This window comes from Cryphonectria parasitica, assembly GCF_011745365.1.
Source record: "Cryphonectria parasitica EP155 unplaced genomic scaffold M406scaffold_10, whole genome shotgun sequence".
In the NCBI taxonomy this organism is placed as follows: domain Eukaryota; kingdom Fungi; phylum Ascomycota; class Sordariomycetes; order Diaporthales; family Cryphonectriaceae; genus Cryphonectria; species Cryphonectria parasitica.
Window position 1 is genome coordinate 51,955 of NW_024468918.1, and position 61,027 is coordinate 112,981.

At 54.0% G+C, this 61,027-nt stretch overlaps 11 protein-coding genes across 11 annotated transcripts; 5 read left to right on the forward strand and 6 right to left on the reverse strand.

Annotated features, from left to right (window-relative positions):
* Positions 1–1,951: 1,951 nt before the first annotated feature.
* On the reverse strand, positions 1,952–3,144 carry M406DRAFT_231146 (family 17 glycosyltransferase; the record flags this gene model as incomplete). Its single annotated transcript, XM_040915861.1, has 3 exons — positions 1,952–2,078; positions 2,255–2,515; positions 2,654–3,144. Coding segments are annotated over 3 exons (879 nt in total), but the record flags the coding sequence as incomplete, so codon positions are not given.
* Positions 3,145–5,539: 2,395 nt separating this feature from the next.
* Positions 5,540–7,013, forward strand: M406DRAFT_269444 (uncharacterized protein; the record flags this gene model as incomplete). Its single annotated transcript, XM_040918008.1, has 4 exons — positions 5,540–5,717; positions 5,913–6,130; positions 6,216–6,623; positions 6,771–7,013. The coding sequence occupies 4 exons, from the start codon at positions 5,540–5,542 to the stop codon at positions 7,011–7,013; spliced, it is 1,047 nt and encodes a 348-aa protein (XP_040771112.1).
* A 1,404-nt stretch (positions 7,014–8,417) lies between these two features.
* Positions 8,418–12,977, forward strand: M406DRAFT_269205 (uncharacterized protein; the record flags this gene model as incomplete). The annotated part of the gene is made up of 5 exons (XM_040917991.1): positions 8,418–8,643; positions 8,818–10,574; positions 10,644–11,761; positions 11,912–12,305; positions 12,408–12,977. 5 exons carry the CDS (start codon positions 8,418–8,420, stop codon positions 12,975–12,977), a joined length of 4,065 nt encoding a protein of 1,354 aa, XP_040771113.1.
* A 603-nt stretch (positions 12,978–13,580) lies between these two features.
* On the reverse strand, positions 13,581–15,952 carry M406DRAFT_65537 (uncharacterized protein; the record flags this gene model as incomplete). The annotated part of the gene is made up of 3 exons (XM_040924935.1): positions 13,581–13,603; positions 13,667–15,769; positions 15,841–15,952. 3 exons carry the CDS (start codon positions 15,950–15,952, stop codon positions 13,581–13,583), a joined length of 2,238 nt encoding a protein of 745 aa, XP_040771114.1.
* A 552-nt stretch (positions 15,953–16,504) lies between these two features.
* M406DRAFT_296782 (uncharacterized protein) lies at positions 16,505–20,447 on the forward strand (the record flags this gene model as incomplete). The annotated part of the gene is made up of 2 exons (XM_040919274.1): positions 16,505–16,821; positions 16,924–20,447. Exons 1-2 carry the CDS (start codon positions 16,644–16,646, stop codon positions 20,445–20,447), a joined length of 3,702 nt encoding a protein of 1,233 aa, XP_040771115.1. The 5' UTR covers positions 16,505–16,643.
* A 524-nt stretch (positions 20,448–20,971) lies between these two features.
* On the reverse strand, positions 20,972–24,190 carry M406DRAFT_283162 (uncharacterized protein). The gene is made up of 4 exons (XM_040918505.1): positions 23,087–24,190; positions 22,104–22,984; positions 21,891–22,022; positions 20,972–21,842 (listed from the first exon to the last, which is right to left on the reverse strand). The coding sequence occupies exons 1-4, from the start codon at positions 23,901–23,903 to the stop codon at positions 21,132–21,134; spliced, it is 2,541 nt and encodes an 846-aa protein (XP_040771116.1). The 5' UTR covers positions 23,904–24,190; the 3' UTR covers positions 20,972–21,131.
* A 1,038-nt stretch (positions 24,191–25,228) lies between these two features.
* On the reverse strand, positions 25,229–27,587 carry M406DRAFT_269446 (uncharacterized protein; the record flags this gene model as incomplete). The annotated part of the gene is made up of 2 exons (XM_040918009.1): positions 25,229–26,622; positions 27,077–27,587. The coding sequence occupies 2 exons, from the start codon at positions 27,585–27,587 to the stop codon at positions 25,229–25,231; spliced, it is 1,905 nt and encodes a 634-aa protein (XP_040771117.1).
* A 17,216-nt stretch (positions 27,588–44,803) lies between these two features.
* Positions 44,804–45,513, reverse strand: M406DRAFT_104688 (uncharacterized protein; the record flags this gene model as incomplete). The annotated part of the gene is made up of 1 exon (XM_040915111.1): positions 44,804–45,513. Exon 1 carries the CDS (start codon positions 45,305–45,307, stop codon positions 44,942–44,944), a length of 366 nt encoding a protein of 121 aa, XP_040771118.1. The 5' UTR covers positions 45,308–45,513.
* Positions 45,514–52,502: 6,989 nt separating this feature from the next.
* M406DRAFT_343296 (uncharacterized protein) lies at positions 52,503–53,977 on the reverse strand (the record flags this gene model as incomplete). The annotated part of the gene is made up of 3 exons (XM_040921857.1): positions 52,503–52,676; positions 53,098–53,415; positions 53,690–53,977. The coding sequence occupies 3 exons, from the start codon at positions 53,975–53,977 to the stop codon at positions 52,503–52,505; spliced, it is 780 nt and encodes a 259-aa protein (XP_040771119.1).
* A 1,411-nt stretch (positions 53,978–55,388) lies between these two features.
* M406DRAFT_269081 (uncharacterized protein) lies at positions 55,389–56,639 on the forward strand (the record flags this gene model as incomplete). The annotated part of the gene is made up of 3 exons (XM_040917984.1): positions 55,389–55,497; positions 55,660–55,846; positions 55,907–56,639. The coding sequence occupies 3 exons, from the start codon at positions 55,389–55,391 to the stop codon at positions 56,637–56,639; spliced, it is 1,029 nt and encodes a 342-aa protein (XP_040771120.1).
* A 1,547-nt stretch (positions 56,640–58,186) lies between these two features.
* M406DRAFT_269072 (histone acetyltransferase type B subunit 2) lies at positions 58,187–59,662 on the forward strand (the record flags this gene model as incomplete). Its single annotated transcript, XM_040917983.1, has 3 exons — positions 58,187–58,809; positions 58,894–59,373; positions 59,488–59,662. The coding sequence occupies 3 exons, from the start codon at positions 58,187–58,189 to the stop codon at positions 59,660–59,662; spliced, it is 1,278 nt and encodes a 425-aa protein (XP_040771121.1).
* Positions 59,663–61,027: the final 1,365 nt, after the last annotated feature.

Here is a 61,027-nt window from a genome sequence, read left to right on the forward strand (position 1 = left end):
GCGAAGAGCAATGTAAGCCTCTCAGCTATGCATCTATGCTTTCAGAAGCATCTCTTCAGATATCTTGAATGCTTTCCAGATCTAAGCATTATTATCAACAGCAAGATGCTAGTAAATAACATTATCAAAGTATATGCAGATGCTTCCTTTGGTAACAACCTCTTAATGCGTTGATCAACAGCAGGATATATCGTTTTCGTAGCTGGTATATTAGTACTGTGGAAATCGAAGGTACAGAACCTCATCACTCTATCCACCACAGAGGCTGAGTTCGTAAACCTCACTCCAGCTAGCCAGGCCTTGCTTTGAATCTAGTTGTTCCTCAAGAAGTTTGGTATACACCCTGAGAAGCCACTGTTATTGTTTACGGATAGCCTGAATGCCAAATACAACGTCTTAAACAGGAATAATGCTGCTAGAACTCGTTACATCGATATCTGGTACAAATGGGTTGTTGAGAAGACAAAGGAGAGCTACTTCAGCATTCAGCACGTAGGCACAGAGGAAATGGCTGCTGATAGCCTGATGAAGCTATTGGAAGCCATCAAATACAGCCAATTCGTCCAGGCCTTAGGCCTCAAACGGTGCTCTGTCTATTGGGATACAACGAATGGATTTGAAATGGGATCTGGTATACGAGATAGAGCGAGGAGGATCTAGAGGATGGAAAACACCATGAGGAGGATCGCCAGCGAGGCTCGCGAGGTTGGCTGAGGGGGTGTGTGCGAGGCCAGGTGAGTCACTGGCCCCACTATCGCCAGCCTACCTCTATAGCCTCAGATAGCCAGCTGTTTTTCCTTTCTTTTCCTTCCTTTTCCTTCCCTAAGCGCAGTCCAATACAGTTCATTTCCCATATTTCTGCATGCTGGGGTTCTCGTAGTTAGTCAAGGGAAGAGATCAGTTTTTCAAGACAACAGTTCATTTGAACATGACACCAGTCTATCCTGCAGATATGATGACTGTGATGTGTGTCAGCATACTTGGTTGTCGTCAAAGCTTAGAAAGATGGAGTTTTGATGCGCATTTGGAGATACTTTGGGCACTTTCCGTCTCTCCAGTTAGCTGGCAAAGGAGTGGCAATAATCATGGAGGCTCTTGATGAATGCTCGCCATGATTATGTGATGGGACTGATGTGTGGCCCTTAGGTAAGTACTCATCTTGTCTCTAGTTGCAATTGCAAAACTCCAGCAGCAGGTGAAATGTGTATAACTATCCACTGGAAGGCTACACAGCATGAAGAAGACAACCTCCTCCTACCTGACAACATAACGAGACAGCGCTCACAATTCACCACTATATTGTAAAATGATTATCCATGTATTAACAGGTTATCATTTGCTTCACCTTGCGACTCCTTCTGCTGACATCTCATGGTTCCGAACATCCAGACAATCGACTCCAAGGCATGGTAAACCTCCACAGATTAGTCGACAATGGCAGTGTCCTTCTACCAGACAGAGTACTGGTAGATAATTTTCCTTTTATTCTCTCTTCTTCCTTCTCCTCTCATTCCAATTCCACCAATCTGATCAATCACATTGTCGAGTCCCTCGTAAGCGACTCCAACATCTTGATGGCATCCGGGCCCAGGGCCGTGTCCTTCCCCCTGATCTCCTCCAAAAACTTCTTATCCTCCTCGCTCAGCTGCAGCGCACCAATATCCTCCGGCGTCAACCTCGTAGCTGCGCCTCTGATCTGCGCCAGGTAGTCCTGGTCCTCATCACTGAGCTCGGGCGTCTCACCAAGATCCACATTCTCATGCACCACAAAGTTCAGCGGCCCACCGCCGTCCCGCCAGGCGGGCGCAGGACCCGGTAAGGGAGGGGAAGTGCGACTCTCCTCCTGGATGTTCTCCAGGACGTAGTCGAGGTCGGGCTTGGTTCTCTCAAAGTCAGGCTCGGCATCGACAGTTTTCTTGCGGGCGAAGTAGCGGTCCAGGTCGGTCGGTTCAAAGTCGGCAAAGTTGGCGCCCAAGGGGTCGCGGTCGAGGAGCCATTTGTAGCGGTGGGGGTTGTTCTGCAGGTAAGGTGGGAGGTCTGGGTTGACCTCGATACGTGCGAGGTGTGTGCGGTCGTAGCTGTGCAGTGAGTTGAGTGGAGTGAACTCTTGTTGTTAGAAGTGGTCATATTTTGAAGGAGGGGCAAGGGGGTCAGGAGAAGTTTCTCCTAGCAAGAAAGATAAAAAGAAGAAGATAAAGAAACAAGGAAAAGTGATGGACTTTGGAGCAGAAATTAAAAACAGAAGACAACTCACAGGTCAATCCCCTTCATGACTTTGGATACCACCCGCCCAGCAGCTTTCCAGCGAGGCCCATCATGCCAGATGACACCCCCCTCGCCCAACTTCACCAGCGTCTCTGAGATGGTCGGATAGCACAGGTGACAGGTCCACCCACCATCACCAAACACATACTCATCCAGGCTGCGCTGTTTCCGCAAATCATCAGGAAGAATCGTGTCTGCGCCTTGATAAACGGTCGCCTGTGGGTGCGGCCACCACTCGTTCCCCTTTTCGCTCTTCTTGTTCTTCTTTTTCCTGTGGCCGTTGGACTGAAGAGCAGGATCAGGGTGCTCCGGCAGCGGCGGCAGTGCCTCTTCCGGGTCCACCAGCAGAGGATCAGGCTTGGCGCCCAGCCCGTCGATCTTCATCCACTGGTAACTATACCAGTATCTCCTGGTGCGGACCGTCGTGCGCTCGGGGATGTCGCAGTTGCGCAGGACCCGCGTGGTGACGGGGCGCAGGACCTCCTCGACGTCCGAGATGAGCAGGACGTCGCCCAGCTGGACCTTTTGCGCGCCTGTCAGTAAGGGGATCACGCGCGTGAAGATGGCGTTGCGCGTGGTGGCGGCGTGGTCGAGGCCGTGCTTGAAGTCGTAGGCGTGCTGGGATAAGGTGTGGCGGATGATCTTGGCGTGGTACGACGAGAGACGGCTGGTCCAGATGCGGTCGAGGAGGGTTGGGGGGTCGATGGAGGGTGGTGGTGCCGAGGGATCCGAAGAGCCAGAGTCTTCTGCCTTTGCAGGAGAAGGTGTCTCGAGGATGATGAAGTAGTCAATGTGTTGGTACATGGATGCGAGTCGGAACTCGAGGAGGTCTGCAGAGGTCTCTGATGTCACCACCAGCAGATCGTATATCCTCCTCTGTCGAGGGGGCCGTGGTGGTGCACGATGAGGAGACGTCGACGACGACGACGACAACGACGACGATGAACCCTCCGCTGCGGCAGAAGCATTATAAGGGGTGAGGTGAAAGTGGAGGCAGAACTTCTCTGCCTCGTCGAGGTTGAGCACCACCGGATCGGATGATGCTGTTAATCCTGTTGCTCCCGTGCCTGCTGCTGAGGAAGAGGAGGGACGAGAATCAACAGCAAGGGCCCCATTGAGTCCTTCCACCGTCGGATCGATGACAATAACGGCGCCTCCTTCTCCTGCTGCGCCATGCTGTTGGAAAGTGTGCGGTCCAATGATCCAGAAGAAGACGAGGGTCAAGGCTGCTATGATAGCTTTCGCCCTGGGACTGTGGGCTACTAATCCAACAGGCACCTTGAAGGGGATTTTGCCTGTCAAGGCCCGCAGCCGCTTGGAGGACGCCTTTACCAGCGACATGATGGTTGATGTGGACGACGCATCAATGTAGGCCCCCTGGATATATGTTTCGACGAGAAGACACAGAGAGAACGAGAATGAGAATGAGGCTTGCACAAGTTGTCTACTACTCCTCGAACAACAGATGGTCTCTCCTTATCAAGGGAGGAGAGATTGAACCTTAAAAGGGCATACTTGGATGCGCTCCAGTCCGTTTCGTCCAGCCACCCGCAGCAGCGCTCTTCTGTGCCGCCCCCTGTCTGGACTGGTTGACTGGCCATGCCATGGGCTGCTAACTGACACCTGCATGTGGTCTATGATCTAGATGCGTAGTAGAAATATTTGTGTTTGTGGCAACGGTAGAAAAAGAAAAGAAAAAAGATTGATGGTAGCAGAATGAGAGGGATGAAAAGAAGAAGGGGGAAAAAGAGGTTGCATTGACCAGGACCTCTATTGAATCAAGTACTATGGTAGTTAATTAATACTATGCCCATACTAAGTGTGATTAAGAAGCAGTAAAAAAATATCATGATACTTTGCTTCCAGTATTCTCCTTAGCAAATTCAAGGCAAAGAGCACCAGGAGTGATCATCCCCGTCGTGACTTGTCATCCTCAGGGCACAGACAGGAAACAGATAATGGAGACTCATACACTCATAGGGATGCAGCAAGGGGGGCGGGGCCTTTTGAGATAAACCCGGTCATTACATGCACCAGGCATTCATTCAATCGATCTATTTTGTCATCCCTGAAGCCAATTCCCAGACCACCTGCTCCGATCCACTCTTGAAGTTTATTTTAACGTACAACCGGCCGGACCCTTGGGCCCACTGCTCTTTTGCCCTGCTTGCTCTACGTCAAAAGATGGAAGGATAGGTAGACAGATAGAATCCCACCTGCAGATAAACATTTCCTTTCCCTCCCACCCTCTCTCTCTCTTTACGCCACTCTCATCACAATCAAATGCCTTGTGAAAATGTTGACGCCAAGGCAAATGGGGGAGGGTGGAGTGGGGGTGTGTCTTCGCTTGGGGCTGATTCAGCTCAATGCAGCAGTCCACAGTCGGCCTCTTACAACGCACCAAAAGGATAAGCCGTAAGCCCTTGGCTGTTTTGTAGCACTTTATTTTGGTATTCTCCGTTCGCCTGTTTGGTCCTGGCTGGTCTGTCAGCATTCGGGGCTCTTTCGAGGGTCACCCATTTGTAGTAAGTCTCAAGCTACCGGGAATACGAAGGCCCAATCCAGCGGTCCGTGACAGGTAAAAGCAATGGTATGTAATCTTTTGGGAATGAGGGACAGTAAATACCGGACCATCGCCCTTCCAAACTTGTACACACCCTCTTCCGTTGCCCTCTCCCTCTCTCTGCCCTTGTCCTGCTTTTGTCTCCCTGATTTGAGGCCGAGAGTTGTCTTTTTCGCTACTTTTACCCGGAGATCCGAACCTCCCTTGCCATTCCTTAGAACTTGTCTCAGTCCTTTTTCAACCCAGCACATCTTGTACTTGGATCGGAAAAACAAGCAGGGCAAGGTACTACGCAGCCATACTCAGGAGGAAAGACTGTCTCGGAGATACAGCGCCCAATCTAGTTCTTTGGGCTGTAATACTTGTTCTAAAGGTGTTCTCTCCTCCTCCTGCCCGGAACAGGTGACCTTCTCACTTGGCGTCGCGCCTCGCATTCCAATCACTCATTCTTCTCTTCGTCTTTCCCAATCACAAGATCATTTCATCATTGTTGTGATTGATTCTCGAACGACAAAGTAAAATCGATATCCCCAAGAAGTTATGCTGTCCACAGACCGCTAGAAGGAGAACATTACTTCCAAAGGAAATAAACCAAAAAAAAAAAAAAAAAAAGAAGATCCTCACGTTGTCACTTCACTTTATTCAATCATAGTACATCCATACCCACAACAACCCCTTGACATGCCTACCGGGGCAATTCCCAGCTCCAAGATGTCGGTGCTGCCCATCACAGAGAAGCTGCTGCCACAGAGGCAGAGCAGCAGTAGCAGCAGCATCACCAGCAACAGCGTGGCCACCGCACATCCGGCCTATTACATCGCGTGCTGGATCTTCTTTTCCAACCTGACCATCCTCTTCAACAAGTGGCTAATAGATACTGCTGGTTTCCGTGAGTATAAATTTCATTTTCCCCCGGTCCCCTCTTCCCTGTCCGTGTCCCTCATCTGAGATGGCTTTCCCTTGTTTTTACTGACCTTTTTTTTTTTCTTCTTTCTCAAACTGCAGCATATCGTGCGTGTAATCCAACTGTGTCGCCCCTCCCTATCTTCTTTCTTTGAACTGACGCAAATGCACCTACTTGCAGCTATATTCCTGACGGCCTGGCACATGATATTCGCCGCAGCCGCCACACAAGTCCTGGCCCGGACGACTAGGCTCCTCAACGGCCGAAAGAGCGTGCAGATGACGAGCCAAAAGTACATGCGTGCCGTCGTGCCCATTGGTATCGTCTACAGCGGGAGTCTCGTCTGCAGTAACCTTCCCTACCTGTATTTGAGCGTGCCCTTTATACAGATGCTCAAGGTCAGTATTTTCTTTTATCTTATTAACATCCTGTCTCTTGTAAACAACACTGACGAGTCGTGTCCTCTTTCTTTTCATTCTCAAGGCCGGCGGTCCCGTCATAGTCCTCTTCGTCTCCTGGCTATGGGGCGTAGCCCACCCGACCCGCACAGCCCTCCTCAAGATCCTCCTCATCGTCTTCGGCGTCATGGTCGCCTCGGTAGGCGAGATCCGCATCAGCTGGCTCGGCGTGTGGTACCAGATGGCCGGGCTCGTGTTCGAGGCGCTGCGTCTGGTCATGATCCAGGTCCTGCTGGCGGGCGACGGGGAGGGCATGGACCCGCTCGTCAGCCTGTACTACTTTGCGCCCGTGTGCGGCGCCATGAACCTGGTGACTGTGTACCTGACCGAGATGCAGTCGTTTGACGTGGCGGATTTTGTGCGGGTGGGGCCTACTATCTTGTTGTTTAATGCTATGGTGGCATTTGGCTTGAATGTGGCCAGTGTGTTCTTGGTAAGCTGATGAAATTCTTCCCATTCTCATCTTGTCCGAGGTGGTCAAAAGCATGCCTACGAAAACAAAGGAAAGAAGACGAAAATGAGTGAGTTGGGTTAAGGATATGTGTTCTTGCTAATCAGAGTTGTATGCACACATGTACAGATCGGCAAGACCAGCAGCCTCGTCATGACACTGTCTGGCATCTTCAAGAGCATCCTCTTGGTCGTCGTCGGGGTTTTGATATGGGGCACGCCGATCGGGTCCCTGCAGCTGTTTGGGTATCTGGTCGCCCTGTTTGGCCTCTTCCTCTATTCGGTTCCGTCGGATCGGATAGGAGACTTTGTTGCATCCGTGAAGAGCCGGTGGTTTTCGTGGGAGTCGGGCAATCGACTAACCCTGAACTGAAGGAGGAGGAGGAGGAGGAGGAGGAGGAGTGGAAGAGAAAGTGTTGCAAGGGATAAGACGAGCTTGATGATTCGCAGAGGGTGAAACAGCCGTTTGTGGTCTTGAAGTGCATATCTTTCCTTGCTCTTTTTTTTTTTTTTTTTTCTTGGATTGGGATGGTTCGTGTTTATTACTGTACGGCGTCCAGGCGTTGGTGGTCTCGTGCTTTTGAATAGTTACTGTTGCGACAGATGCAGCAGCCACTTGGTTCTCGTTATCGTCGTCGCTGTCATCATCGATGTCGTCGAGGATTTGACATGCCTACTTCGGCATGACACGCGGACGAGTCAATTCTACAATCAAATCTTAATAGTTGCCAGAAGGATTCCCTGCAACCAACATCACCACACTGTCCTTGGAAAAGCCTGCAGGCACTTGGAACGAACACCTCTTCTGACTGGTAGCCCAAACAGTTAGCCAGCTAGCTAGCTACTTTGCACATGACGATCTGAACCTGTTGCGCTGCTCGGCTGAGACAATGCCAGGCGAATGGTGGCTGATGACGCGAAAGCTGGTCATGTTCCATGATGGTTGATGACCCTCAATAAACGAGATGGCGCTGTTCTGGGTGTTCTGATTAGCCGACATGTTTTGATTGCATCTTCTCACCAAATTTGTTGACGACGTTCCAGAGCCTCGTTTCTAGAGTCAGTTTATTGAGTCTCGTCTCCTTTGTCAAGATGGTTTTCATTATGGTCTCTCATGCCATTTCTAGGTCTGGTGTAAAAAGACTAAGCACACTCAACGACAACAAAACAAGCAAGTCCCATATCAAATAAACCAAATAGAACCCAAGACAATTCCGATAAAATATTAACCCAACTTTCCCTCAACATTCAATACCCAAAAGCCATGCTGAATACCAAAAGAAGCCGATCTAAACGACGAGGGATGAAGTGCCGACTCAGGACCCAACCGGCAAGCTCAAGCCGGTCTTCCGGCCTTCGGATCGGCCGTCGAGTCCGATCACCTATCGACCAACTACCCGTAGCGGAGCGGGGCTTCTCATTATTGGCGGCCTTGGACTGACTGGTGTGGGACATACCGGCAGAGTTGGTGTTGGGGCCGAGTAGTGGATGAGAATAAGAAGAGGGAGAGGAAGATCCGTGTGTATTTATTTATCTGAAAAGAAAGAGGGAGAGTGAGAGAGGAAGAAAACGACCTCTACATTTCGTGTTCATTTTGTAGTGTTTCCTCTCTTCACGTCAATCTTACCAGTCGTCACTCAGGCTTCCCTCTATGGTAGAATTGGCCAACCCAATTTGATTATACCAAATACCACCATCTATTCATTAACGACCTATCTTTCTCTCGTCCTCTCTCTCTCTTTCTCCACACACACACACACACACACACACACACAACATGCCAGCAGCCACAGAAAGACCGCTACGAATCTCCATAGACCGAGGCGGCACTTTCACCGACTGCATAGCCAAGGTCCGAGGCAGACCCGACATTGTCCTCAAGGTGCTCTCGGTAGACGAGAGGAACTACCAGGATGCGCCGACCGAGGCGATCCGGCTTGTGCTGGAGGAGTTTTACGGACAGCCGATCCCCAGAGGGACCGAGCTGGATCTCAAGGACGTGGGTGAGTTTTTGAAGTCTCTCTGGTGATTAAAGGGCACTCACTGTATTGGATTGGAGAGAAAAAGAAAAGAAAAGAAAAATTGCAAGGAAGAAAAAAAGGGAAAAAAGATAAAGAAAACTATGCATGGGAGACATGAGTATTAATTCTTTTCCCCCCCCCCCCCCCCTTGTACAGAATGGATCAGGATGGGCACAACAGTAGCCACCAACGCCCTCCTAGAGCGCAACGGAGAAAAGACGGCCCTCCTGGTGACAAGAGGCTTCCAGGACGTGCTGGTGATAGGCAACCAGTCCCGCCCCTACATGTTCGACCTCTCGATCCGGCGGCCCGAGGTGCTGTACTCGGACGTGTTCGAGGTGCCCGAGCGTGTCATCCCGGCGACCTGCTTCGACTCGGAGCTGCGCCGGCTGAGGATGCAGCACCCTCGCCAGGAGGCCGTGCGCGAGGTCGTGCAGGCCACCACCACGGGCGAGACGGTGCTGGTGACGGAGGAGCTCGACCAGGACGCCGTCCGCGCCCACCTCGACCGGCTGTACAGGCAGGGGTATCGGTCCGTGGCCGTGTGCCTCATGCACGCGTACATATTCCCGCGCCACGAGCTGCAGATCCGTGACTTGGCCAGGCAGGCTGGGTTCGAGCACATCTCGCTGTCGCACGAGGTCTCGTCGCGGTCCAAGATCGTGCCCCGGGGCAACTCGGCCGTGGTGGATGGCTACTTGACCCCTTCCATCGAGCGGTACCTGCGCACCTTCAAGGCCGGTTTCCCCAGCCTTGATGGCGACCGTGATCGTGATCGTTCTAGTGTCGGTGGTGGTGGTGGTGGTGCTGGCGGCGGTGGCCGTGGTGGTGCCAGGATCGAGTTTATGCAGTCCTCTGGCGGTCTGGTGCCCTCGTCTGCCGTGTCGGGCCTGCACTCGATCCTGTCTGGTCCTGCCGGCGGCGTGGTGGGCTACGCGGTGACCTGTTTCGACAGCCACACGAGGACGCCCGTCATCGGCCTCGACATGGGCGGCACCAGCACCGACGTGAGCCGGTTCGACGGGGAGCTGGACCACGTCTTCGAGACCACGACGGCGGGGATCCCGATCCACGTGCCGCAGCTCAACGTCAACACGATTGCCGCGGGCGGTGGCAGCGTGCTGGGCTGGCGAGACGGCCTGATGACCGTGGGGCCCGAGAGCGCGAGGTCGTTCCCTGGCCCGGCCTGTTATCGCAACGGCGGCCCTCTGACGGTGACGGATGCCAACCTCGCCCTGGGCAGGCTGCTTCCAGAGTACTTCCCTTCCGTCTTTGGGCCTGGGCGCGACCAGCCCCTGGACAGGGACGTCGTGCTGGCCCGGTTCCAGCAGCTCACCGAGACCATCAACCACGACACGGGCAAGGCCCTCAGCTGGGAAGACGTGGCCGACGGGTACCTGCAGGTGGCCAACCAGGCCATGTGCGGCCCCATCCGCAGCCTGACCGAGGCCCGGGGCCACGAGGCCGCAGCACACCACCTGGCGTCGTTTGGCGGCGCCGGAGGGCAGCACGCGTGTGCCGTGGCGGAGATGCTGGGCATCCAAAAGGTGCTCGTGCACAAGTACTCGTCCATCCTGTCGGCGTACGGGATCGGGCTGGCCGACGTGGTGCGCGAGGAGACGAGGCCGTGCAACAAGAATGTGGACGAGGCGGGCGCGGCGATCCGGGCCGAGATGGACGGGCTGGCCGAGACGGCGAGGGCCCACGAGTCGATGAGGAGCTTTGAGGACGGCGTGGTCGAGGTCAGGAGGTACCTGAGCATGCGCTACGACGGCAGCGAGACCAGCATCATGACCTCTGCGGACCGAGACATGGACGAGGCCAAGGCTGCGTTTGTGAGCACGCACCATCGACAGTTTGGCTTCACGCCTGCGGGCAGGGCCATCTGGGTCGATACTGTGCGTGTGCGTGCTGTGGCGAGTGGGAGACGGTACTTTACCCAAAAAGACCCAGAAGAGAAGATGGTGGCTGGCGACGAGGAGTTGTTGTCCACTGGTGCTGGTGCTGCTGCTGGTGCTGCTGCTCCTGGTGCAGTTCCTGCAGAGCCAACCCCAGAACAAACACGTCCTGTACGCTTCGCATCTCTCGGCTGGGTGGTCGACACGCCCGTCTACACCCTCCATGCCCTCCAGAAATCCCCTGCCTCCAAGGTCCGCGGTCCTGCCCTCATCGTCGACAAGACCCAGACCATCGTCGTGGGGCCCAACTCATCCGCCAGCTTTGCACCAGAAAGAGACCTTCTCATCATTGACGTCCAGCCAGAGGTGTTGGTCCCAAAACAACAACCTCATGCTCCTCCTGCTCCGCCAACTTCTTCTTCTTCTTCTTCTTCTTCTTCTTCTTCTTTTTCCTCCTCCTCTTCCTCCTCTTCTTCTTCTTCCTTTTCACAAGAAATCGAACCAGTCAAGCTCTCCGTCTTCCGCCACCGCTTCTTCGGCATCGCAGAACAAATGGGCCGCGTCCTCCAGATGGTCAGCGTGAGCGCCAACATCAAGGAGAGGCTCGACTTCAGCTGCGCCATCTTCACCGCCGACGGCCACCTCGTCGCCAACGCCCCCCACGTGCCCGCCATGATCGGCAGCATGGCCTTTGCCGTCAAGTCGCAGATCGCAGAGTGGAAGGGCAGGCTCCGCGACGGCGACGTGCTGCTGTCCAACTCGCCCGCCTACGGAGGCGTGCACCTCCCAGACCTGACCGTCATCACGCCCGTGTTTGCCTCCTCCGACATCATCTTCTGGACGGCCTCGCGCGGCCACCACGCCGACGTGGGCGGGATCCTGCCTGGGTCCATGCCGCCCACCTCCAAGCACCTGTCCGAGGAGGGCGCCGTGTTCGACTCGTTCCTCCTGGTGCGCGACGGCCGTTTTCACGAGGACGAGCTCCAGCGCATCCTCTGTGTCGAGCCCGCCCGGTATCCAGGCTGCTCCGGCTCGCGCTGCTTCCAGGACAACGTGACCGACATCAAGGCCCAGGCCGCTGCCAACCACTGCGGCATCCGTCTCGTGCGCAAGCTCATTGACGAGTACACCATGCCCGTCGTGCAGCTGTACATGGGAGCCATCCAGGATGCCGCCGAGCTGGCCATTCGGAACCTCTTTAGGTCTCTTGCTTCTTCTTCCTCTTCTTCTTCTTCCTCTTCTTCTTCTTCCTCTTCTTCTTCTTCCTCTTCTTCTTCTTCTTCTTCTTCTTCTTCTTCTTCTTCTTCTTCTTCTACTACTACTACTACTACTACTACTACTACAGGCGCCAGATCGCATGCCCGTCTCGAGGCCACAGACTTCATGGACGACGGCACCCCCATCACACTCACCGTCCTCATCGACCCCGACACAGGCTCGGCCACCTTTGACTTTACAGGAACGGGGCCCCAGGTCCTGGGCAACTGGAACGCCCCCGAGGCCATCACCCACTCGGCCGTCCTGTACGCCCTGCGCTGCATGGTGGGCAACGATATTCCCCTCAACCACGGCTGCATCAAGCCCATCACCCTCGTCATCCCGCCCCTCTCCCTGCTCAGCCCCCACCGCGACGCCGCCGTCTGTGCAGGCAACGTCCTGACCTCGCAGCGCCTCGTCGATGTCATCTTCAAGGCCTTTGGCACCTGTGCCGCCAGCCAGGGCTGCATGAATAACTTTACCTTTGGCGTCGACAACAACAACAACAACAACAACAACAACAACAACAACAACAACAACGTCCAAGACGACAATGACGACGACAACGATGACGACAACAAAGACGACAAGATTGGCTTTGGCTACTACGAGACCATCGCAGGAGGCAGCGGCGCAGGCCCCCACTGGAACGGCACCAGCGGCGTCCACACCAACATGACCAACACCCGCATCACCGACCCAGAGAGCCTCGAGCGCAGATACCCCGTCCTCCTGCGCCGCTTCGCCCTCAGGCCCGGAACAGGCGGCCGAGGCGCCCGGCCCGGCGGAGACGGCGTCGCCAGGGAGGTCGAGTTCAGGGTGCCCATGACCGCCTCCATCCTGAGCGAGAGGAGAAGAAGCTTTGCGCCGTACGGGATGCGCGGCGGCGGCGACGGGGCCAGGGGCCTGAACACCTGGGTCCGGAACAACGGCGTGCGCGTCAATGTTGGTGGGAAAGGGTCTGTCAGGGTGAGTGCTGGGGATCGGTTTGTGGTGGAGACGCCTGGTGGAGGGGCTTGGGGTGCTCTTGATGAGGACGAGGATGGTAAAGGACAGGAGAAGATGGCAATTGGGAGACAAGATGGACAGGGTGAGAGGCCGTTTGTGCCTCTTGCGAGTGGATCTATTGCTGCGAGGATAGATCTTGCGGATCAGGTCTAGATAGGAGCTTCAGGAAGAGTAAATGTCCTGTCTGTACATTGAGTATGTCAGCAATGGCATGGAGGAAGAAGCAGAAGAGCAGATATACAAGATGATATACAAAACACAGCGCTTTGCAACTTACCTCTACTGAAATGCAAGAAAAGAAGGAAGAAAAAGACATCTACAGGCGGCGTGCCTAGATGAGAGTAGTCCATGGAATGTGTTCCTCAAGTTGTGCTCAACGGACGATGGTGAATGAGTGGCTGGAGCAGCGTCATGGCCGATGGATTATTTTGATCTCAAAGCAAGACAAGCAAAGCCATCTATCTTTTTTCTCTCTCTCTCTCTCTCTCTCATCCTTCTTCTAAGCTCACTCGTCCTAATGAATCCGCTCAGCCAGAAAGAAAGCAGAAGAAAAAAGAAAAAAAAGAAGAAACACCATAAACATGCCTGACTCCATGGGAGGAAAGCAAGATTGCTCTTTTATGAAAAGCATACCGTGCAATCATCATACAATCCTTGCCCATCCGCTCGCTGCCTGTTTTGTCGCTCATCCATTAAGAGGAAATATATTGGAACAAGAATACTCTTTTCTGCTTGCCATCAGCATCATCATCATCATCACGTATCATCAAATGCTCCCTCTTTCCAGTTCCCGTGTCCTGCACCTCCAGCCCCGGCCACACCTCGTCCAGCACCACCACCACCAGCCGCCCCAGCCCCCCCAGCCGCCGCCGCCGCCGCCGCTGCTGCTGCAGCAGACTGGCCAAAGTTGGTGGCATGCTGGTCCGCATCAGAACTGCCCATATAGTAGAGCGAAAAGAACACCAGCAGGTGCAGTGCGACGCAGTACGCGGCGAACAGGTTCCTGCTTGTCCGGGTTGCCAGCACCGTCCGTGTGATGGTGTAGACCACGCGCTCCGGGAAGCTCATGCGCTTGTATGCCCGCGCAGACTCTCTGCCTCGGAACGCCGCAAACGGGCTGATGTTGGACTCGTATGCTGAGCGGTACCGGTCCATGCCTCCTCCTCCCACCTCTCCAATGGCGCCACCGCCACCAATGGCCACCGTCGACGGATTTGGGTTGTCCGCGTACGAGGACGACGAAGACGTCACCGCACCGGCCGTGTTGTGGCTGCTGCGGTTGTACGTCGAGACATAGCGCGTCTTCTCGTACAGGTTAAGGTTATCCTTCTGCAGGGCGGCGATCTCCTGCCGCAGCTGGGATACGGTCCGGTGCGTGCCCGACAGCTCCTGTTCCAGCTGTGCGTTGCGCTTCTTGAAGCGGTCTCGCTGCGCTGTGATCATCGGCAGGATCCCTCCTGACCCGCCACCAACACCGCCCATCGGCTCGCTGCTCATCGCGTCTCTTGGGTGGAAGCCACTGATAATGGACGACGTGGGTGATGTGCGACCTCCGCCCCGCCGTCCCCCTGCCACAGACGGCGCGTAGCGGCTCACATACGTGCCTGCGACCGACGCCCCTGACGAGGGAAGAAAGGCGCTTGCCTGTGACTGCAGGCTGGACAGGTCGTTCTCCAGCTTCTCGTTCAGGTTCTGTGACTTCTCGAGCTCCATGTTCGTGCCTGAGAGCTCCTCCTGCAGGTCCGACAGCCTGCCCTGCAGGTCCTGGTGCGACACCCGCAGGATCGTCAGCTCCTCGTTCAGCTTCTTGTTCCGCGACAGCAAGAGCTGCTCCAGCGTGTCGCCCTTGCCCTTGGCGCCGTTGCCGTTCGCCTCGTCCACCAGGTCCTTGGCCTCGTCGTCATCGCCTGTGGAGAACTCGATGCTCTTCAGCACCTCCAGTTCCGACTTGATATCCTCGTAGTCGCTCCACCTCTGCACCTTTGCCTTGACCGCGTCCCGCTCGTCCTTGAGCAGCGCCACCTCCCTTTCCAGGCCGCGCAGTCTCGTGTCCAGTTCTCGTTTCAGGTTCTCCTTCTCGACCCTCGAGGCGTCCAGTTTCCGGATCATGGAAGAATTCTCCGACCGCATGCGCATGTATCCAGGGTCGTCTTCCAGTGATGTGGTCTGCTGGCTTGAGGCCTGGGATTTGGCCTGCGCGAGCTCGAGCCGAAGCTGCTCGTTCCGCGCCTCCACCTCGGCCAGCCTCACGCTCGTTCTTTCCAGGTCCGAGTTGACCATGTCCAGCTCGGCGCTTGTGACGTGACCTCTAGGCTCGCCTTCTGGGTCCTCTGACCTGCCCAGCCGCTGGTTGACCTCGTAGCTGGCCTTGATCTCGTTCAGGAGGCGCTCCTGGTTCTCGACCTTGTCCTCCAGCGCCTTCTCCTTGGAGGCCCAGTTGTCCTTCTTCTCATCCAACACCGCAATCCAAGACGACTCGACCTCCTTGACCTTGCCCTCGAGGTTCTCTTCGAGCTGCTTCCGGGCCTCCCTCTCGGTCTGCAGCCTTGACTCCGTCTCCTCCAGCTGCGACGTAAGCCCGGCCACTGAGCTCTGCAGCCGCTGGTTCTCTTCGGTGACCTTGGGCAGGGTGTCCTCGGCCACCAGCATAGAGTCGACAGCCGCCTCGAGCAGGGGATATGGGTCTGGCGCCTCGGAGAGGGATGTGTATGCCTGGAGGAAGGCCGAGTTGATCGATTTGGAGTGGTTCGTCAGGAGATCGATGAAGGTCTGGTATGCCTTCAGGAGACCCTTCACCTCAACTAGCTTGGTGGCATCATCGAGCTTTCTAAAGTCTTTTGTCTTCTGCGCCAGGTCCTTCCTCTGCACTGTGGAATCTCGTTGGTATGCCACTATTTCGGAAGCCGTGTTGTCGAGGGTGGAAATCATAGTGGTCATATCGATATCTGGAAGCAATGCACCCGTCAGCTATGCCCACAGGCCGATGTAGGGTGCCTGCGCGAGGTCAACGACATACTCCTCCATGCCGAGATGGCCGCCTGGAATTTGTTATTTGTCTCTGGAGCCGAAGCGGCGGCGGCGGCGGCAGCTGCCCCAGAGGGAGCTTGGGACGACGCCGCGTCGGCCATGGTTCCCGGTACTTGGCGAGTTCAGAAGGAAAGGTTAAAGATTGTAGGTTGCCCAGCTCAATCAGCAGCTGAAGCTCATGGCAAGCATGAAAGTGATAGCAGCGCAGCAGTGAGTGTGTATATGTGTGTGTGCTCTCGCGGTTTCGCTGTGGGAGAAAGAAAGATGCGACGAGAAATGCTGGACGTGTTCTCTCAAGGGTCTCTCTGTCTGTTGCGTTTGCCGTCTAAGCCGCAGTGAGCGACACGCAGCAGTAGCAGCAGTGCTAAATCTGGGGTACCCAAGCACACCAAGGTTGCCTGCCAGGGGGGCGGGGGTGGTGCCTGCGCAGGGACGGATTTAGAGCGTGTTGATGGTGGTGCTATGGTAGCTGTACAGTGGTACCACCTTGCAGGAGCTACGTAACCTGGACCCCCCAAAGGACCAGGGGGGCTCTTGAGTGCTGTTCCCTGTCGGCAGCAACCTCAGCTCTGGGTGCCCATAGTAACACACTACTATGGTACTACTCGTATCAAGCATTCTGCCCACCAGATAACTTGTTACTTCCAGGGCGGCTTCCGGAAACCCACCCTCACGACTTGCCGTCTACAGAAACACGAGACAACCGACTCTTCACCTCCCCCCTCCCTCCTCCTATTTGCTGTCTATAAAAAATGTTGATGCGGCATTGGCGATGACATTGCGATCCCAAAGATGGGAGGATTCGACCCTCAAAAACCAAAAGCTGGAGGTGTCAGCTCGGGGGGCGCAACAAGCTGGGACTCGTACGCTGAGACGGGCCCGTTTGTCCTGCGCACGCTGCTTGACGATGTGCCCCTGTCTGAGGATGGCGATAATGACGATGTAAAGATCAATTGCGTTGACTATCTCGGTGAGAACCCTTTCTATCTTTTCTTTTTCGACTCCTAAGGCCCCCCTCTCTTTGCTCGTCCAGAAATTGAACGGTCAACTGACTGTTCATTTTCCCAAAAAGGCGGCAACCTCTACATCGGCACTTCTGCCTCGGAACTTCTCCATTTCGTCCAGATCCCTCCCGACCCAGCCGATAAGAACAGCCAGCCTGTCTTCATCCTCGCCTCGAGGCTGCGGCCGACATACACCGAGACTTCTGTCGCTGGGGCCGTGAAGCCTGGGGTCCAGCAGATCCTCCTGCTGAACAAGGTGCAGAAGGCTTGTATCCTGTGCAACAATACCGTCACATTCTACTCTCTTCCAGAGCTGAGCCCTGTGTTCGGCACGGTCCGGGTTAAGAACTGCTACTGGATAGGAGGTCTGGACTTGAACCTGCTCGAGGAGGATGCAGGGGAGGCCCACGATGACCACCAGCGCCCCAGTGGAGAGACCATTATGCTGTCTCTGGCCAGAAAGATCCAGGTTGTCCGCGTGGGAGATGATGCCAGGGTTTTCAAGCAGATCGACTTCTCTGGGAGCACCATATCGGTCCGGCGCGACTCGATCGCCTGTGTGGCTGACTCCAGGAACTATGCGCTGCTGGATGTCGACCGGCAGCTAAAGATTCCACTCATGGCCATCTCCTCTCTCGACGACTCGCAGCCAAACATCGGCCAGGCCCAGAATATCGCTGGCAACTCTGACGTTGGGATTCTGCGAAGCTCTTCCTCGGCGCAGCCTCGGCCTTTGAGCTCTGCGCAGGGTGAGGCCCAGGGCCACAGTCGCAGCACGAGCCTTGGCGGCTTCATGTCACATGCCATCAGGAGACAAGGCGGCAACAATTCTGGAGACGGTGGCCAGCACGAGTCGGATGCTCAGGGCTCTGATTCGCCACGTCGCGCAGCAAGTCCAGACAAACAGCAGGGCAGCAGAAGCAGCAGCACCCAGGGGCTCGCCGGCTCCATGGACAAGGCTCTGCCCAACCCTCCCGACGCGGATACTTTACAGGTTTCCAGACCGCCACATGTCGGCCCCCCAAAGGCAGCTGCTGCCCCAGTGATATTGAAACCACATATTGTGTCCCCAACGCCTGATGAGTTCCTACTTGTGACTGGCACTGGACCTCAGGACCCCGGCATCGGCATATTTGTGAATCTTGATGGCGATCCTACAAGACCGACTCTTGAATTTGACAAATATCCCAAGGAGATCGTCGTTGATGGAGGGGGCGCTGACATGTCCTCATCAAGGCCCTCTCTAGGAGAAGAAGAAGAGGGATACGTTCTCGCATCACTGACAAGACAGTTCGAAGACGGGCTCCATGCCGGTCTCGAAGTGCAGCGATGGGACCTCAACGTGGGCGAAGGAGAGCCTCAGAAATTCTGGCTCGAGCCTCCGACATCGACGACGAGAAGCGCAGAAGGCACCGATAACAATCCTCCCACACTGGGCATCCGATTACTCAGGAGCAGCGAGGAGTCAAATCTCCAGGGAGTGGTGGACAGACTCTGCCAAAAGAAGTTCTCTCCATTTTCCATAGGGCAACAGCAGCTTGAGTCCTCGGCCATGTCGCTGAGGAGTGTCGACTCTCGGACCGCTCTCTCCCTCGAGAGGCTGAACAAGGAAAGAGAGCTTTTTGAGAGAGACGATGACGAATCATCACCGTTACCAGAGGGCTGGGAGGCGATGCGAAACGAGGAGGAGGAAGCCTTTGCAAGGAGATTTGCAAAGACCACCTCCCGGCTGGCGGTCTGGTCTGGCAACCGCCTGTGGTGGGCAGTGCGGAACCCGCTGCTCTTGCAGCTGGACGCAGGCATCGCATCCACCGCCATGGAACAGCACGCACCGCCTCACACAGCCGAAGAGCGCCGCCAGCTCTTCTCTATCCTGGCGACCATACGTGGACGCGACCCAACAACCGAGCTGGAGTTCATGACGTTCAACTACATCAAACAAAGAGCAAGTGTGCTCCTCTTCACGAGCTTTCTTCACTCGCAAGACACGGCATATCCACCTGAACTCAAAGCCATGGAAGAGGTTCTACTGGACTCGAATCTCGATCCTAGAGTCATCCTTGGTCTCATTCCTGGCCTGCGGAACGAGATCCTCGAGCCTAAAAAGGGTATATGGGTATCGGGAGGCGTCAAGGGAACTGTGGAGAGGTATATGGCATCAGAAAAGTCTGGCCAGATTGGCCGCAGCGTTAGTGACCTGGCGGAGTCGACCTTGCTCTTTGTCAAGTCGTATCTCTGGTCAACCAGGAGGAAGAAAGGTCTCGCCAGCACCGGCAACGAGGGCGAGGTATTTAGGACCGTCGATGCTGCACTGCTGGTAGTCCTCCTCGAGCTCGATAAGGACTCGGCGCCCGGCCTGGGCAAGAGCGGCAGCATTCGCTCCGAGCTGTATGAGCTTGTCGATAAGGGTGTCGACTGCTTTGACCGGGCCGTGGACCTGCTCGAGTCCTATCACCGGCTCTTTGTACTGAGCCGTCTCTACCAGAGCCGTAAGATGGCGTCTGACGTCCTATACACGTGGAGGCGGATCATCCAGGGAGAGCAGGACAAGGGTGGCGAGCTCAGGGACGGGGAGCTGCGGGTCCGCGAGTACCTGTCCAAAATCAGCAGCCAGCCCATCGTCCAGGAGTATGGCCTCTGGCTGGCGAACCGCAACCCAAAGCTTGGTGTGCAGGTCTTTGCAGACGACAGGGGCCGCGCCCCCCAATTCGAGCCCGCCCAGGTGGTCGCCCTCCTCCGCGACGAGGCGCCCGATGCCGTGAAATACTACCTCGAGCATCTTGTCTTTGGCAAGGGACACACAGCCTACGTCAACGAGCTCATCACATACTATCTCGACATCGTCATCAACCAGCTCAGGTCATCTGCCCCGGCAAGGGAGGCCATGGCGAGCACATATCTGGCGTACAGAGCACTGCGGCCGCCCAAACCAACCTACAGACAGTTTCTCCAGGAGAACGCGCCACCCGAGGATGAAGCCTGGCAGGGCCGACTGCGGCTCCTCCAGCTCCTCGGCGAGACGCACGAGTACGACTTCAAGGCCATCCGGGCGCGCATCTCCGACGCCCTGCCCGCCGCCCGAGCAGAGGAACAACTCCTCGTCCCCGAGACCATCATCCTCGACGGACGCGAACGCCGACACGAGTCCGCCCTGCGCCTCCTCGTCCACCGCCTGGGCGACTACGACACGGCCGTGTCGTACTGCCTCCGCGGCGGCGCGAGCATCTACACGCCGCACCCAGGCCGACGAGCCTCCATGCCCACCGAGGACACACAGGCAGGCCTCTTCCGTGTCCTGCTCCGCGAGTTCCTCGCCATCGAGGATGTCAGCGACCGCGTGGAACAGACGGGCGCCCTGCTGGAGCGGTTCGGCGGCTGGTTCGACGTCATGGAGGTGCTGGAGCAGATCCCCGAGGGCTGGTCCGTAGAGGTCGTCGCCGGGTTCCTGGTCACTGCGCTCCGGCGGATGGTGTCTGAGCGGCACGAGGTGGACATTGCCAGCCGCCTGAGCTCGGCGGAGAACCTGCGGGTGAACTGGGACCTGCTGATGAAGATTGACGAGAAAGGCCCGACGGTCGAGACGGGAAGTTGAGGAGGCCCGGGGTTCCCTCCTCTATCTCTCTCTCTCTCTTCCCCTCTCTCCCTTTCTCTTTTTGTATAATGATGATTTATGTAATTTCTGATCTTGGCTCCCAACCTCAATGCAAAGAAATGTCATGGCTCTTTGGAGCGCAATTCAACAGTATGGACATGCACAACAGAACATATATACAAACGACCCTATGACCGGAATCCCCCGCGTCAAGTTGACCAGCTCGACCACACATTCTTTTCTGTGTTCTATGTCGGATTGTGCTACTACTTCTACCACCACCACCACCACCACCACCATCACCACTGCTACCCTTTCCCGTCGTCGTAAGGGTGAACTGAAGAAGGAGAAAGAAGTAAGAATCAAGTCCACCATACAAGACACAACAACAGTTGCTGATGGAGGGATTTCCAAAGAGCTCTGACTTGATTAGACCTTAGGATCATGAGGGTTGGTGCAGAGGTTGTGGCGCTGAGAAATGGGCACAATACTTTTCTCCTAGTGATAAGTCTCCTAGTGATAATGATGAAGAAAAGATGCTCCATGAATTGGTATTCGCCCCTAGTGTCGCTATCGCTTATGAAGGAGATGATTATTTCCATAATACACAAACACAGTCTCTCTCACAGCCAATCCTGCCCAGCCGGGCCCACTTCTCTCTCTCTCTCTCTCTCTGTCTCTCTCTCAAGACTCATCATCATCGTCCACATCCTCCGCAGTGGCTGCCACCGGGCCCTTACCCCTTGTTGCTGCGGCTGATGATGAAGAGCCACCCTCGTTCTCCACGGTTTCCTCCTCGTGAGCGGCGGCTGGGGTCCCATTGTCGTCCTGGGATTGGATGCCCGTAACGAGTGATCCGCTGCTGCCGTTTGCGCCACTGCTGCTGAAGAGCTGCGCTGGCCCACCCCAGTTAGGCAGCACCGGTGTGGGCGCTGCGACTTGGACTACCGGTGCCTGTGCTGGTGTAGTAGACATCACAGCCTCAGGCGCATCTTGGCTAGGAGCAGGAGCAGCAGCAGCAGAAGCAGGAGCACCGTGTTCGCCTGCTGTAGCGGATGCCTCGGTAGGGCCGGATCCCTGAGACGGTGCGGCAGAGGAGTGCTGCGCCGGGTCCTGGTTGTTCACTCGCACGCTGGGATGTAGAACAGCCTGGAGATTAGGAGGTATCGCAGCCTGCTCCAGGCGTTGAAGGGGAAGGAGAGACCATCCTTGAGGGAGGACGACGCCCTCAGGGAGGTCCGGGCTGCCAGCTGGGATAGTGGTACCACTTGGTGGTATGCTGTGACGGATGGCATGGGGTGGTGAGCTCGAGCCCATTCTGAAGTTGAAATGAGGGCCAGCAGCGGGAGGTTGGAAAGGCGGGAGAGGATATTGAGCGAGGGGAGCGTATGGGAGCTGTGGGCCGCCCATCATCATTGGAGGAGGAGGAAAATGAGGAGGCACCATCGGAGGAGGAGGAACAGGAGGAGGAATTTGCCCCGCGGCGCTACTGCCAGCAGGAGGTTGAGCCGCGGCGGGTGTTGGTGCCGTTTGGCCATTCTGGACTGAAGAGGTGCCTTGTTGCTGTTGTGATTGCTGCTGTGGTTGTGGAAGTTGTTGTTGCTGTTGTTGTTGTTGTTGTTGTTGTTGTTGTTGTAGTTGGTCCTGGCCCTGAACCTGTCGCAGGCGCAGGATCTCAGATAGAAGATGGTTGATCAGGTGAAGCTCATGCTGGGCCGCCTGGACATTCTGCATGCCATTCTGTAGGTCGCGAACCTCTTGTTGGATTCTCTGATCGACCTCCAAGAGCCTATTCCGGACAGCCTCCATGGATGAGAGGTCCGCGGTTTGGGCGGCCACTGGGGGGTTGTTTGCCTGCGGTATAACGCGTCGTAGGTTGGCCTCATTTATCTCGACGCCCATGCGGTTCGCGAGCTCTGCGACCTCCTGTCCACCCTGCGCAAACCCTAGGCGGATCGGTCCAAGGTTGATGTATCTCATGGCGTTCCTGGGCGCTGCAGGCTGCTGTGGGCCTCCCTGCCCGGCCTGCCCGTTAAGCTGTGCACCCTGCACGCCGAGGGGTGGTCCGTTTTCTGCTGCTGCCGCTCCGGCCTCGTTCTGCTGCCCATTGTTCGGGGCGATGTGGAAGGCCATCCGGTGCCGATATGGTGGACGCTGCTGATCAGCGACGACAGAACTGCGGCACGTTGGGCAGACCTGTTGTCGCTCCAGCCAGCTCTTGAGGCAGCCAAAATGCAAGATGTGGCCGCAGGGAAGCTTCTTGGGTCGGTGTCTCTCGAGCTGTCCGGCGTTGGGGTCCCAGGGCCGCATCTCCTCCCGGCAGATGATGCACGTGTCCTCGTGTCCGAGCTCGTCCTGGCTGGCGTCGGGGTACCGGTTCATGTCCCTCAGTGCCTGTTTGTACTTTAGGAGCGCACTCAGGCGCTTGACGAAGCTCCTCGCGGTCATGAAGAGATCTCGCATGATGTGAATCGGCAGACCGTAGAACCTGAGAAGGACGCCGAAGAAGGCAACGTAGACTGAGAGCTTGAGGAAGTCTGCCTGCCGAGTTAGAGAGAGAAAGAGAGAGCGAGCCAGCCAGCTGGTAGTAGTCCTCCAGACACACACCAAAAAGGAAGAAGAAAAAAATGAAGACGTACCGGCAAAAAGGTCCAGGAACAAGACCCACTGCCCCTTGGCCTCCCACCCTGGAACCTCAATGTCCATCTCCTCGACTTCATCCGGGTCGGGCAGAGGATCACCCTCGCCCTCTTCTAACTCGCCAGACTCCCTCCTCCGCAGGATGTCGTCCCTCTCGCGGCGGACCTCGTCCCTCCTCTGGCGCAGCCGGAGCCTGGTCTGCTTCCTGACGACGCTGGCCTCGACGAGCGAGATGACGTAGCGCAGGGCGGTGTGTAGGGAGCCGACGACGAGGACGGCGAACTCGAACAGGAACATGACCATCATGGTGGGCTTGGCGACGGCGATGACGGTGTGGATGGAGTAGCTCAGCAGCCAGCAGTTGTAGGCGACGCTCGCGGCCAGCGACACGACCAGGCGGGTGTGGAACAGGCGCGGGTTAGCGGGCGGCTGCTGCTCGAGCACCTCGACGCGGCCCTCGCCAATCCAGCCCCAGACCTTGCCCGTGATGAGGGCGGTGAACATGACGAGGAAGAAGGCGCCGACCTCCTCGCGGAACACGGTCATGGCCAGGCACGTCTCCGTCACGGCAAACCACGCCTTCTCGTACAGCTGCTCCACCTCGACGGGGCGGAGGGTGCCAAAGCACAGGCGCTGGAGGCCGTACATGAAGGAGCCGTACGCGAGGAAGACGAGGTTGACAAGAATCATCAGGCACAGGTTCGACTGCGAGAGGTACACCATGGCCGAGTAAAAGTTGGCCCGCTGCCAAAAAGCCGACGTGACGACAGCTGCAGCCAGCGCCGCCGAGGTGCCGGCGTACACGGCGAGGCGCATCGTGTTTGCGTGTGTGTGTGCGTGCGTGTGTGTGTGTGTGTGTGTGTGTGTTGTGTCTGTGTTGTGTCTGTGTCTGTGTCTTTGGGTGGGGATGATGTGTGTCGCGTAAGGAAGGCGGAAAGTTCGGAGCAAGTTCGATTCGGCGGGACGAGAGTGGTTCGTTGCTGGATCAGAGACGGAGACAAAGAACCGAGCAGATTAGACACGAAAAGAGCGTAGAGAACGTCGGAAGAAGAGGGGAGGAGGGGGGTTTGGCTAGGTGCCCATAGTTGCGTCGTAAGGACTGGAGGTTGGGTTGATTGTGATTGTAGGAAGGAAGAGGACGAGGAGGAGGGTGAGGGGAAGCAGGATGGTGATGGTGATGGCGATGGTGATTGCGGGTAAGTATGCCTGTACGGCCTGTACTCCTTCAGAACTAATGCCACGTTGATCATCCAGAACGTCGTCATGGCATATTCCTTTGTTTGTAAGGTACACAAGGTAGGGGCTTACCAACTAAAACGGCCCGAGAGACAGGGGTAGCTCTTACCATTCGATTGTTACGGATTAGTGAGTCAGCTCTCTGTCTAGGGTTAGGGTTTACTTCCAAGTCAAAAAGGTGATACTTAGAAGTCACACAAAAAGGCCCCAGCATTTCACACGCAGATGTGACAAAGTGGTGATATCCAAGACATTATTTATTCTTTTTTTAGAATTCAAGAGTATTATCACTCCCATCATAGTCGCTTACACTGTATATAAAATAGCAAGAGTAGAGGGAGCAGAAGAGTAACAAGAAAAATTAAAATCATCAAGTCTCGCACCTTTCCAAAGGGCCCCATTGGACATGCATTTCTTTCCCGTCTTTCCCAAGACCCTGCCACAGATGATAAACCGTCCCAAACAAGAAGAAGTAAGGACAGAAAGAAGCCTTAAAAAAAATTCAAAGGCTATATAACAATGTACCCGGGTATCGTCGCTACAAGTGTTCCTTCCATAGAGGGTGGGCAGTATGTGTGAGGTTGTGTGTGTGTGTGTGTGTGTGTGTATGTGAGAATAAGAAGTGGTGGTGTGCCCCAAAAATCAACCAGTTCTTTTTTTTTTGTTCTTTTTGTAATCGCCCGTGTCCCAAATAACCATGCCTGACTCGTCGCTTTGTTGAACAATACATATAATGCAGATAGAGAGAGAGAGAGAGAGAGAGAGAGAGAGAGAGGGAAAAGCAATGTATAATGCAAACAAGGTGGGTAATAATGTGTAATACGATGTGATGCTGTACAGAGCCGCCGCTGTGGCGAAGCAAAGGAAGGAGGAGAAGGAGCAAGAAGGAGGAGGGATGGTTTGCTTTACTGCAGCTGATGGTTCAGCATGGCAGTGAGATCTTCCTCGGTAGGGTCATCCGAGATCCAGATCCCCTTCTCCTCATCGGTGGCGTTCAGGAAACCCTCAGCCCTCCGCAGGGTCTGGACGTCCAGGTCTGTCACATAGGACCTGCCGTCAGCCAGAGGAAGGCGGACCTCGTGCTCGGTGGAGAGCATCATATCGTCCTTGGCCAGCCGGCGGGGGCCGTCAAAGACAGCCATGACCCGCTTCTTCATGGTCATCTGGCCCTTGTCGAAGCCCCATGAGGATGGGTATTCCCTCCTGCTCTTGCGGCCCTTGTTCTGGTTGTGGGTTTTTGGGAAGCCGCCACGGGAGTGTGTCAGCCCTCGTGACTTTTGCACGCCGTTGGCCGGGTTGCCCTTCCTCTTGATGAGCGACGCTGAGGTCTTGACGCCCATGGCCTTGAGCTCCTGCTCATCATAGGGCAGGCCGTCCTCGTCGTCCATGTCGTCATCGTCTTCCTCGTCCTCGGCGACCAGCGTCTGCGTGTCGGTGGGGAGGTTGTTCTTCTCGAGGGTCTGGTGCACATCCCGGTCGTTCTCGACCTCGGCGAGCCTCCTCGCGTTGATGGCCTCGGCCGGGTCCTCCTGCTGCACGATGCGCAGCACGCAGTCGTCCAGATGCTCGTAGAAGTCCTGCGCATTGCTGAAGGTCTGCGAGCAGGTGGAACACTTGCCGGTGGCATCAGGCGCGTAGCCGGGGCCAGGCTTCTTGCCAGTGCCCGCGGGTGCAGCACCAGCGCCGTTCTTGTTCTTGCGGCTGTTGGGTGGGGTCTGCTCCACCCCGTGCACCGCCGTCAGGTGCCTCTTGAAGACATCAGCCCTGTTAAAGGACTTCTCTGCCGCGGAGCCGGAGCCTGGGCAGAAGCCACAGACCATCGTCCCCTTGTAATGCGTCAGAGTGTGTCGGTTCTTGTCGTACTTGCGGGCGAAGCCCTTGGTGTGGTACTCGCAGGTCGTGATCGGGCACTTTTCAGGGCGCTCGGTCTGATGCGTCAACATGTGGGCCTTCAGGTCCTTGAAGACCTTGCCGCACTCGGGGTGGGGGCATCTCTGCTTCTCCTTGGTTTCGGTGTCGCTATACGTGCCAGAGTGGCCCGAGCGGAATGAGACCAGGCTTGGCCTCCGGTTCTGGTCCACTGGGACCGGATACGGCGAGAAGTGATAGCCGGCGTTGGCGGCCAGGAAGGGGCTCTGGCTTCCGTTCCTCACGTGTGGCGAGGACGAGGTCAGGGCGGGCGAGTTGGGGTAGACGGGGGCTGCCTGCTGCTGCTGCTGGACGGACGGCGCGTGCTGGAAGCCACCGTCGTAAGGTTGCATGAGCGGGCGCGCGATCTCGGGGTTGATCAGGCTTGGATCTGTAAAGGGGACGCGAGAGCATGGTTAGCCTTTTCTAGGATCAAGAGAAAAGAGGTTGGAGAGGAAAAAAAAGCAAAGAGTTTGACCAAGGAAACCAACAAGAAGATCCGAGAGGAGCTACAAAATGACCACTACTTTGAGAAAAGAAAGGAGGCACATGAGGAGTCGACGGGCTCCAGCCAGCGGCAGGAGAGGACAGGGAAGTTGAGAGCTCAGGAGAGATGAAAACACTGGGTTTCCTCCTTGCCTCTTCAGGAGAGATGGGCGAACCCGCGACCTGGGCATAGACAGCCTCAGGCGGCGTGTCGACCGCCGTTCGAGAATCCGAGAGGACAGTACAGGAAGACTCACGACGAGGAGTCGCAAAAGAAGGAGAAGTGGAACCGGGGCTTTGTTGTTGTTCCTGAAGGCGCTGTGGAGCAGCGGCTGATGTAGAAGTCTGTGGTAACTCACCAACATATCCGAGCGGCTTCGAAGTGTCTACGTATGCAAAAGATGTGAGATCCTCCATACCTGATGGTGCGAAGCTGTACTCCGTCCCAGTGTTGAAGTACTCGTGGTTCCCCACGATACCAGGGCTCATGGTCACGCCCTGGGGAGCCCACTCCGGTATTGGTGCTGGGTGGCCGTGTGTCGATCGTGGTGAGCCGACCGCGGACGAGGGCGCTGAGGGGCCGGACCCGGTAGACATGTTTGAGGCGATTGCCATCTCTCTGTCGTCCGGGAAGGTTGGTGGGGACATGCCGGCGTATGGCCAGCCTGCATGCCCGTCGACGGCAAAGGGTATGTTCTCCAAGCCGGTCATCGTCGTGGGCAGATCCTGGCTCATGCGTGGGTAGTAGGACGAGGCATCAGATGTGAGGCCCATGTCGAGAGGCGCGGTAGAGAAAGGACCATGCGGTGGGTCCGGATATATGGAGCTGTGGTGGAACTGGTGTTCCTCGTTGCCCTGCCTCGGAAACATGGCGAGCGAGTGGTGTTCAATAGACACCATAGTAGATGAGACCACAGTAGGGTGAGAGGGTGAGAGAGACAGCAAGACGTAACCACGAAGTTGTCCTGCAGTGGCTATATCCGAAGGATTGGGTTCCAAGGGGAGGGAGGAAGCCAAGAAGCTTGTGCTGGACATTGATGTCAGTCAAGAGGCTCCATTCGTATCACGACAACGCCATCACTCATATACAACAAGAAAAATATGCCTTACAAGCAGGTGTCTAGCTCATTCCAGAGTTTTCAGAGAAGGAGAGGGAGACAAAGAGGAGGAGAAGGTCACTCCAGGTCGTATAGTGAAGGGGTAAGTCTCGGCAGTCAGGTAGTGAAACTCATGAGAGAGGAGGGCAAGGGGGAAGAATCCTCGTCGTCGTTGTCGTCGTCGTCGTCGTCGTCGTCGTAAGTCGTCGTCGTAAGTCGTCGTCCGTCCTTGATAGAGGGGGAGAGAATAAATCCGTGGTTGAGGTTGTGGATGAGGTGAACCACTTTCCAGAATCGCTCCAGCTGAAGTCTTTAAAGACTTTGTCCCCTTGGTTCTCGTTGATGGGCTCTGAAGGCCCGTTCTTTTTGATCCTGACAGTCAAAACTGCCGAGAGGTTTTGAGAAAATATAAAGGAGTCAACCAGGAGGTGAGGTGGTGGTGATGTGGTGGTAGTAAGTATCTGCGGGCCGAGACGGTGGTAAGAAGGCGCAAGTGAGGCGATGTCTCCTGGGGTCCGTGATAATGAAGAAGGAGGAAGGATGTCAGAGTGGAGGAGGAACTAATGTTTACGTTCCTCAGGTCATGTATAGGGAGAGAGGAAAGAAAACCAAAAACCCAAGACAGAGGGAGATCTGGAGGTATGATATGGGGGCAGGAAAGAAGTGAGATCGAGAATGGATGTTGGGGGCCTTGGACAGATATAGACAGCAGCATGGTGTTTTGCTGTCTGGCCCAGATGGCTTGGGTCGATAGGGTCCCATAGAGAGAGAGATCTTGGGTGCTGCTGCGGTACCTCTAGTGCGGTAGGCGGAGCAGACTGAAGATGCTATGGTACGTACCGGTGATGGCAGTCATCGGCAGGGGACAGGGGTGGCAGAGGTAGACATGTACCTCTGTACCTCAGTGTGTACTATGGTAGGGACAGGGTGGATCGTATCCACAAGGGCTGACTGGGGGGGTCCCCTGGCCAGCCTTAGCGGGGCGGGTACGAAGGTATGGGAGTACGGGAGTACCAAGGTACGAAGGTACAACGCAGATATCCCTTGTCTTTTCTCTCTCTCTTTTCAAGCCGCCTCTTTTCTTGTCTCTCTGACACACACACACACCTGTGGGTGCTGATCGTGAGCATGGGTTGCGTTGGGTATGGGAGAGGGGGGGAGGTCTTCGTTAGAATGAGGAAGCATACTATGTACAGCCCTGAACCGTGGGACCAGGCATGGACAAGGAAGATGGGCAACCAGTAGATGACCAGTATGGTAGGTAGTACGGATGGATTAGGAATTAGGATTGCCATTTCCTCTCTCTAATGTAAGTAAGTAGTGATGGGAACACGGGTCAGATTTCCACTCAAACCGTAACCTTAACACAGTCCTTGAGCTATGGCGTAGAAGGATTCTCTATTGCGACCTCCGCCCAACAGTAAGCACGCGCCGGGTTGCATAGTGTTGACGTTTCTTGTGCGGAAGTCTCAGCCAGATCTTGGTTCGTTCTCGTTCGAGACCAGATCGAAGGGGACAACTGTTGCAACAGAGACGGGCGGCCCTGGCTAGCCACCAGGCCAGCTGTCCTTGAAGAAGGGCAGAGTATGATTATACGGTCTGGTTACCACCTCTGCTTGGTGATATTGATTCGATATGGTGGAAGCAAAAAAAGTCCAGAGGGTCTGTGACCGGATCCAAGGGGCTCGACTCCCCGCGGCCGCTTTTTCATGTGGAGCAGGGCTCGAATTGCACGCTCCACCTCACCGTCTCTCCGGGAGCAGAGAAGGGCGGTCGCCCTAACAAATACACGCTAGAAAACAAAACACAGAAAAACAGCGTGGTCCCTTTGTCCATCTTCTTTTCTCCGCCAGATGGAGCTCATCAAGATGAAGCAGATCCATCTCTTCCCCCCAGATCGCTACTCTTTTCTTCTTCTTTATTTTATTTAGTTCTCTACCTAAACGAGCCTCTACTATGTACCCAAAAATCCTTCCCGGCACGTGGCCGGTATGTCCGTTATTTCCAATCCTCCTCCACGGGTCCCTTGCCTAAGGGTTGCCAGCACCTACCAAATCTCTGTCTTTCCTCCCTTCTCCCTCCTCCCACCCCCCCTTGTGGCCCGTAGCCTTATTGTGCCATGTTCGTCAATAACAATTGGAGTGAAAGAAACCCACTTGCGAGCCCACCTCAGCCATCGTTCTGTAGAAATTTATTCTGAGGTGCTGAAAATAGAAACTGGTCATCCATCCCACCCCTTGTGTGTGTGTGTGTGTGTGTGTGTGTGTGTGTGCGTGTGTGCGTGTGTGTGTGTGTGAGCTCGTCATCTTTCGTCTCCCCAGGCTGGAGCTCTTGGTGGTCATGTGGTTCGATCTATTCAAGATGCCATGTGGATGTACGGGTGGGTAGGCGGGTGTGTGTTATGATCTCATCCAGTAGTAGTCGTATGGGGGATTTTTTTTTCCCTTGGGGCAACCCAAAAAAAAAAAAACTTCCCTGAAGCAGCCCTGAGAGCATGCACCGCGGCAGTGCCTGCTAAGGTACGAAACTTAGTACGTCAAAAGGGCCCGGCTATCGCAGTGCTAGGTCCCTGTGTCACAGAAGAGGGAGTGTAACAGCAAGAGCAATGGTGTCAGCAGAGGGACCCACTAGAGGACGGGAAGGTCTTTCCCTCAAGTGTGCTCGCACAGCCTGCCAGAATTCCCACACAATTCCGAACCCCAGTCTTTTCCCGTCTGACATCTCTTTGGGCTTCCACAGGAACACCCCCCCTGCCTTGGCCATGCCCAACACCGCGCCCTCATCTTGCCAAGAAATCTGACCTTGCGCAAGGAAAAAGAGAGAGAGAGAGAGAGACAGAAAAGTAAGAAGAATATTGCAGTTCTGATAATGCCCCTGAATGATGGGACCGAAATGGTTCTGGCCCCCCCCCGACTCTGCCTTGCTATGAGCATGTCTCTGCTCGTCTCTCTTGCTGCTACCCCGATGATGGGGTGGAAACCTGCCAATATTGCACCTGATTTCCACACCATCTCGAGAAAATGGGGTCATGCTTAACCTTCAACCATCGCGGGAAATGCGATAGCGAGCGTGGGGAGAGAAAAGGATAAGAAGGGGAGGGGGGGTCAATCTACATAGTACAGGTAAGACATTTTCCAGGGTCCTTCTGAGACAAGATAATGTTGCCCGCCCCCCACCCTCCCTTCTGCCTTGGTTTGACTTAGAGACCTACATCATCGCAGTACTATGGTACATACTGTGTATGGTAGATCTCTCGTACTTGCAGGACATGTCGTATTGCAGAGAGTGCTGGCTTTGCTTCTGCATCCGTCCCGGGTTTTTGTTGCATGTCTCTCGCGACCAGCGACCAGATTTGGTCTTCGCCTGGCCCTGTCACCGCATGTCTCTCGTTTTTGCACTACAACAATATGGTATTAATGTTGACTAATTCAAGAAACTGTGTTATATTTAACCTTTTCCTCTCTCTGTCTTTTTTTTATTTATTAAAAAAACCCCCCCCCCCCCAAAACCAACTAAGAGACCCCCCCCTTCTCTTCTAACATTCCATCAATTTCCACCTACACAACAATCCCCCATGGCCTCGATCCCTATGCACGGACTGTCATTAGGATAATGCCTGCAAGAACGAGATTTGATCTTCACTTTTCCCGTCGCCAGAAAGAAGCAAAAAGGGTAAAGACGAGGCGCGAGTGGATAAGATCGACCCAGTGGCATTCGACCATCCCCTTCGACCTGCATGGCTTGCTTCGTCCCGCCGCCCGTTCCCAGATGCGGGTCTTCCTCTCCAGGACGTCGAGACTAGCCTGCCACATAGGTCCGTAGTATCAGTTAGTAGGCCTGTCAGTGCGGCGGCGGCTTGTTCTTTCTCTGCCTCCTCCTTCGCTGCCTTTCTCCCTGTGATCCACTACGTATCTGGTTTTTTTTCTTCTTCCCCTTCTTCCACGATTGCTACCCCGTCTCTCCTCTCCGTACCCAGTGCCCTGGCTCTGGCGGGACTAGTGTGTATGTATGTGTGAGAGTGAGAGAGAGAGTGTGTGTGTGGTGCGTGCATGTCATGTCGCACTCGCCGGCAACACCCAGCAAAGTTTATGATTACGATATGGGGTCTCTTGTCCAAGAACGGATGTTGATTGCATTTCGCCTTCATTTGCGCACTGCTCGAGCTGGGCAAACCCGGTCCAGGTCCGGCCGCTCGCGCATTCTGTCCAATGATAAATGGCCATGCTCCAATCTCCTTCCAGGTCGTAATGAGAGATGTACTTGTTACAGTTTCAGTCTCTCCTCTCTTGTCTCCCACTTCCTCTTCCTCTTTCCTCCCCGCCAAGATGGGACTATCACTCAGTTCAGACGAGAAAGTCGTCACAAGGACACCTGTCGGGGTGGTCCTGGACGGCGATCCAAGGAGAGGGAGGGGGAGGGGGAGGGGGCTTGGTCGTTGTTGAATTGGCGCGCCAGATCGCGCAAACCGCCCTAAGGCTTAGGGGGAGAAATGGATACTTGTTTTTGCAGTCGAGCGAGTGAACGAACAAACGAATGATACTTTTGCTTTTTTTTTTTTTTTGTTCACTTTTGTTTTTGGGGAGTGGGTCGACGAGGCTAAGCCCCTGAAACGGGGTGGCCAACATCGTCACATAGAGAGAGGGAAACTTGCGGAGAGGACACGGCGCTTGGGTCGCTGGATGGTCGAGGCGTCACGCGCTAGCACTTGACTTGCCAGCACAGCACAGCACAACCTGTCTGGGCCTAACGGCCTCCTCCCCCCCCCCCCTCTTTCCGTAATGTCATGCCATGTCATGTCATGTCATGTCCAAGCCCCAGCGTTTAAGAGCACGCACACGAGCATATAGTGTCACTAGTGATAAGTAGTAGCAGTAGTAGTAACAGGGGAAACAAATCCGAAGAAAATCTCTTGGCTCTACGACTATATCGGTCCTGCATACATCCATATGTTCGTCATGGTCGTGGAGAGGATAATCGTGGTCTATTTTTAACTTGCATCGCTGGACGGCATGATGGTGCTGTGCCGCAATGCACTACAGAAAACCCTTAGCACTGCACTGTACTGCGCGGGCGCGAGACAAGGCAGGCACTGGCTGCTGCTGTGAGATTCCAAGATTTTAGCGGATGATGCTGCACTGTAAGCCCTACGGCGCGGGTGAGAAGGCATTTGCCCCACCCCTATGCCAGGGGCCGTGCCTGGGGGAACTTAAAAAACCATGTACTATGGTACCATCGTCCTATGGGGGAGAAGAGAGCACTAACAGCGGTGCCATCATCATCATCATCACCACCGAGAACACGCAGACAAGCAAGCAACACCATCGTCATCCACTACCGTTCGGCACAACACGATATGCTATTTCTTTGTCATTGTACATCTTACTACCACCACTACCCCCTGCGCATATGCACAAGAGGAGAGGGAAAGGGAAGAAATGGTGGATGAGCACCAATCGCATGCCCCGACAGGGCCCCGTCCGCAGTGGTTGTTGTTATTATGTGTGTGTGTGTGTGTGTGTATGTGTGTATGTGTATATGTGTTCCTGCACGCGATCTGATGCACACGCTGCAATGCACACACACACACACACACAAGGGCAAGTTCAGTTGCTGTTTTCGGGTTCCTGGAGTCCAGTGACGTTCCCGAAATAAGTGCACAGCCTTATGACACTACGCTGCTTTCGGGGCCTGCGTAGTGCTTACCTACCCTGCCCAACCAACGTGTGCCCTTTCTTCCCTTTCCCGTCCACAAGAAGGGGGAGGGGGGGAGAGAGTGATGAGTGAGAGTGAGAAAATGCTGCATCGGAGAAGGCGGACAAATGCAATGCAATGCGTGAGACACACACACATACGGCATTCGACAAGGTAATCCTCCTTCATCTTTTCGGGCAGGGTTCTGTGTCTCGTTGTATCTTTTCTTGGGAAACGGGAGGAGGCTTGTTCCCGTTTGTTGCAGATCAGTACAGTAATGATGATGATGAACGATAAATGATGGCACCCTGGCCCTTGGCCGACAACTCTTCCCCACCGCTGATTTCCGTTTGATCGTATCCACCCGTGTTTGGTGGTGTTTGATGTTTCTTTTCCCTCTCTCTACTCTCTCCATTTTTCTTTGCTCTCTACCTTTCTCCCTCGCCGCTGATCCTTCCAATTTGGCAGGAAAAGAGGGTCGTCGTGACCACCGGCTCGAGCTGCTTCCGGGAGAGCCTTGCAGGAACAAGGCAATTCTATCCTCTCTGTAATCGTTTGTATCTTTTTCGTGCAATCCCGCTGTTGCCCGCCCCTACCCTACCCCCGGCATCCTCATTTATCATTATCATCATCTGCTTTTCCTTCCTCTTCTTACCACCAACCATCCACCCCCCCCCTTGCGGCCGCCCGCCCTCGTGGCCTATCAAGCCTTGCCCCAAGCACAGTCAGCATCTTGTTTCTCTTGCATTGACTTGTCCCAATGGGGTCTCCATCCAGCTGGCATCAAGAGCCAAACAGAAACCTTTCTGCCCTCCTCGCTCGTGTTCCGGCGCGCGGCCGGGGGAGAGGCGGTCTGAGACTGGCAAATTGGCTTGCAAGTGTCATAGAGGTGCCGAATCGGTAGGGTTACTTTGCATGTAACAACAGTCCTCAATTTGAGGGAGAGAAAAAAAAAAGGCGGGGGGGGTGGGGGATGATGTATGTCAGACAGACCGAAAGGGAAGAGAGAGAATGAGATAGCAGAAAGAAAAAAAAGACATGATCACCAAAAGGGAGGCAGAGGCCGTAAACTACCCAGTAAACTGTGGTGCTTCGGAATGCATGATGTCTCTAACTATCGCTGCTACCACTATTGTCACTTACCGTTACTATGTACTTACCCAACTTCTGCCCGCCGTTTCGCCACTTCAGTAGCGGAGGTCGCAACACCCGGGCCCAAACAGAGCCAAAGAGCGCCATCTATCATTTCATAGCTTCGTTTTTGGGTAGAGACGCACACACGAGCCAACCTCTAATGGAACAGAACCCAGGAACATTCCCACCCCTTCCCACCCCCCCCCCCAAAAAAAAAACCAAAAATCACTTGACAGATCGCTGCTACCTTGAAAAAAAAATTTTGAAGAAGAAAAAAACACCGTGCTTACCTCATCTACTGTAATCACTGTACAAGCGTCCAGATGCGTAACAAACTCGGACAACCCTTGTCTTAGTCGGAAGCCTCGTGCAGCAACGAAATCATGCGACCCGCAAATGCATTTTTGCTGTTCGAAAATGGCAAAAGAAGAGAAAAAAGGAAGTCACAAGAGAGGCAGCGGCACATTGCGGAATTGAGTCCGCCTTTTCTCCCGTGTGTGAGGAGGGGTGGGAAAGTGCCAGATAGGTATGCCTGCAAGCACGAATCTGGCGAAGGATCATCATTTCTTTTCCTCTCTCTCTCTCTCTATCTTTCTCTCTCTTCCGTGCCGCTTGTTTTTTCTTATCCCCTTTCTCTTCTTTTACCTTGCTCCGCACACACACAGCATCCCCCGCCCCGACATGGACTGGGGTTTGGTTTTCATGGGGCCCGCCCCGTGGCTTGATATGCGGGCGCAGGACTTCGCAGCGGCGGGCGGCTATCATGCAGGGTAAGGCCAGGGCCGATCTTGGGATCCTAAATTAAAAAAAAAGAAAGAAGAAAAAAAAGAGAAGGGAAAGGAAAGAAAGAGAGGGCAAGTAATACCCCATCTCTAAGCCCCTCCCGTTTCTGATACCGGTACTACCCCATCGATCTGACCGGTGCTGCACTGCAACGCTGCTGACCCAAGTACATACACATACATTAGTTACATGCTTTACTTGGCCGTGCTCACCGGCTCGTGTCGGCGCCGTGGGGTGGGAGGACGTGTGTGTGTGCGTGTCTGAGTTTGTTGGTGGGTGGTGATGGTGAGTGATGATGTGCAAGAGACGCGACGAATGGTGGAGGAGAAAAGCAACTTTCTAAGTAAGCAATCTGCATGTTATGCACAAAACTTGTTTTCTTTCTTTCTTTCTCTCTCTCTTTGGGGGGGGGGGGTTTTTTCTTTCTTTTTTTTTTTTTTTTTTTTTTTTTTTTGGTTTTGCTTGCTGCTGCTACAAGCAAGCGAAACGAGGAGGTCTATGCGAGCCAGTTTGAGACAGAGATAATTACGATACTACTGCTCCTTTTTTTTTTGGGGGGGGGGGGGGAAAAACCAGTATGTACCATAGTACCAAAGGAAGGAAAGTGGTTGGTACAGAGCAATCGTGCTTGTCTTGAGCGGATCCCCATTCGAGGCGCCCTCTTCCATGTGTTGGCTGCGCTGCGCCCAGAGCGGGCGGACGGGTCAGGCACACACACACAAACACATACATACACGCACACACTATCCCATGATGCCATCGACGGAAACAGCCAGGATGTGCGGCTTGATTGGCGAGTCCCCTCCCAGGACACGGGTCCAAAAAGGACCTGTCGCATCTCGAGAAAGATTTGGCGAGGAGGCGGGGAGGGGCACTGGGGCGGGATAGCCACTTTTTTTTCTACGTCTCTTTTCTCTCTCTCTCTCTCCCCCAATTCTCTTTTTTCCTTTTTCTTCTCCCTTCTTCTGTGACAGCAGAGCGGAGAGAAAGAGGAGGGGGTGGAACGAGGTCTGATCAGGGCTGGCGATCACGAAAAAGAAGAACAAAATAAATAAATGAGAACGTACGGCCGTATGAAGAGTCGTCCTTCCCAATACTACTACGACACTACCCATACTGTAGTGTGGGGTCTACTAGGTACGTACTTCTAGGACCCTTGCTCGGACCCATAAAGAATTGGAGGGCGATTGGTTAGAATGCGAGATGCTGGTGGTCGAAATCCCTGCCTAGAATAAAGGTTCCCATTGGTCAGCTCGAAAATAAAGAGAAAAAAAGAAGGAGAGAAGGGGGAAAAAAACAAAAAGGTAACAAAAACGACCACCAGAAAGATGGCAGTGCCACTATTCCCTTGTCAAGGAAAACATAATTCCCACCTCCCCTCTTCCAACCCTTGTCCCGCTCCCCTCCCTTCTTACCCATGCCTCCGGTCTCCGCTGCTGCCTGAAACCATATTTCCCGGATGGGGAGTTTCTTGTGGTTGGTTCTTTTGGGTTTTTTTTTTCTCTCTTTCGTTCTGTTCCCCAAGGGTCTGATGAAATAATGCGGGTACCGGAGCGGATGAACAAGATGGACGAATCTTTCTGGCCGTCGGCTTCATGTGATCCGGATCCCCACCGCTTGACTGCCAAGATCCACCCCGGGGAGAGGGGGGGGGGGGTGGTTTGCAGATCAGCCAAGATGTATGGACAGGCAAGCAGGCAAGCAGCCTGTTTACTGTCACATAACAAGAGAGATGATCATGTCCCTCTGCAGATCACCGAACTCGCTATCGAGATCTTGACGTGCTGAGCCTTGGGTGAATGAGGGTTGGTCTTGGATCGACCTTTGGACGGTCCTGGCTTAGTGAACAGCAAGTCGAACTACGATGGGCTCATGTCTTGGGGGATAGACGACAACAACAAAATTGGGTAAGGCCTCGAGGGCCGGCGGGTGCGATCTAAAAATGTTACCCCAAACCAATACTGTACGCAGCACGTGTGCATCATCAGCATCATCATCATCGTAATAGTAGCAGTAGTAGCAATTCTAATCAGGTACTACTCCTGCCCATCCTCGTTCAGACGAACGACACCGTGGCCAGCTTTTTGGGGCCCCAGGTCTTTCCCTCTCAATGTAAGTTCACGTCATCCAATAGTTTACCCGGGCTACCTCCAGATTGCTGGGTCCCGACGTGCCCCTCCACTGCCCTCGAACTCCCGACGCAAGCACCCCCCCCCCCCGGTCTTGCAGCAATGTCACTACGTATGTACGATGCAAGCAGCAAGCACGAGGGGCGGACAAGGGCCGGGAACTTGCCTTTCCAGATGAGATGGACCCTAGAACCAACCTTCCCCCCCAGTCATTTTTCTATGTGGGTAACTCAAGCATCGTCCTTTTTTTTTTCCCCTTCCGCCGTGGTTATCTCGATCTCTCCGGGACCAGGGGGGAGGGATGCAATCTCCCGCCTTGTCCGTATCCTGTCGACTGTTATCACATTTTTGGTGAGTTTCCGTCCTCCCCTCGAGATCGCTCCTTGTCCAACAACAAAAAGCGCCGCTAGCTCAGTCATTGAATGGAGATCCCCGCCCTCTCAGATTTTTAGTGTCAGTTTGGGATCTCCCCAAAAGATCCACAGTGCAGCAAAGTAAGAGGAAACAAGCGAAACGATGCTATACCACAAGCCGGATCGCCCCAAAGCTTCTGCTCGTGTCGTTCGTTCATTGCTGCAACTGGCGAGAACGCGCGCGCGCGCGTGCGAAGAGAGAAAAACAGAGAGGAGAGAGGGGGAAAGACCAGGTCTGGACTCTCCCCCCCGCCCTTTCTCACTTTTTTGAGAGCTTGACCACGAGGGAGGGCAGCCTCTTTTTACCCCTTCCTTCCTGATGATCAACGGGCGAACTGGGTCCTTGCTTGCTGGCTGCCTGCTTGGCGGGCGGCTTTTCTCTTTTCGTAGCGGTGGCTTTTTAATCTTTCCCTCATTTTCTCTTTCTGCTTAATCAACCTCCGGCCATTTGCAGGAAGGAGCAGCCGTGCAAAAGGCAAAAGGCCAAAGTTGTCAAGGAACAATAAAGTTGACATCCCGTAAGTTGGGATGTGCCTGTTGCGGCCTCGGCATTCCTCTCCAAGCTAGCTATGTGCGTGTGTGGTGCCTTTGTGTTGCCCCTTCTCTCTGTTTTCAAAATTACTTTTTTTTTTTTTGTTTCTTCTCTACAAGCGTAATCTCCCTCCCTTTCCATCTCTCTATTCGTAACTTTACAGCCTCTGGTACCGAGGGGGGAGGAAGCATCATAGATATTTCCGCCGGGCCCAGGTGACTTGCCCTTTTATCTCGTCTATGCACGTCGTTCAAGACATGGCTTGCATCTCGCACGCGAACCAAAGAGCTAGCTTACTTTGGGGGGGGGGGGGCGTGCTGTTGTTGCTTGCTGCTGTCTCGGCCGGAAGGACCCTGTGCCCTGCTCAAATTCCCAGGCGAGGAAGGGGGGGGGGGGCACATCGGGCCCAAAGCGCCGGTCTACGGTATGATCCGTGTTGAACTTGGTCTAGTGTCCATGCGCTGGCGCGCTCCTTCTGGTTTTTCGCAACATTTGCAGAAAGAAAAGAGTAGGTCTGGACTATAGGGAGACGATACTCGTACTCACTGTACTACCGGCTTACCACTAAAATACGGCACTAACTAACTTGTTGCTGCTACTGACGACTTACTGCTATGGTACTAAAGATACCTACAACACTCACCACCGCCACCACTACCAAAAGAGAGTTTTACCCTAGTGATGCCATTCAACACAAGGCCAGATACAAGGCTATGGGCATGCATCAGAATGAGGGGTGCGGGAGGGCAACGGATCTCTCTCTCACTCTCACTTTTTCTATGCCAACCTCAGAAAACAGATTAGAGAAATGAGGAAGAAAGGAAAGCAGAGTGCTGACGTCCACTCGGCAGATGACCAAGGGAGTAACAAGGTCGGAAGGGCCAGGAGCATCATCATCTCACACCGTTTTGGGGGCCGGATTCTCACCAATGAGAGAAGCGGGAAAGGAGGCCCAGGGAGCGAGATTCTTAGTAGCTTACAAAGACACAGACACACACTGCGAGAGAGCAGCGGCGACGGCGGATATGGAAAGGTGTCAAAGATAGTATGAGTAAGATCGGGGGGCGGGCGGGCGGCCAGGCCAGCCAGTCCCCTCCCCCCCCCTTGTCAAGAGACAGGACAGGGTTGCCTCGTGGGCGACATGCGCCTGGGCCGGCTGATGGGGCTGTCATTGGGACTGCCAGGTACGGCACGGGTCGTATCATCCAAAAAAGGATGGGTGATGTGTTGGTGGTGGTAGACGTAGGAGGAACACGAAAGAGGGGGTGTGGGGGGGGGGGGGGATGGGCACCAAAACCAGCAAGACAATACTTTTCACCACCACTATTGACCCAAGCTCGACCCAGAAAGGCTGGTAGAGGAGAGGAGGAGGGGGTGGAAGGAAGAGCAGGAGAGAGCTTGACTTGTCACGGTCTGACATGCCATGCCTCGAAAGAAGAATGAAGGAGGCGATGGCTTGCGGGCAAGTTCAAGAACCCCCCCTACAATACACCTGCATGGTGGGCCAGAGAGCTGTCTGGCGTCTAAGCAGGGCATTAGGGCCAATAAGGGACCGACTCTCTCTGCTCTCTTCATGCACGCATACGTCCGTACCAAAGAAAAAAAGAAGAAGAAAAGAGTGAGATGCAACATAAAACTCCATCCCCTCATCATCAGCAAGGCTGCGACGCTTGATAATCGCCTATTGACAATATGGGGCCGTCCTGTTTGGTCACGTCGGAAGGATCTTGTCGCATGTTCTGCGCATAGTTGCATAGTAGCAGTACGAGTATACGAGCTTCATAGTATAGGCGATCCTCCCCAAGGATCCTTCGGGTAGCGGTCTGGGTTCGTCTGGATGGAAGAGGACTTGTTGTGTAAGGGTTTTCTTGAGAGAGTAGGGCTGAGATGGCAGCCCCTCCCCTTTGGGGCCATTGTGTGCCATGGTACTTTGCAGAGGGAGGGCAAGGGAGGCAAGTCCTTCCTGGCTGGCTCACTACTCTCACGCGCGCGCACACACACACACACTTTCTCTCTCTTACGCGTGACATCTCTAACGTGAATGGTCCATTCGGTCGGCCAGCCAGGCCGTCAGTTAGTCGGTCGGTCAACCCTTTTTCTCTAACCCCCCCCCCCCTCCTCTTCCTCTTTGAGCGGTTGCCCATGGCTCAAATTTGCTGACCGACGCACGTTGGGTGTAATGTTGAAACGCGGGAGGATTTTGAGTTACACGTCGTCGGCACGCGATGGCCAGTCGATTTGACTATGCCGCCGAGCAACCAGGTGGCAGCACGGCACTGGATCACGGGCATCCCATCCCATACATGGGAGAGAGAGGGGGGGGGGGGGTGGGAGGGAGCAGACCTTGTCGGAAGGAAGACGAGGGTTCAGGGTCAGGGGTCAGTTATCCGCTGGTCACGAGTGTCATGTGTCCTGATATTGTGCGTGTGCATGTTCTGTTCCTGTTGCCAAGAAAGGAAGGGAGGGGGCCTGGCCATCAAATCATATCACATCCACCTTAGCGAGAGAGAGAAAAGAGAATGAGAGAGAGGCAGAAGTGGGCGGAAGGATTCCTTGATATTGATGCAAGCCCCTGAAAAAGAGCAGGAAAGGATGGATAACACACTTTCCATGGGCGGGTACCACAGGAACATCATTCGTCTATTGTTTGACTATCTGATGCTTCTCAGGGCGGCGCCATCGATGCTCAGACGAGAACCCTCAAAGTGGATTCCCTTCCAGAGAAACGATGGTGCCATAGTGCATAGTCAATAATATGTTGTATCGCCGCCTCTCATCTTCCGCGGACCCCTGGGCTTGTTCTATTGGCCAGACGGGCGAGCGTGCTGGTGTTTCGGGCCCGAGTCGGATCGAGGGTCCCTCTGCTCGAGTTGAGGTCACGTCCGGTGCGGGAACGCCGGAAACACAGGGTACAACTGCCTCAAACAGCACTTGTGCATTTTCTTGAGATAACATACAAGTTCGTAATGGTACCAAAATGACTTGCCATGGTCTGATGATGTATGTGAGTGTGGTTTTTGGGTATGTTTGGGTACTGAAGCCCCAGCACACAGCGCAGGTTGGGGGCGGTGCATTCTCTGGTTGTGTGGCCCTGGTTCGAGAGCACATTCCATCTGTCCACCCTAGGTCTCACCTTCCTTCTCTCTGTATGTGTCTGCATAACACTATGCATGCAATCTAACATCCTCGGTGCTTCCTTCCTACCGTGTACACCTGCCAATCCAGACCACTTACCAAAAAAAAAGATCCTTCACCCAAGTGCCAAGCCTGTAGCTCTCCCCCGCCTCTGCACAACTTCTTCATGGGCTACCACTGCAACTGCACCACGTGGGAAGTTATAGTCGAGAAGGCGTGAATCGACTATAGGTCTTTTTCCGTGGGTGGTGCGGAGCCCTTATTGCAAAGCCCCAACCACCCCTTCCTCTTTTCTCATTTTTTGACTCGTTACCGTGCAGCCAGGACGCACCAGGACACCCCAGAGTCCGTATTTGGGACCAGTCACGGGAGCCCACAGCATCTAGGTCTTCCCGTTACGGCACTTGTGGGAATTCTAATTCATCATTTCCTTTCCCACCTGACTGACTGGACTGGTGGTGGTGACCCTCAAGACTGGACTGGGGAGGTGATGTGGGTGGGGGGAGGCACAAGACCCGGAGACCGCTCTTCCTGTTCCCTTGTGGTGGGTCTGTGGGTTCAGTAAGACCACGGTCAGACAAAAGGACCATGTTCATTCTTCCCTCTCCCACTGTTCACTGGAACAGATCAAGCAGACTTGTCAGTAATTCACACTGTATGTATATTATGACCATGGCATATAAAAAGTAGTACTATGGTACCATGTACAGCAGCTCGTCCTTCCCCCCAGTCTCAGAACAAGGGGGCCATGAGGTCGCAGGGTGGTATCGAAGGAGGAAGGGGACCACAACAGACAGCCTTACCAGATTGCCCACAGAGTACCATGGTATGTACCTCCCTGCCTGTGGCTCTCGCTCTTTCTGTTCTCTTGCCTGCGCATGACGATTGCTGACTGCATCCAAGCAGCAGCAACAGCAGCAGAACCATGACAACACCAGCAACAATCCCAGCAGATTACATCCCTCCCTCCCTCCCTGTCTCTCTCTCTCTCTCTCTCGATATGTGAGAAACAGATCCTTCCTTCAGATTCTGCTGCCGGCATTATCGACTGGGGGTCCCGCTTGTTGGTTGTTTGGGTTGGGTTGGATTGGGCTGCCATTCCTGGCCGAGAAGGGAGGGTTGGTTCTTTGATTGCCTGATCGCCCTGTCGGCCCAAGATGGGCGCAACCCCAAACAAGACACACACACATGCACACATACCATAGTACATCAAGGGAGAGGGGTGGACGTTCTTACTTGTCCCGTGGTACTGTACTATAGTACCTCTCTCAATATCGCCTCGTGCCCTGTCTGCTGACCGCAGATTCCAAAACACGGCCCCCACCGTATCAGTAGCAGTAATCACGGTGGGCAAAGAGGGAGAGAGAGAAGAGAGGGAGAGAGAGAAAAGCGGTGGGTGGCAACTGGTATCAGAGACAAAAGAGTGGGAGGGTGGAAGGGAGATGAGATGAGTTTAGCAAAGCCACGTGGTCCTACGACTGTATCTGCCGGACCAGGGCTCAGCCTTTCGCCTTGGCTTACTTAGTTAACCGCGATGGCCGGTCTACAGGCCCTCCCACCCCCATCGCCCATCCCCTGCCTGCATGCATATATGTGCGTTGTTGTTGTTGGGCCGCGCACCCAATAGAGGCGTCTTCCGCGCGCTTGCGAAAAAGTTTGGGGGCCGCACAAGAATTTCCTGCTTGCTCGGTCAGTCTGTCTTTTGAGCATGTCTGGCGTCTAAAACATCCTAAAGGGTCAGATCTCAGGCATGGTGGCGCTGCCAAGGCGCGTACACGCAACTCTCTGTGTGTACCTGTCCTTCCTTCCCACCTTGCCCCGTTGACATGTACAACCCCCGTCGTCATCATCGCCCGGTGGCCTTTGCCCCCCTGGTTGTTGTCCTTTTTTCTCTCTCTGTGTCTCTTCCCGTACATGCCGGCGCAGATCGACAGTGGTAGAAGGAATAGCCGAGGCGTCTCATATGACCCTCTCTCTCCCGGTCTTTCTCTCTCTCTCTCTCTCTCTCTCTTTGCAAGATGAGAATGTGACACGTTGTTTTGTCCGCGTGGCTAGTGTTGGGGCCGATCTCCATGTGTGTCTGTCTCTTCCCCGATCGTAACAGGCTGCAGGAACAGAAATGAAAGACACGCAACACACACGCACACCGAAAATCTGTAGTATGGTAGTCCTTTTCTCTTTGATGACGCCTTGAGACACGGCATGGTATGTGCACGCATGTGTGGAAGGGAGGGGGGGTGTGACACCACGCGGGAAAGGCCGGGGCGGTCAAAGTTCTGGTACATGACTTGGCCCAACATTTACAAGGGACTTTTTGTTCATTCCCATCTCTTGTCTCCACACATACAGAACAAGATGGGAGGGGGGGAGGGGGGGGAGGGAGAGAGAGAGAGAGAGAGAGAGAGAGAGAGAGAGAGATACCACAAACAAGGATCGAAGGGGCAAAGGTGACGCGTTGGGGGAGGGGGGTATCTGTTTAGAATCGCAGCACGGTATCATGGCATGGCTGAAATCATGCGCTCCCTCCCCTTCTTCCTTCAGTGTACCGTGGTATGTGCAAACCCTGTGTGTGTGTGTGTATTGAGTCAGACAAAAGAGAGAGAGGAGGAGAAAACAAGATGAAGGGTACAGTCGTAATCCTTCCACATACAACCAGGAGGAGCCTATGAGAAAAAGAGTATCCATGGTATTTTTCCATCAGAAATTCGATCTGGGCCCCATCTCGCTACCCACGATCCATCCTTCTCCTCTCTTTCTCACTCTCTCCCCCCCAAAGTTTGTACCACAGTACTTGGGTACGATTCTATGGTACTATGTACAGGCCCCCCCCCCTTGTCTGGTTTGTTGGTTGCTGCTGTTTGTTGTTGGTTCATCTGGTCTATGCCAACCAGTGGGCTGGGTTGGGCTAAGGGCAGAACCTAGGGCACCTCTCTACCGGGCCCTGCGGTGTAAGCCAACGCTACTGCACCTTGACCAAGATCAACCCCAGTGCCCTATTTTTGGAAACCCCCCCCCCCAAAGCACCATAATACTGGTACCACTATAGTGAACCCTGCCCCATAAGTAGGTAGGGTACGACAAGTACTTTACGGCCATAGAAGTACAAGACAACCCCATCGGCCTCGTGCAGTGCCCAATTACCGCGCCTATCCATGTTCTATAACACCTTCTTGCTAAGACACTACTCTTCTTTTTTCCGTTTCCCTTCCGCGCCATGTCTCTCTCTCTCACCCTCCCTTCTTACTCGTCCCTCTTTTTTTTCCCTTTCTATCTCCTTCCCTTTTTTTCCTTTTTTTTTTTTCCTTTTTTTTCACCCTGCTCGATGCAACCTTGCCCCTCCTCCTTTCCCTCCCACCCCAGCATTCCGACATTCCCGCAATCTCGATGACCCAAGCGACTGGGAACCGGACAACCCTGGGAACGCACATGGTTGGTCCGCTGATCTCCAGTCCAGGCTCCCGGATAGCCAGTCTTCCGGGTCTCGGGGGATTTTTTGGTTTGGTTTGTTTTTTTGGGCTTTCTGGAGGCGAGAGAGCCAAAACAGGCTCTCGCGAGAAAGGAAGGCGGCGAGCTTCTCAACAGGGAAATGTTTTGATGCTACACACATTTTTCGACTTCCTGGAATTTTATATCGTAGCACATAAGTGGTTTTTTGGGGCTGGAGGGGTGACAGCATTTCAAAAAGAAAAAAGAGAGAAGGGGGGGGGGGAACAGACAGGTGTCAAAGACGTTCCTGACGGGGTGGGGGAATCAGTAAGCTGATGTCTGACCACTCATGTGGCAAGCCAAGCAGTCAAGTAGTGGTTCTAGCAAAAGTTGCATTGTTTTTTTATTCTACGCCTTGGTCTTCCTGGAAATACCAAAGAGAGGAAAGGAAGGAGGGAAGAGAACAAGAATAGTTACCTCCTTCTCTGTGTGACTGTCTACTTGCCCTTTGTCTCTCGTCCCCTCGATTCCCTAGAGCAAAATAGCCCCGTACCATCCATTACACACGCCCAGGAATTTCCAATACACAAAAGCCATCTATACTGTCAAGCGCTGACAGCCATGGAAGCGGAAAGGGCGCTGGCCCTGAAAATCGGCTTCCTTCTTTTTCCTTCCTTCCTTCCTTCCTTCCTTCCTTCCTTCCTTGCTTTCCTTTTTGCCTTCCCGCCGCTCCCCAGTGCGGCCGCCGCTTATTGGGTTTGGCGTGTGTCTGGGGCTGGTTTTGGGGCCGGCGCCAGATCTCAACCCCGACAAAAACCCTCATCTGCCGAGAAAATTACGAAAGGGAAAATCAAAGAGCTCTCGCATGTGGCGTCGTCGTCCCTTGGAGTCTTGACAAAACTCAACAGAAAAACAAAATGAACAAGAAAAACCACCAAGATTGTGTCACTGATCTACTATAGTCTATTTCATTTCCTCCGGCCACCTTCCCTGTCCCGTGCGCAGATCAACTACTAGACCGGTAGGGAGAAGAAGTAAAGAGAGAGAATGAGAGGGACAGAAATAGTGTGTGCATAAGAGTGAGAAACCAAAAGACCATCGAGGGGAAAGCGGGCGTGAAATGAATGACGGGGTGAGCCCTGGTTCCCCTCGACACCGACAGCATGGCACCCGCGATGGGAGTTGCCGCTCCCGAAAGAAAAAGAGGGGTGGAAGCAGAGCGGGGGTGCGGGATGGGGGGGGGGGGCAACACTTAGGTTGTTGTTTTTGTTTGGCGTGGGCGTTTTTGGCGGGCAAAAGAGGAGGGAAAACAAGGGAGAGGGAAAATGGCTGGAGAAGCGGTGACCGCTGATTTCCAACGCCGTGGGCCCGGCGGCGCCACCATCTGTCTATCTAGCAATCTATCTACTTTGCTTTTGGCAAGAAGAAGGAAAAAAGAAGGCAGATCATCGTGTTAGTTCACAGTAGTTAGTCTGTGTCTCTCTGTCCCCCCTCTCACCCATACACTTCTTGGCCCTTCTTTTTTGGATCCCCCCCCCCCCGAATCTTGCTGCCTTGTCATCCCCGCGCGTGCATATGGACGGGCGCGTGCTGGTCTAGGTCTGCGGCGCTACGTATGTCGATTACGAGGTCATGCAGCACAAGACACCATTCGTCCCGACGCTCTGGGCCTGCGATTCGCATTGTCTCTCTCTCTCTCTCTCCCCCTCTCGCTCTCTGTCTGTAAGGGTTACGTGCATGAAGCATAAGCCCCCCCTCTTTCCCCCGACCGCTTGTGACGGACCAAGGACGAGCCGTGTCTGGGCCGTCACGAGTCTCCTTGCCACCCCGCCTTCTACAGTCTACCTGCTTCTTTATTCTTCTGCCTCTTCTCTTGTCTCTCTCTTCCTTGCTCATCTATTCGGCATCCTTCCCAGAAGCTCTATCTCATCTCCCAGGGTGCTGGGTCTGGTGATCATGGGACCATGTTACCCCTCTTCTCTCTTTCCCCCCCCCCCCTTCTTCTTAGCCTCTGAGCAGGGGGACACACACACACACACACACACACACAGAGAGAGAGAGAGAGAGAGAGAGAGAGAGAGATTTTCCTCCCTACCCTGGGACTTGATTTACCCAGCATGCTTGCTTACCCGTGCTGGTTCGATATTTTTGTGGGCTTTTTTACTTTTAAAGTGGAATCCACTGCAAATCCCCCATCCTATAGCCTTACGTGTGTGTGTAAGTGTGCGTGCGTGTACAGGCCGCTAATGAGGGTAAAACAACGTCCCCCCAAAGTAATCACTGGCGCAAAAAGAAAGAAGGCCGACACCGACAGAGTGGTAGCTTTAACCTTCCCGCCACCCCTGCGAGACAAGGGTTCCTGAATGAAACCCACCCGGCCGCCCGCTCTCCAGCCCGTCCCAGCCCGCCCTGGAATTTTGCCCGTGTCATCATCATCTCCATCATCATCATCATCATCATTTAGTATTGGTAGTAGTAGTAGTAGTAGTAGTGCTGGTGGTGGTAATAGTAGTAGTACTTCGTAGTGGTCCTTGTCTTGTCTCTTGTGTGTCTTGTCTGGGCTTGATCTTGCTAAGAGAGGAGGGGGAAAGGTGAATGTTGATCATGAATGATGTGATTTGGTAGTGTGCTCTTCTTTCTTTTTCCTTAGTGTCCAAGCTTGGGCATTCAAGGCATGCACTCAATTCTTTTGGTGCTACTGTTCGCTGCTTCGTATGGCGGTCAGGCTTGAGCAAGGGAACATGCTTGTTACCGATATATTGTGTACTATAGCCACTGTAGCCAGCCCCCCCCCCCTTCCCTTTCCTTAGCCTACTTCTCAACAGACCAGGTATTGTCTCACTCTACAAAGTCAAGTAGACTTTACCCTATCTGACAATCCATATGCCCTTCGTTTCTTAACGAGATCCACAGTCAGGCTGACCCTATTCTATCCGTAGTGATACAATGTACATGGATTATCTACAAGTATGTATTTTGTCACTATAATACGATGTACCAGATTATACTACTCAATAAACCATGCACGATAGTATCCAAGATCCGAACTTGATTAGTGATTCTCCCCCCCCCCCAAACAACCCCAGGTGCGCACGCAAGTCACGGATCGACCGGAGACATCCTTACGTTGATAATGTCTATCTTAATACTACCGTGACGATTGGTTTGAATCCTTTCCTTCTTTCAAGGCTGAGGCTGTACACGATTCATCTTTTCTCTTTTCTCTTATCTCTCTTCTCACTATTTCCTTTTTTCTTGTTGCCAGGATATCGAGTTGCCTCCCCTTCCCCCCCCCCCCGCCCGGGGCGCCCTTCTTTCTCTTGCCGAGTACATGCACGATTCGCCTAAGCGAGGGAAGCAACCCTGGAGGATCCGGCCATCGCCACAGCCCAGGGTGCTGCAGCGGCACATGGCACATCCGAGATTTGGGGAGAGAAAAAGAAAGATGACCGAACCACACACCATCCACCACCAGCCGGGGGGGGGGGGGTACTTTGGGCTTTTTTCTTGTCTTCTTTTTGGTCTCCATCATGTACAGTTTCTAGTATGTACATTACCCCATGAGAACCAACAACCAACCCAACCCAACCCAACCCAACCCAATCCAACCGCACGAGTGGGGCGTTTTGCCTGGTGGAAATGCATGCACGCGAAGTTTTTTGATCATCATCATCCTGAAAAGGGTTTGTTTGCGAATATGAAAGGGTGAGAGACAGTGATGGAGAGATGTGGAGCAATGTAGAGAGGGACATGGACGGCAGCCTTTTTTCATCTTCTTTTTTTCTTTCTTGCTGTATTGAACGCACATGTACAGTGTTCAGATCAGGTGGGTCGATATGTGTGTGTCTCGCCTGAGACATGCGCCACCAATCTCTGTCTTCTTCTCTTTCTTTTTCTCCTGCCTAATGCGTGTCTCAAAGTTTCAAGCGTATAGTATAGGTACAAGAGTTCCACGGTTGTCGTGTGGTACACACGCCAGTCCATCAAGTCGGCGAGTCGTCAGCAGGACCTCCAGCCCAAGCCAAGCCAAGCCAACATCCCATCCCCAGTCCAGGACGGACAAGGCCATTTGTCGCCGCAAACCCTAAAGTTTTTAGGATGCTTTAGCAACCGAGAAGATGTTGTTGTTATTGTTGTTGGTATCGACACGGGTTTCGGCACTCGTCAGCAGGCTTGTGGCACATTGCAAGTCCCCTTCTCCCCCCCCCCCTTTTTTTTTTCTTCTTCTTCTTTTCCTTGCTTCTTGCCTGGTCTCTACACTATGTATGTACTTTACTTACTCGTGATGATCTGTGCCAAAGCCCCCCCCCCCCTTCTCTCTCTTCTTTCCATGGGTTTCTGTATTGGGAGAGGGGGGGCCGAGGGGGAAAGGGTGTGCTTTGAGAAGGATTCGAAGTAGTGCAGGGGGAGGGGTTGTGCGTTCCCCCAGGCGAGCGAGATCCTGTTCTGTGACTTAGTCTCGTGGAGCAAACTATGGTACCAGTGCGTATACATGACACACGTATGGGGTCATTTTCGGGTTACACAGGGAGGATTCTGTTCTATCCAGGACAAGCGCAGCACCACCTCCTTCCCAGACCCTTCTCGTGACAGACTGGCGACACGGTGGGAGTTATTGTTGATGATGTTTGCTGTTTTTGCTGGTGTGTTCACTACTATCTTGCTATGGTAAGAAAGAAAAAAAAGAAGAAAAAAAGGGAGGGGGGGACCGATACGCGGTGGTCGGTTCCGATAATGCCCCGAATATCTCGTGGCCTGTGTGCAATAGTAGTAATCTGGCTACGATTTGTCCCCCTCTCCTCTTTTTCTTTTCTTTGGTCAAGATGCGTACTGCCATCAAGGGTGGATCAAATGATCTGGACACTTCCACCGGTCCCGCCCGCCTCCCGATGCAAGTATGTACATACACTATGGGCATGTGCTGTTTCCGCCCAGACGACGAGTCGTGCATGTTCAAGCATCGCTATCATTTGTAATGTCGCATCGTCTCCGCCTGAACCCCATCGTCGTCCATGCCGTTTAGGTCTTGTTTCTGTCTGTCCTTTTTTTTTTTTTTTTTTTTTTTTTTTGTTTCTTGCCCTGTCAGCGTCTGGACCCTCTGACTTCGGGGTCCCGACGTGTCACTCAGCGTGGAGACGACTTAGGCATCACAGTATCATCGTAACTACGGTTCTCGGATAACCCCCTTCTTTTTCCCCTTGCCTGTCATGTGGCGTGCGAGAGCCGGCGTGGATCTCGGAGTATGACTGAAACTTTGACGGCGACGATAAAAACAACTATAAAGCAAAAAAGAAAAAGAAAAAAAAAAGGGGGGACAAATGCTGTCCAGAGAGTTGTACCATAGTAGAGAGCTTGTTGTACTGTATCCACTACTGATATGTCTAGGCGGAGGCTTCATCTCCACAAGTACCGCGGAATTGTGACCACACCAACACCTCTTCCCCCCCCCCCCCAAAAAAAGTTCCGTCCAGTCCAGTCCTGTAATGTTGTCCTCAACGACACAATGTATCAATCTCTTGCGCACACCGCCTACGGCCGTGTGCTATTTCCCAACACATACACAGACCGCCAACAGCCCTGGGCGGCAAGGGGAAAAGGTCCTCGCTTCCCCCACGGATATAATCCGCGTCGCGACCACACGAGCGCCCAGGAGCCGGGGAGGGGCGGAAAGAGGGCGGGCGATTGACCAGGGGGGTTATGTGTACATACTGTTTGTAAGGTGAAGAGAAGGCAGAGAGAGAGAGAGAGAGAGACAGAGGCCGCACAGAAGGATTCCTGTGAAGCTTGTAACCCACCAGAGCTCTGGGAGCGGCCGCCAGGATTCCCGCTTACTTGCGCCCAGGTGGGGTGGGGTTTTGTTGGGTGGGGCCCCTGGACTGGCCAGTGAGAGAGAGAGAATATGAGTTGTAGAGCGATGAGCAGAGCAAAGATGAGGTACTGCATGTAGAGAGATGGAGGACAAGGAGGATGAGCGACTTGGACCAACGCCCACCCCCCTGGTTCCGCATTTTGAGCCTCATCGCTTGAGGACCCTCACACAGCGTTCGGGGAGTTTTCGACTCCCTCATTCAGTCCACTCAGTCATTCAATCAGGCATGCAGGCACGCAGTCACTCACTCAGTCACTTACGCACCCACACTGCCCTCCTCAGACATACTCACGCACACTATCCCTCTCTTTCTCTCTCTCTCTCTCTCTCTCTCTCTCTCTCTCTCTCTCTCTCTCACACACACACACACACACAACCTGGCACATCCTGTTGCCAAGTAGGTCAAGGTAAAGTAAGCACGCAGTCAAGAGACACGACGATGCATGTGGCAGCCGCGTCGAAGCAGCCCGCGTGGCCTTGTTATTATTTCTAAGCTTATTTTCTTTCTTTCTTGTGTTGGTTACTGGGTCGGTCGGTCATGCTCTCTTTCCCAGTCGTGCCTTACATGTTGGCTGCAGCGGGAGTGACAATAAGGCAGGCGCATGTGGAAGTGAGTGTGTAAAGTTGTCTGTCTCGACGTCCCCAAGGGTCTGTCTATGCTGTTGGTTTCCTATTCCCCGGCCTGCAGGCTGCAGCATGCCACCTTCCCCAGCCAGTGGCTTCGGCTTCTTGCTTGCAGGTGCCAGCTAGCCTGGCCACGTTGTTCCTTCCCCAAGTGTTCACACACAATCGGATGAACGAGAGACATCTCGAACCACACACACACACACACACACACACACACACACACCCAAAAGAGAGAAGGAATAAAAAGTGTGTGGTGTTGTGTTGTCTGTCTACTTCATGGTACCCTAACACCATCAGCCAGCACCGACAACGCCTCCTCTGCCTCAAACCGGATATGCATCATGATGGTTTGTTGTGAAATCCTATCTATCAATTTTCGCATGGTCTCTCTTCCTTGGTTCAATCCACTCTTTCCACTCACACACCGTCACCACCCACTTCATCCTCCTCGTCTTCCCAAAGGTACCAATGCACATAGCATATAGTACAACATGATAGAAACCATGTACAACATACATGCGTGCGTGACGCTACCACGCGCCCGGACGGATGTTGCTCGTTCCGCTGCACCCGCCCAAGCCAGCCCAGCCCAGCCCGGCCGAGGAATCACCAAAGGGGTCTGGGCAGCGAAACCCGGCCTCACGGCGGGGTCTGGACCCTCGACAAAACTCTCGACTTTCTCGACCCTCCTCTGCCACGTTTGTGCCTGACCCTAACTCCAAGTAACTAACGCCAAACTGTAACTCTATCTCTATCAGATCCGCTGTGGTCCTCCGTTTTCGAGGGCCCAGAACAAGTGACAAGGACTTCAGTTTCGAGTAGTTCACTGCGAGAGCGGGGGGGACCTTTGTTCCAGTCACTCACTGGTCAACTGGCTTAGCAATCCAAAAACCCACCATCAGGTGTCAAAATTGCTTGTCTCTCTTCCTTGGTCTGTGTCTTTCCCCTTTTAGAGATCTTGAACCTCGGTCCTCCACCCCCACCCACCACCTCCCTCCGACAAGACCCTCATGCCGGCAGCCTTGCACACGTGGATGGCCACCTGTCTTACCGCGCGCACTTGTCCCACACTTGCGCCGCCGTTCAGGGCTCCCTTGAGGTGTCCCTTGAGCTGTGGGTTCACCTGTTTTTTTTTGGGGGTTTTTTTTTTGTCAGATAGAGAAAGAAGAAAGAGGGGAAAACAAGGGTCGCGCATTAGTTTCTTGTCTCAGTTGTGCGCGGATACAGACCAATCGCCACCATCCTGTGTGCCAGCAAGTGCTGCACGTGTACATTCCTATCTATGACCCCTATCATTACAGTATAGACAGGAAGGCGGACGGGCTGGGCTGGGCTGGGCTGAGGTGGTGGAGGGAGGAGCTGACTGACGCGCGCGCGAGAGAGAGAGAGAGAGAGAGAGAGAGAGACAGAGAGACGCAAAGAGAGAGAATGAGAGAGAGCAGGAGGAACAGCAAGGAGGAACAGCAAGGAGGAAGAAGCAAGAAACTCCAGCAAACAAAGCCAGCAGAAAGATAAAGTGGGAAAGGAGAAGAAAAACTACTCACATCCTGCGGCACCAACCCCGCAATCATAACATAAGAAGTCTCAACCTCGTCCAGAACCGCCGTCGTGCTCAAAATATACCCATATGTGAGCCGCACCGCCAAACCCAGGTCCTCGGTCCCGCTGTGGTCCAGGGCCGTCATCACCCTGCCTGCCACCTTGCCGTAGCAGGCGTCGAAGAAGCTCTGTCCGCGCCCCAATACCTGGGCCGTGGGTGTGTCGTGCACGTCTTGTCGGCGGTTGGTGGGTGAGGGGCTGTTGGGCTCGTCGGATAGGTGGGTGGGGACGACTTTCTTGAGCTCTTGGAGGGCGTTGATGGTCTGTGGGTTGGGGAGACTGGGTCAGCAGCGGTTTACGCGCCGTGTATGGGCGCGTGGGTGCGTGGGTGGGAGTGGGCCGCTGAGAAGAGGGGGAAGGTGGTCTTGTTGTTGGTGGTGGTGGTGGTGGTGGTGGTGGTGGTGATCCATTCTAAGGACTGGTGACATCGAGTGGACTTGAAGAGGAGGAAGAGCAGGAAGAGCAGGAAAAGGAGCTCGGTCTTCTGTCTGCTTCTTGCGCGCCTCTACTGCTGCGTCGTAGTCATCTCTTACGCACCTTGGGCAAGCCTGCTATGGCAGATGTCTTGAGCAGAGCCTCGCGCATCCGCCGCGCGATCCTCAACTGCTCCTCGTCATCTGGGATGACTGTGCCGTTCTGCTGGCCGGCGTTCCCATGGCCTGCGCCCACGGCATGCGTGTATACAGTCCGAATCTCCTCTGGCCGGTTGAGAACGCAGAGGGCTGTTGCGATGACTAGATACCATACATCATCAGGTAGGTCTGGCTGGGCGCGGAGGGAGTCCAGCAGTTTGGGCGTGACGATGGCAGTTTGGACGGCCGTCATTTTTTCTGTTGCTCAGCAAACCTCCCTTTTTCCTCTCTTCTTCTTTCCTCTCTCTCTCTCTCTATCTCTCTTGCAAGAAGATATTTTTCCGACTCTATTTCTGTCGGTGCGCTTGTTATTTATCGTATCAGCCTTAAAGTCCTTCTTCACCAGGAAATAAACATACAGTCTATTATCTTTTGTAAAGTCCAGACGATATCTCAACCATGCATGTTCTCCCTTTTCTTTTCTTTATTCTTCCCTTTTTTTTTCCCCACAAAGCGACATATTCTATCTATCATCAGAAGAAAAGGAGATGAAATTCACCAGTTCTGCACCCCGAAAAGACCATGATGGATTCCCAATGATCCAGAAAAGAATGGCCCGAAGCCCGAATCCCTCCGTCGATTCCCGACCGCGATCAGTAACCATGGTGGACCCCGGGTCTCCAGATGTGGACTCCGGTTTCGTTTGGCACTGGACAAGAACCCTTAGGGTTTACCTTTGACTATCTCAACCCTAACCCTGTGCAAAAAATGAGATGGAAAGAGGAAAGAGGAAAACCTCCCTCGGGAGGACGCATCCCATTCCAAACCGTGCTTGCTTTGCGTACTCGCTGGGCAGCCTCACCGCAACACACACTCACACGCACTCCCAACTGACTTTTCCACCGCCACTCAACGGACCCCCACACTCACACCGAAATAGACACACACATATGCACTGTCTGTGTGTGTGTGTGTGTGTGTGTGTGTGTGTGTGTGTGCAACCGTGCCTTGCAGGAGAAGGGGAAAAAAAACGCAACTAAAGAAAAAAAAATAGTTTGGGGGCTCCGAATATCTGCATCTCACACACCCAACCGAAGCCTGCTTACTTAACAAAGTGCAGTGCAAGTTACGTATACGGGCGCAACTATCTTGGCGAAGAAAGTATAAGTGTAAGTTTGTGTGTGTGTGTGTGTGTGTGTGTGTTTGCATGTCCAAAAATAGCAGTGTTGACCGTGTGAGGGTCGTCCTCTTTTATCCGTTCTGCCGTTGTTGGTGTTGAGGCTGTGCTGACATACACACTTGCTTAGCAGTGAGGCGAGGTGCTTGCGTTTGAGAACCCCCACGTGTGGGCCTGCGCAGGAGGCCGGCGCTTAGAGACGTCATAATTTTTACTCTTTTTTTTTTTTTTTTACCTTCTTTTTGTACCTTTCACTCTTGATATTTTTGTTTTACTTTGTTTTTGGAAGGGCACACCCCGCCTCATTCTATATTCAGAAGGGACAGGCGTGGGCGGTAAGGAAGGTGTGTGTCACTCTTCTGGTTCGGTGTGTGTTTTGGGAGGGACAGGGGGAAAGAGAAGATCAGAAGTCGGCGGAAACGAGAGAGGAGAAAAAAAGGGATATACTCTTTGCCCCGGAGAGACGAGGAGGAGGTGCGATCCATTGATGTCGCTGGCTCTGAGGTTGACGCCGGCTGGTGAGCCGCTGGAGGACCCAGAGGACTTCTTTGGGGACTCACTTGGGGTGGTCTTTGAGGATGATACCATGAATCTGCGTAGGTGACTGCTAAAGATGATGTTGTATCTTGCATGTGTTGTTCTTGTATACACACGTACACACACATATGTATTGAGATCCTCGAGGGGACAGCCCTTCTCCTCCTCCTCCGCCCTGTTCTGTTTCCATTGTAGATATCCATCTAACATATTCGTTTCAGATGGCGATGCCGACCATGGCCTGCTCTACACGTCCCCTCACCTCCCGAAACCACTTCACATCAGCCTGGCCGACCCTGCAGGCGACGAAGACCGCCAGCTCTTCAGCCACTATCTCTGGAACGCCTCCCTCCTGCTCGCCGAATTTGTCGAGGCCGGCACCCTCATTGCCCAGAAGACCACCTCTTCGTGTTCCTCCTCCTCCTCCTCCTCATCTAATCCACTATCAGCACCACCGACCCTGAAGAGCCCCCTCGGCCCAGCCCTCACAGACTTCGATATCACAGGCCTCACCACCATCGAGCTGGGCGCGGGCACCGCTCTCCCCTCCCTCCTCGCCGCCCTGTATGGCGCAGAACGCGTCGTCATCACGGACTACCCTGCCCCGGCCATCCTCGCTAATCTTCGAGACAATGCCGCGCGCAACCTGCTGCCCGCCCACTCGCCACTCGCCCGCGTCGCAGACTTTGAGGTCGTGGGCCATGCGTGGGGCGACCTTGATTCCTCCTCTTCCTCTTCCTCCTCCTCACCACCAACCACAGCAACAACCCTCACTTCTCTCGCCGCCACCGGCCGCGGCGCCTTCGATAGGGTCTTCATCTGCGACTGCCTCTGGATGCCCTGGCAGCACGATAACCTCCTGCGCTCCGTGGCCTGGTTCCTGCGCGCGGGGAGGGAGGCGCGGTGCTGGTGCGTCGCGGGGTTCCACTCGGGGCGGGCGGCGATGCGGGGGTTTCTGGAGGCCGAGAAGCTGGCAGGGGTGGGCCTGGAGGTCGAGAGGATCTGGGAGCGGGACTGTGATGGGGTCGAGAGGGCGTGGGAATGGGATCGGGGGATTGAGGATCCTGCGGGGCGGAAGAGGTGGCTTGCTTTTGCGGTGTTGAGGAGGATGAGGGTTGGCGATGAAGAGGACGAGAGTGGGGTTTTGGGTGGTGGTGGTGGAGGTGGGGAGGAGGTGGAGGGAGGAGAAGGGGGCCGATGAGGTTGGCCAAAGAGATGGATCATCTCTCTGTGTGTGGGTATGGAGAGGTGGGGTGTTGATGGGCCTTATGAGAGGGAGAGAAGAAGAAGAAAGTTTGGTCTACAGGCTTCTCTCTCTCTCTCTCTCTCTCGCGTGCTCTCTATCTCTCACTTTCCTAAAGGTAAGGCAGAGCACGTCGGTTGGTGCAGGTGGACTGGAGACGAGATCAGATGGATTAGGAGGTATCTAATAGACTCATGCAGGTAAGCAGGCACGCAGGCACGCAGGCACGCAGGCACCAACTCGCTCTCGAACCTGGATGGGTTTATAGAAGCAATCACAAAGTTTCCAACCAAATCCACAATGGCACAGTGGTATATGGCGCCGCACCATTGCGTTTCCTTGTGGTCCCCTGGGCATAGTGTGAGCGGGTGGATGGGGAGGCGTCGGCTTGAACGAAGTCTAGTAGTTCGAGTCAGGCAACACACAACTTTTTTTTCCTTTTTTTTGGTTGTTGGCATTTTTTTTTTTTTTTTTGCTCTTTTCTATCAAACTGAGGGATGTTCCTCAGGCCATGGGCAATAGAGTGAAGCACTTCCTCTGACGGCCCTCGTCTAGCCGCAAGAGGGCCTGATGCCTCCTTTATTGGTATTCTTGTTTCATCTGAGCCTGTCCTCCCCTTCCATCCTTACAGCCACCTTGCTCATACACACAATTCATATCCTCTCTCTGTGCTTCTAAACTATAGCAATATCCAACGAACGAACAATTGTTAGCTAATTAAGTAAAGAAAGATACATTTCGCTTGCAATGTAAACATATGGCCTCTACTGTTTGCAATCCCAATCACACATACAATCTCACCGTGTGACTCTCAATCTTTATGCTGATTTACCATACTTGAGTAGGCATCATCACACGCTTCACAGGCAGGATTGTATTCTACGCGATAAGGCATCTCGTGATACTAGCCCTTATACAAACTGCATCTTGTAAATATTTATGAGAATCCTTCTGTGAAGGCTTGTGTTTTACCACTGTACGATTCAGCACTCACTGCTATTATATAACCTAAGATGACCAAAAAAAGAGTGGTCAAGGTAGACAGTGACGCAACTTTACTTGTGACTTTCCCAATAGCCACGTTGGGTGTGATATATCCTCATTGGGACAGGTGAGAGCTGTTGACGAATTAGATTCACTCGAGGCTTCCAGCTCGAATCGAGACCCGCTTCTTCCCGTTGCTTTCCAAAGCTTGACCCCTGCCAGCATAAATTCTGCCGGCTCTCCCCGCCTTTTTCGCTCTAGCACTCAACGCGTAAAGGCGCGTTCTTTCGGTTTGCGACAAGGGCAAGACGTCGTCTCTTCATTGAACCTTCCTCTCCTCAAGCCGTCTTCCCGACAAGCTCAAACAACAGCAACGTCTCCTGTCGTAACGCAGCCCATCCTTTGACCACCCTCCCCAACTGCCCCCTCTCTCCCAAAATTTACTTTCTATCCAGCTCATCCCAAACCACTTACAGACTGTCTTCCCTTTCCAAATGGCACCCGCTGCCGTTGTCGACGACATGGACGTCGATGTTGAGCACGATCAGGATGTCGAGCAGGAGGAGAAGGTCATCAATGAGGAGTACAAGACGTGGAAGAAAAATAGTCCCTTTCTCTACGACATGATTCTGAGCACCGCTCTGGAGTGGCCCACCCTGACCACACAGTGGTTCCCCGACGTCAAAGAGCCTGAGGGCAAAAACTATCGCGTCCATCGTTTGCTTCTCGGCACCCACACTGCCCCGGGTGCCAACAACTACCTCCAGATTGCAGAGGTCGAGATCCCCAAGTCCATCGAGCCGAACGCGAACAATTATGATGAGGACCGCGGTGAGATTGGCGGCTACGGCCAGGAGGCCGCTGCGATACGGATGAACATTGTTCAAAAGATCGACCACCCCGGCGAGGTCAACAAGGCCCGCTACCAACCCCAGAATCCCGACATGATCGCCACCCTGTGTATCGACGGCAGGATCCTCATCTACAACCGGACCAAGCACAGCTCCATTCCCACCGTGGCCGGCAACGTCAACCCTGATGTCGAGCTGCTCGGCCACGAGAAGGAGGGCTTCGGCCTGAGCTGGAGCCCGCACGAGGATGGCTGGCTGGTCTCTGGAAGTGAGGATACGACCGTCCGCCTCTGGTAAGTGGTTTCAGACCGGTGACGGGGCGTTCTCCGGCAGACCTCTTGTACGCGCCGCTGCTGACTGTTCTTTCTGCTGTCCAGGGACCTGAAGACTATGAACGGAAAACAGGTCACGCCCTCGCGGACCTTCACGCATCACCACCAGGTTGTCAACGACGTCCAGTACCACCCCGTTGCGAAGCACTTCATCGGTACCGTCTCCGACGATTTGACCCTACAGATCATCGACACCCGCCAGTCTGACGACACCCGATCCGCCCTCGTGGTCAAGGGAGGCCACAGCGACGCGCTCAATGCGCTGGCCTTCAACCCCGGTTCCGAGTTCCTGATCGCCACCGCCTCTGCCGACAAGACCATCGGCATTTGGGACATAAGGAACGCTAAGGAGAAGGTCCACACCCTGGAAGGCCACAATGATGCTGTCACCTCGCTATCGTGGCACCCGCAGGAGGTTGGCATACTCGGCAGCGGAAGTTACGACCGGCGTGTTATCTTCTGGGATCTGACCCGAATAGGCGAGGAGCAGACTCCTGAGGACGCCGAAGACGGTCCTCCAGAGTTGTAAGTTGACTGGCCCCGACCCCCCCCCCCCTTTTTTTTCTTTTTTTTTCTTCTTTTCTTTCTTGTTTTTTTGCCACCATCCATACTTCTTACAATTTACTAAACAAAACACAGGTTATTCATGCATGGTGGTCACACTAACCACCTGGCTGATTTCAGCTGGAACCCTAATGAGCCTTGGCTTGTTGCCAGTGCTGCTGAGGACAATGTCCTGCAAATCTGGAAGCCTGCTGAGTCTATTGTTGGCCATGATAATGCTGAGATGCCTCTGGATGAGCTGGATCGGTAGTCCCATCCCCCATCAGAGGCAACAGCATCAGCAGGGTCCTTCGGATGATGATATGGCGCTATCATAGCTTGTCAATGCCTATGGTAGCAGTGCATGCATGATAAGGAGTTGGGCACAGGGATAGACAGGATGGTGGCATTGGATGCAGCATGCCCTGCATGCCATCATGTCTATGGAGCTTCTGGGAACTTGCGTGCAGGTCAAGCTCTGGATCTCTAGTGAAGGAAAATGGAGAAGTGATAGGTTGGCGTTGGTATAGGATTAGTCTAATACTGGGACCGCTGGTAGACACAGCTTGCTGGTGAGAATAGGCACACTTCAGTATCTTGCTCTACCTCCCTTGACCCCCTCCCCTTCTCATGTGATGAGCTGGCGATATGGGAAGAGACTGCTGAGTTCCAAGCTCCCAGACCTCCTTAGCGAACAACCCTTCACAGTCTTTGGAAGTCAGGCTGGTTGCTAGAACAGTCCATCAGCAATCACTCGCCCCATTCCCTGTCTTCTCTGAACTTTTGAAGCTAGGCATCTATTGTCCCCCCATTCTATTGTCTGGCACAAGATCGAATCAACATTGCTTTTGGCAAGCAACGCACATGTGTACATAAAGCTTGCAATTTGTAACCTGCAACAGCAAATCTCAACGTGTTTATCATCCACCTCCACCTCTTTCACTGATCCAAAAATTTTCAGGCAATCGACACAGCTGCCTGTATATTTGCCCACCAACCAACCCTTCACCCAATGCGCGTCGAGATGCCATTCACACATACCCCCTCGTTTCTTCACATCTTCTTTTGAATAAAGAAAAATTGTCATCGATCTTTCACAATGGCCAGTCTCACCTGGGCAGACGACCAGTCGTCATCATCTGCTGGCAGCCCCCCGCCTTCTAACAACCTCCAGCAGACTCAACAAACCCACTTTCAAAACGGTGACCACCACCACCAGGTCGAAGCCAGTCCACCCAACATCATCTCAGGCGACCACCTGAGCCACGCCTACGCAGCTGATACCTCTTCTTCTGGACCGCACCACTCTGCCGTCCCAAGCGCGTCTCCTTCTTCTCCTCCCCCGCCGTCGCCTGCCTACCAGCTCACCCACCCCGGCCACCCTGACAACCCTAGGCATACAGCTTGGCTTTTTCAGCAGGTGTTGACGCAGCGTGCTATTATGCAGCGGGCTACCTCGGAGCAGGTCATGGCTTCTTCGTCTTCTTCTCAGCAGCACCAGCACCAGCACCAGCACCAGCACCAGCACCAGCACCAGCAGCAGCAGCAGCAACACCAGCAGCAGCAGCAGCAACACCAGCAGCCTGGTGGTTACCAGCAAGAGTTCGCGATGATGCAGCAGAACCAAGGTGGGCAG

Bases quoted from the DNA above. Each gene is read 5' to 3' on its own strand.
- M406DRAFT_283162 (XM_040918505.1), bottom strand. From the start codon at position 23,903: ATGCGCCTCGCCGTGTACGCCGGCACCTCGGCGGCGCTGGCTGCAGCT. The intron at 22,985-23,086 runs GTACGTCTTCAT...CTCGGCAGGCAG, and splicing joins GTTCCTGGACCTTTTTGCCG to ACTTCCTCAAGCTCTCAGTC. The intron at 22,023-22,103 runs GTTCAGGGCCAG...CAACCACAGCAG, and splicing joins AGATCCTGCGCCTGCGACAG to CAATCACAACAGCAACAAGG.